This window comes from Contarinia nasturtii, unplaced genomic scaffold, assembly GCF_009176525.2.
Source record: "Contarinia nasturtii isolate CC-2019 unplaced genomic scaffold, AAFC_CNas_1.1 Cnas_scaffold_5358, whole genome shotgun sequence".
NCBI classification, from domain to species: domain Eukaryota; kingdom Metazoa; phylum Arthropoda; class Insecta; order Diptera; family Cecidomyiidae; genus Contarinia; species Contarinia nasturtii.
The window spans coordinates 1-63047 of NW_022202631.1; the positions used below are offsets into that span (position 1 = coordinate 1).

The 63047-nt window shown below is 33.9% G+C and overlaps 2 protein-coding genes across 2 annotated transcripts; both read right to left on the bottom strand.

Annotated features, from left to right (window-relative positions):
- Nucleotides 1–2748: 2748 nt before the first annotated feature.
- On the bottom strand, nt 2749–31837 carry LOC116351396 (serine/threonine-protein kinase N-like; the record flags this gene model as incomplete). Its single annotated transcript, XM_031783492.1, has 4 exons — nt 31534–31837; nt 29894–30248; nt 3046–3186; nt 2749–2923 (listed from the first exon to the last, which is right to left on the bottom strand). Coding segments are annotated over exons 2-4 (337 nt in total), but the record flags the coding sequence as incomplete, so codon positions are not given.
- A 28024-nt stretch (nt 31838–59861) lies between these two features.
- On the bottom strand, nt 59862–62456 carry LOC116351397. Its single transcript, XM_031783493.1, has one exon. It carries the CDS (start codon nt 62454–62456, stop codon nt 59862–59864), a length of 2595 nt encoding a protein of 864 aa, XP_031639353.1.
- Between the last annotated feature and the right edge of the window lie 591 nt (nt 62457–63047).

Sequence of the window (63047 nt, forward strand, 5' to 3'; positions counted from 1 at the left end):
TTTTTTTTTTCAAACTTCATCCACTGTTCACGAATTCTTTGCAATCCTAACGTAAATTACTGATATGAGTTCATATTATGAATTCGGACGATGAAATTATTAGTTAACGCCGCCATCAGAACTTATGAACAATGGGATATGAAAAGCAAAATAATGTGCAGTGTTAACAACACAATTGAGAACCCCTTTTCAACACATTTTTTGCTCGACTTTTTCATCGTCTACTTTGTAAATGAAACACAAAAAAATGAACATTCATCTAGCGAGAGGTCGGTGTATTATTTTGCACATGGTTTGGAAATACTTTAATTTCAAATTTTATGTTGTTCTGGTTTAGTTTTTATATTCGTTTTTCTTTTATTTAGTTTTTGTTGTTGTTTTTCCGCACAGCAAAAATGCAGTGAGAAATTTTCTAGTGTGTAAACAGTGAAAAACAAAACGATAGATACATAAATTTGCAGCATGTCTTGTGGCAACAGCATCAACATTGCAGAATAAATAAAATGTTGCCATGTTCTTTGCTTTTTTTTTGTATGTTAGAAAGGAATGAAAGAGAAAAAGGAGGAGAGAGGGAGAGAAAAAAACGTCGTTCAAAAAAAACACGATGTTCAGTTTCGATGATGCACAATTCTTCTTGAATGCTAGTTTGTCGTAGATAGATTTCCAATAAGAAAGAAAGAGATCGAGTGAATGAAACGACACATAACTAAAAAAAAAACTACAAAAACAAACATAGTTTTCAATGACGTTTGTTACATGTTAAAACGCCATATTACAGAGATGTATAATTTTTCGCAATCCATGAGAGAAATTTTGTGTTCCTTTTTTTTATATTGTTTGCTTGAAGAAAGACGTCAGCATTTTATTCACTGAATGAATTGACTTGCCGCTATTGTTGCTGCTTGTATTTCTCATAGCAAGCCTATCAAGAGATGCAAAATGCTCGCAAATAGATGATTTTTAATGAACGGCATTAATAATATACTTACACGGCCATAATCATTGTGAATTTACATTACATGCAAGCAAATCATATTTTAAAAAAATGCTAACGTTGTTAATTACGCTTTTTATCACCCGTCTTTTCTTCTATATATACATACCATTTCATTTTTCTTTGATACAAAATAAGGTACGACACTTTCGTAAAACAAACAATAAAAATGACAATGTTTTCATTTTCTAATTAGAGTCGTTCATCGCTGTGGCGGCGGCTGTGTTGGCGGTCGTTGCCATTTTGGGCTTTGAATACTCTTTGTGATACAGCTATTTTGCTATGTTTCATGCACGCATTCATTTGCAGGCATACTGCTGTGAACACGACCAAGTTTCGGTCGGCGAAATGTTATCAAAACAAAATAGGAACACACTTTGTTTACCAATTTTTCAGTTTTTTCTCTCAATAAATTTTTCAAGTCATGACTTCAATCAGATACACTCTGCTCTTTTTATTTAATAGACTCACATTTTTTTTATAAAAATAAATTGTTCAATGTGGAAGCGCTTAAAATAACTTCTGTTGATAAATAAAGTGAATTATTGCTGCTTGAAATAACACATAGATAATGGGGTACATTGTGATCGAGTTATTGCTATAATCTATCCAATCTAGGGGATATCCATGCGAATTAGAATTAGCACATTAGCAAAAAAATAGGGAAATTTACATGAAGAAAATAGCGAAATTAGCAATAAATAGCAGAATTAGCACTGTACATGTATATACTTTAGTAAGCATTTATTCTTGAATTTATTGAAATAATTAATTAAAATAAAATTCACAAAACAAACGAATTGAATAGTGTTGAACTAAAATGTATCAAAATATGTAGTTGAATACGCTTTTTCCCACTTTTAAATAAAAATATATTCAATGGCACGTAACCAAGCACGTTCCATCTGTATTAACTACAATTTACGAATTGCAATCGGAAATGTAGATTTGATGACAGATTTCTTACTGAAAATGTATACGCTAGTGCCTGCTTCAAATATACACGTTGAAAGTGTCAACTTGAAACATTTAAGTAAACACATTTCAGTTATTCGATCATGCAGTCAATCTGACGTATGCAATATTTTTGACGTACTAGAAAAATTAGCAAAAAATAGCAGTATTAGAACAAACTAGTAGAAATACTAGCAGAATTAGTGAAAAATAGAGAGAAATAGCGTTTATTATTATAAATTATTCGATCTGCAATTCATGGCTATCCCCTAGTATCCAATTCAACGAATCATTGTTTAGTCGGTAAGTCTATAGTAAAATCGAGTTGGTGTCATGAAATGTACCGCTTTATGTAGAAATAATGAATGAGGTTTGAGAGTACGGAAGTGCATATTGGTGTAGTATTGATTAAATTAATTTCAATTTGTTTTTTTTTTTCTATTAAAAATAAATAAAATAAAATAATAAAATTCTACACAAAATGAAATCAAGCGGTATTCAATGATTTGATTCCTTGCTCAAGTGAAAATCACACAATACTCATTTTTGAATGTCGTGACACACCCCTATTATAGGGGGCCTTTCATCATGACACGTTTGAACTGATTCAAGCTAAATAAGTAGATATAATGTCATAAATTTTTCTACTTTAATTCAATCTCTTTTCACAGTCACATACATTTGAAAATGTAGTTCATGGGCACAAACTATTGAAACAGCAATTAGAAACATTATGACAAGAGAAAATAGAAAACCCAAAAAAAAAGATGAAATAAATTATTTAAAAAGTGGTTACTCACCTTGGCCATTGCTAACGGTGTTGCCTTTCGTCAGTAATATTTGACTTTCCAGTTCGTGCAGTTCAGATTTGAGTTCAGCTAATTTGCTATTGCTTTTCTTTACAATGGATACCACGTCGGATAATGAGCGACGATCTGTTGTCACTTCACGCAATTTTTCAGCACCCTCTTTGATCTAAACGACAATACCAAAGTCATTAATTTTTCGTTGCTCTTTGCCCCCTCTTGTCAATTTCCATTTTTTTTAGATTAACGAACAATTCAATAATAATTGATTTGAAACAATAATTTTTTTACCTTTAATTCCTTGCGGATTTCCCGTCTGATTGCTTCTTTGATCTCCTCCAGGCGATTTGGAAGTGCACTTTCAGGTAAATTATCAGTGAATCCATACTTGTGGCTTAATTCATATAAAACTGGATGTTTTATATAGTCACCCTGCAAATGAGCAAAACATAAAATTTAAGTGAAGAAAAAAAAAGAAGTTTGTCGATGATGTGATTTGTAAATCATTTCATGATTTTATGTAAATGAGAAAGATATTCATTATAAATTGCCGCCATGAGCACATTTTGTTCAGTCATTTTTCTGAAATTGTTTCATTTAACACCGGAGTTTATAGCAATAGAAGAAAGTATGAAAACAGCCAAAGAGGAAGAAGACCTAACAACTGTAGCCTGAATTTATATCATAGATCGTGCAAGTATTCAATTTTATTGTTCGTTTTATGTCAGAAGTCTAGTTTTTTTAATACATTAGAAATTTTTAGTGTGTAACCAGATCAATGATTGTGAATATTTTGAAATGAATGTGCACTTCGGAAGCATTACATATTCTTGTGCGATTTTTTTTCCGGCCGTTAAGTCGAGAACGACAAACTGTCAATAATACACACATGCTGTGTGCTATATGTTTGTTGTTCGGTTAATACTACACCATAGTTGTTGTTGTTGTTGTCGTCACATTTTTCAGATCAATAACTATCCCAATAGACCACAAATTGAAGTTGGTAAAACGATTTATACTCTTTGAAAAAATGGCTTACGAATTAAACCAAATGCGCGTGAGATGCATCGAATATAAACAGTTTTACATTTATTGTGTGTGTGTGTGTGTGTCTGTCTTAATCGGAGTGCCATATAAAAGTTTTCATAAAAACCGAAATCAATAAATAACATTCCCCATCAACTGACTACATCAATTCAATTAAAATCGATTGAATTTAATTGGCAAAATAAAATGTCGGGGGATAAAAAAATGGCATACGAATGCAATGGAATTGAAATGCTTTAAATAAGACAAAGTGGCCAATAAAAAATCAAATATGATGGCCTTTCCTACCGGCATGATTCAAGATTATACACATTGCAATTAAAGGTAGCTGGTTTTATTGTTAGTCATATAATATATCCATGTACAGTTGTAAAACAACAACAACAATAATAATAGTAACAGTGCACCGAGTGAATGAGTTTAGATCGAGAGATTTAATCAACGATGGTCATGGCCTAAGAGTTATGAGAGTATGAAATATCGGACAATCACGATTGTTTAGCACTGATGACATGAGATATAACATATCACAGCGATAAAATTGTCTTCGATGCACCAAAATGGCATGGGATTGGGCGTTTTACGGAAATGCATGCTAAATTGTGTGTGTGTGTGTGTGTGTGTATTTATATATATACCTCAAGTGGATGATCGATATGAATGCATTTGAGAAAAACACTTTTATGTTTGAGCAATGATTTTTGCCCACTACTTCGATAGTATTCCATTGTATTGTTCAGCACGATTGACGATTTGAACCGAAATTGCAAACTCTCGATGAAATAGTTTTCCATTGAATGTTTTTTTCTTTCGCTCTCTCTCTCTCTCTTTGGTCTTCAATCATTGTAGCAATGCTGAACAACAGCTACACTAAATAGCAGCATTTCATGACCAGTTGAAACAGAATCAACTAGCTATTTTCGAAGTTCATGCGTGTTTGTGTTTTTATTCGCAACAGCGACAAGTTTTATTTTACAATATTTATTATTTATACTCTATAATTGCATTTGACCAAGCATTCAACTTGATTTATATTCTATCATTAAAGTGTCTGTGGTATATGAATGCAAAACACTTGATCATGTGCTCATGTACGGTTGTTTGCCCATAATAACCCGAAGAGGCGAGAGGGAACCAGAGCTAAATAAAAAATAAAATAAAAATAAAATGTCGATGATTGCGCGGCCAATGTTTTTAAATATCAATTTTAATCCGTTGGTAATTGAAGCAGCTTGTAATAAAAACACCAAAATGTTGTTATAACGGTTTGTGTCACATCTATACATTGCCAGTAGACAACCGGTCAGCCGAAATTTAATAAGAAGTGCGCCGATGCCACAAGCCAAGTATTCACAAATTCACTGCATACACGTTGTTTTCAAATAATAACAACAAAAACGAAGACACGAAAACAAGAAGCGCGTTGAACCATCGAAGTAGCAGGGAAAAAACAACATAAAACCACAATTCAATACAGTAGCCAAAGTGAGCGCGCGCTTTATGTTCAACAGTCTCTCAAAGCACGAACATCATTAACAATCACTTAGCAATTAAAAGCGTTGCAATTTCATGCACAAATAAAAACCACTTTAGAAAAACGACTGTGTGTACACAAATAAAACTCAAATTATTCGAAACAAGCACACACACTCACTAAACGAGTCGATATGATACGTTTTACTCTCTAACGATTTTTCTTACAGACATTTATATGTATTTTAAGTGTTTTGTGCAGACGGCAGTCTCTTGTGCATCGCATAATCTTGTCGGTTTTGCATTTGTAGATAGGCTCGATTCTATATGTCCAACTGTGAAAAATGCATTGCAAGACCGAGAGAATTGACGATAATTTATGTTCAAAACTATATTGGTACACTGTATGCGATTTAAAAAAAAATCGATTTGATATGAACTTGAAACCAAACTAGCCAACTACTTGTTTATTTCTAATTCAAAAACAAATTTGAATTGGCCACTGATGTGTGCTTTCAGTAAACTCCAAATCTTTTACATTGCATAAAATAAACAACAAAGACACTTTTATCATTCGTATATCTATTTGTGAATTGTATCCGCTTCTTTTTCAGTTGCTTTAAAGCATGATTTATTTGTTAGTTGATCAAAACAAGATTCTATTGATTTTAATGTTGCTGTTTTTGTTATTGTGGATAATCAAATGAGTGTGCGCTCATGTCGTCAACTTGTTGTCGTTGTATGCCGAATACACGTGAACGCAATTGATCTTTGTATGTTATTATGTATAAATGGAATTTGATTTTTTTATGTCGATTTTGCGTACAGTCAACCGACTTGTTTTGCATGCAATAAAATCCGTTATATTAATATTGAATTTTGTTTGCTTCGATGAAATATATTTAGGTAAAAAGTGTCATTTTGTTTAAAACCGAAAACACACAATTGAATCGCATGTTTTGTTGTTGTTGGAATGGATATGAAAATGTCTGAATATTTCTCTGTTTCGTTGTTTTTGATTCAATTTTTGCAAATCGTAAATGTCATAAAACAACAGAGAAGCAACTGCATTGTTCGATGAGACTGTGCTCTGTATTTTTTGAGTGTGTGATTTTGTTTCGTTTGACGCTTTTGCTTTTGGTTTTTTTTGCGTTGCTTTTTCATTCAGCCACTTTAAATTGAATTAGTCCATACTTGTAATCATATCCAAGCCACATAATTTTCAATGTACATCCACGTACAACCATTGACCATTTTGTCTTTTGTGCGTTTCTTATTCTTCGCAATTCGCTGTTTTGTTGTTATTACTGACATCTGTGTACTACTTGAAACCCATATAAATCATCATTTACACCGTATTTTGTACTTTCCAGTTCACTGTATGCATCGTTGGACTCAACAACAATGATGACGACAAAAAAAACCCTATTGCGTTTTTTTTAGATTCACAAAACGGAAACTTTCAATGGAAGCTTAATCGATATTCAGGCAAGTGTTACACAGTTCAATCACTTTTCACATTTGTGATATCACACACATCGGACGCGCTAATATTGAATGTGCTATGACGAAATATTTGCATATGCGAACGTGAATTTACTACACTTTTTTTTTTGTTCAACCATCACATTGATTTTGGGCGAGCGTGTACGTTTTTGTTATCTTTTTCCAATTTCGTATATCGTTCTTAAGACAATCTATTCGATTTGTTTACGAATTTTATATTAAACTGTGAAAGTGAACGACTTGAAAGTTTATTATTTAAATAAAATCTTGAAAGTTTGTTGTCTCTTTTATTGTTTTTGTACGAAATTTTATGCGAGTGTGCCAATGGGACAGCACAAACTAAATAACATTAAGCAAGTGGAAGTGTGAGTCGACTCAACTGTAAACGGCTCAAGTACTCAACTACTGAATTAACAATGAAAAGAGTAAAGTTTCACATGAATTTTTTTGGCGCACGTTTACGCAAACATACATGCAAAACTATCCGATGATACCATAATGATTATTGTACGAGCTCCTCTGTTCCGAACTGGCTTCCGTCAATTTGATAATGGAGTTCCAAAATGGATTGCCGACACACAGTAAATAGTCGATGAACGATGAACAAAAAAAAAAAAACTATATGTAATGTTGAAAATGCAACATGGAAAAGTCTCTATTGTAATGTGTGTTATCGCTCCCGGCACAGCTGACGCTGTCATACACACACATTTATATACAGATGCAGTACAAATACAATGTCCAAATGTTCATATATCCAAAATAACAGCACAACAAAAACAACCATGCCCAAAGCACATGGAATAGATAGCGCATTGCCATTGACATGCTCAATATATCGGATACACACTTATATGGTATACACATATACACATTTCGTGTTGCCTTCATGCTTCAAACGACCACAAAAACAACATCAATACACACACAAATTATAGATTTGATGAATCTGAAGCCGATCCAAACTTCAAAAAAAAAAAATACTTTATTCGGACATTTTTCTTCTCTCTTTTGCTCCATCTCCTTTTATGCGATAGTTTTGAGCCTCTTTGTGTAAAACGCTGACAACTAATCGTATGATAAAACTTGCAAAAATAATCCATAAACTATCACTATACATAACACAACGCCACAAAGAAGACACATTAAAAAACAACAAAGTTTGTTACATAAAAAAAATTAACCATTCGGTTTTTCTCTCTGTGAATTTGAGTAGGAAATGGCATATAATATTGTGACTTAGCGACAGAAATGGTTTGCAAATCAATCTTTAGTCAGCTTTTCTCCATATTTAGACATAAAAACAAATAATGAATGGACTGTTTTGGCCGTATGTGTTAATTATTTAGCTATTAATCCATTGTGTCATCGAACGACCAAGCACACTTAATTTTAATTTAAACAATGAATCGATTGGCCGGTTGCTTATTGGTGCCATTAAAATCATCAGCCACTAAATATAAAAAATCATTAAAATGTCAATCATTTGGCGTGTTTGTTGAATTTCTTGAGTACTTCTTATTCTGTGCGTTTTTTTTTTTTGTTTCGGAATCATCATTTCTACTCAACACATGTCGCTTGTCGCACGCAGACACAATGAATAAAAGTGAATGCCCGATGTTACAAGCGATGACACAAACGATAATTTAATTACAACATTTTGTGTGTGCGCGCACATTTTTCTATTTGGTAAAAATATGAAATGAACGTGCTGCAACGGTATACACAAATGATATTTTAAAGAAGAAGAAGAAGAAGAAGGAGGAAAAACACTCACACATAACGCAGTTAAATGTGTCAGATTAACGGTTGGATTTATCAGCACTTTTCTCTCTCGCTCTATTTTTGTTTGTTTATCTTTCTTTTTGCACTCTAACTATGTTCACTGTTCATTTTTAATTAATAAGGCAAGACTTTAAGTTTATATTGAGCGAACAATGTTCACTTTATCAGCATATTTCATAAACCCTTCACTAATCGAATCTCTGTTGAAATTCAATAAATTATTATGTTTTTTTTCTATTTATTTTTGAAAAGAATTCATGCTGACATTTATTTTCTCTTCAATAAGACTTTAATATAATATTTTTCTCGTCACATTTTCGTTTAACATTGCCCATTTGAAAAGTGATGGTAGTATGTGCCATTTCTTTTTTCATTGTCACTTTTCTATGGCATTCTGCAATGGCACACAAAATGACAGCCACCAATTCATTTGCATAACAAAGCATTTCAACACTAGTTCTAATGAAATGCTTCATTTATGGTCAGATTACATTCAAATGGAAATCGTTGATTGTACTCTTAGGCATTCAATTTGGCCTTGAATGTATTACTCGCTTACGACTCAATTTTGCCTTGGATTGAAATTATGTAATATGAACGCATCCCTTTCAAATTCAAAGCATTGAATTTGCATTGACAAATTTACTTGAATTCCAAACGATTCAGCTGCTGCAGCTAAATGATGAACCAATTTTCTTTCAATGGTATCCACATGGAACAAAATCGTGCACAATTATCCAAATACACTGTGTTAAACAATGCATTCCTTTGAACAATCTGTGAAGCATTTAATTTATCCGTTTTTAAGTGTATGGAAAAACAAAAACAGTTCGAATTGGCAAGTCGATTATAAACAGCGTTCACTAAATTACGACACTTTCAATTAATTGCAAGTGCACGACACATTCATTCATTGCTTTCTCTTTGTCAGTTTCCAATGTTGAAAAATTGCTCTGATTTTTGTTCAACCAACCATTGTGGATTTGTATGTGGCGCACCTACTGTACAATGCACTTCAATGTGGTTTCTTGATAAAAGTAACGTTCAACCAGACATTCTCAGTTTAAATGCACATTTTTCATACGGGATATTCATTTATCCTTTCTATCTTCTCCATATCTCAGTATCTTTTCCAATATGAACATTTTTTTTTCTTTGTTGGGTTGCCAATGGTTACTGGGCAAATTGATGACACAAAGTCACGGACATTGAGTCGCCAACAAAATGCACTTCTTACTGAGCAATCATTTTTGAAAGTCTCATTTCATCTACTTGTCACAATAATTTCCATGCAAATAAAATTTATACGTGCACGACATATATGCGTCAATGATTTCTTTGTGTGTATTTTTTATATGAATAAAAGCCAGATTTGACGCCGGATACGCCGTTATAAATGTGATCTTGGTGACAGAAATTTATTTCACTCTATTGTTAGATATATGTTGATTATTTATAACAGAGCAAACGAAAAAAAATGTCACAAAAACTGTAAACTAAATAAACCTATTTACTGTATTGAAGTTGCTTTTCCCACAAACACGATAACACACTAATTCTGTTTTGTTCTTAATTTTCACCGCAATTTATGTGCAAAACATGACAAATAGATGAACATAACAAAAATATTTTTCGGTGGTTTGACCTCCATTTTATGCACCGTACGGCAGGAGTACATAGAAAACAAATCATGTGACATTTTACATAGAATTAATTAATTTTTCTATGTCAGACTCTAGAGGCTTTTGTCTTCAAATGTATACGATTTATACTGTGAATAGTGAACTATATTGCAAAATCATCTGTAATACGCGCAAATAAATGTGCATAACTACATATATTTGGTGTATATTTCGTCTATGGCATGTTTTTTCGTTCTCTTTTGTGCGGATCTTCTTCGATTCTGTGTAGCTATACTGTGTACACTGTACAGTAGGACGTGAACATTGTATGATCGAATAGATGAAATCCCCTAGGTCAGACTCAAATAGGTGTAAAAAACTAGGCAGGTGTTTGTAGTTTTATTTAAAAATTTCACCGTTTATGCATTCAGAGCACCAGATTTATATTCGTTTGGGAACAAAAAAATGCGCCATTCATTTCAAAAGAAACGATACAACAATGCTAAATATCGTATGGAATATTGAATCAAAAATAACAATTCAATTCTATTTGGGCATTATTCGTTACGCTTTTTTCTCTTTTTTTTCGGATGACATTGAATTTAACAATAACATCATGCCCGTAAAAATTTGCCACATAACATCTCTTTGTGTTGCAATAAAAAAAAGAATTGAATAAAAACATTTATCCGAAAATAGAGTAAATGCAGTAAAATCGTGCGCGATTTCGTACATTTCCATTCCCTGTCGGTGAAGATTATATGACGGCTTTTTTGCATTTTAATTCATTTTCAATATGTAAATCATGTTTTTTAAAATGCTGTTGTTTTTGATGGAATGCCTTTCGAAAAACAGATTTTTTGTTTTGTTTTTTGATTTGTTTATTTATTCCCGTTTGAAGAACATAAAAAAGTGAAAATTTCATGCCTATGTTGAAGCGTGCGATGTAAATGAAAATCATCATTTGCAATGGATATTTCTACGACGTAGAGTCTATGTATATACGAAAATATTATTATTTCCTGGAATATCACATCGCCATCTTCACCTGTTTGTCATCGTCGTCAAAGTTTATGATCATCGTTAATCCGGTCAATTCACAAACGTGTCACTCTGGCATCTCTCTTCCTCCGTTTTCCGTCTTCTTTCTCTTTCGGTTAGACGAATAACGCTATACAAAAAAACGAGTATTTGGCCACCGAAGAGTAGCATTAGAAATGAGGACAAATTAATTGTCATGTAGACAACGACGACAGCAACAACAAATTGTAATTGGCCACTAAAAGTTTATCGTAAACAAACCATAATAGCTTTGCTAAAAAATAAAAAAAATAAAAAAGACGCACATCAATCTTTTTAAATACAAATTGTCACATGCAAAAGCGGTCATTTTGGCTGGATTGATCAATGATGACAATGTCAAAAATCAACCCAAAAAGTGTACGTTCGAAATCATCTTCAAACTTTAAAAATAAACACATAATGGTAATTGTATCACGTCTCATACTTCCAAGTCATCGTAGTTTTTTGTGAGCTTTTCGAATCATTGCGTCAAAAGTAGACACAGCTAAAAAAACCACATATTTATGGTATCTTGTTTCGAAAACTAAATTGCGTTTAAATAATTGATTGAACAATCATTCATATTGGCAATGCTTTGCCAAAGTCAATCGTGAAATATAATACACAATGTATGCACACGCAAAGTTGCCCAGTCATTTCAATTCTTGAATGTGAAAAAAAAATTCCATTATTTCAAATGGCTACTGTTCCACACTCAATTCACAGAGCGAAAAAAAAATCATAACAATGTTAGCCCATAATAAAATTATACGCGTGAAAAATTCGAATAAAGAAATAGAAAAACGTGACGCTTGCTTCATTTCTGGTTAATTAGTATCGAATACAAGGTCTGTAAATTTAGAATAGCACAACGAATAGAATTGCGAAGAATCCATCTGCATTTCATGGTGCATAATGGAAAGAAGATTAGACGAATTGAAGACAAACGCATGACCGTGAATTTTTTTCGTTCGAGTTATGAATAAAAACCGTCGAACGAAGAAAAAAAATTATTGTTGAGATCGTAAATAACCTCACACATACACACAGAGATCATGAATTCACGGATTTATCAAATACACACGCACGTACACATAACATCTAATTTGATTAAAAAATTAAAAATTATTGCAGGTGTTGAAAGATGTGAAAAATTAGTTAAATAAAAACTTACGTTAAAAAGATATCCTTTGATTTTGGTGGTAAAATCTTTAAGGAATACCATGTTCATGACATTTATATCGTCAAACATTTATATAAGTGATGCTTGAAAATATTTCAACTATTTTTTGTCATTCGTTCCGCTTGCGATGTAACTGTCTTTTAACACTCGAAAATTGCGCTAAGCATTAAATCACCGTCTTCTTTTTTTATATCTATCAATTTCGAAATGGTTTTCTTTTAACATTGTATTTCAATCATAATAACTTTTGTTAAGTTGTAACGTAATATCGCCACCACGTACCACCACGTATTGAGAACATCTGATGAAATCGCGTCGAAACAAAATAAATTGTCCAAATCAACGAATGAATAAAACAGAAGTAAAAAAAAAACTTTTAAATTACATCAAAATATTTGTGTCAAAGTTGCTAATTAAACATCGGCACAGCATGAAAATATATAAAGAAAAAATCCACACACATGGCTTCTGTTCAAACGACTAATGAAATGATCCAAACAAGTAATTCCATTGGGAATTATAATAATCGGTTGCACCGTAAGTATGCCAATCGATATCGCATGTGAGCACATCTTATGGTTGATTTTGCACTGACAAACAAAAAAATCACACTAAATGAACTTCAACAGATTTTGAAATGTTAAACGATTAAAAAAAAAAGAAATCAAAGGTGTTTTTTGCTGCTGCCACACACAGCAACAAAAACTAAAATAAAATGCGAAAATATCAAACGATAACGATGTGCAAAGAAAAAGAGATGGAAAAAATAGCAAAGAGAATTCAAGCGCCACCTCCAACTATGAATACGTGTATGAGCGAGAAAAATCATTCGAAAAAAATCAACAAAACCGCAATATATGAAAAAAAAAAAAACGTGGAAGAGAGGAGTCGAGAAAACTGGCGAAAATTTAAATACAAACACACACACACACACACACACAAAAGCGGTTGATATAAAGAATGAAGAAAACATAATCACACATAACTGCTGCTATACCAGCCAATGTAACGCTTTTTTTAAATTCTGTCTTCACGTATATGCTTGTAGTTTCAGTCGTTTGCTGATAGTTATTCTATTCTGTGTCTCCGGTTTGCGTTTGTTGCCTTTCTTTTTTTTTCTTTTCCTGTATTCAGTCAGTGAATTGTCAATTCTGGTCCAATGCTCAATTCGAATTCATCCATGATGTAAACACTCAGTCGTTCCATACATACACACATACAAAATGTTGAATGGATTAAATGATGACGTATGCTTCGTTATGCATACACAATACACATCCGGCTATCAGTATCGAATGTAATTTGAACTCAAGAGCAATAATAAAAATGATATTCGAGCTGTCTGTGATATGCTCACACCAATTACTTCTTTTTTTCATTCATGTGCTACGTTTTTTTATTACTGTAAAAGGATCTTTCAATGCAAATAAGAATAGGTTGAATAGCTTCACGATAGAAATACCAAGTGCCGATTTTGACTGAAAAAAAAATCATACGCGTTTAATTCAATTGAATTTTATGGTGTGCTCGTAGATATGGGCTGCGTGCTTGCAGCCATGAGCCAACTAAGTGCATTATAGAGTTATTATACACCAATGCATAATCTAATAGAATCTTGGCACTCTGAGCTTGAGCCGTTCTTCAAGTGTTACAACGTGCACCGAACGCATAAATCTGACAGTCTTTTATTCACCGGAAAGTATTTTTCACCAAACACACACACTCGAAATGTGAACGAAAAAAATTGAAATGGTTCATCAAAATCATAAGCGCACACAATTTCGAAGAAGGAACAAAAAACCAACTGAAAAATGTAACGTGGATTTTTTTTTGTTTCATTCGAGAACTTGTCGTTGAAAAATTCATTCGAATTGATGAAATTTCACTGTTGTACCACTCGAGTCATTTGGAACAGTGACAATAGCAACAACAACAACGAAAAAAACCCGTAAAGGATGGACAGAGAACACAGAAATCTGACCAACGGTATTGAAAAGAAACACAAAAGTTCACTAAACTATCACAGAGTGTCGGAACAACAAAATGTGTGAGAACGTGTTTCTTCTTTTTTTTACTCTCGCATTTCTCTTATTCGACTAGAATATCGTTCGAACATATTCATTGCCGGGATCGTTGGATGTGTAGTTATTTTAATTCACGTATATCAAGACTATTTCCCTTGTATTACGCTGTTAAATTATTCAGCGTTAAATGTTCTTAAAGAATGACCCGCGTGCGCTCTCGATGGTTAAAGTGAAACCATGACAAATATAGAGAAAAAAGGTTTAATCTAGCATTTTATGGTTGTATGTGTGTTCGGAGTATTTTAAACTAACTAAAAATCTATTTTAACTTGGGGAATTTAATTCTTCATAAATATGTTGAGATTGGGGTTTCTCTTTGTTCATTTTGTACGAAATTTCACTCGTTTGGAAAAGCCAGCCGAACACCAAAAAAAAAAGCGATACATTCTATCTTGTGTTATAGTTTCAGTCATGGATTTTAGATTGAAAGTTTTTTTGCTGCTACTATGGCTACAACATGCACATTATTTATTATGTTCTAGTGCACTGAATTGTCTTTCTATATCCATTCCGATCCAGCAGCTACTTTAATACTTAACGAACTTCGAAAATACATTAAATAACTTAAAACATTCTTTTCCAGGTAATGAATCTATTTGCACTTTGGACGCTCATTCTCTCGCTTTCTCTCTCTCTCTTTTTGTCTTTTTCTCTTTCTGACACGATAGACCGACAGATGGTTTTGCGTTGTGCAAACTTTCTTCAAGCAAACTTATTGACTTTGGTATCAGCTTTTCTTTACTACATTATGCAATGGAACAGATTATAGAAGATTTTAAGTTCTTGTGAAAAGCATAGTTACGAAGAAAAGGCTTTAATAACATTGACACCTGTTTATGTGCTCTATTTATCTCCACATTTGAACTCTGTGATTTTCATTGAGCACACAATTCGAACGTGCACAGTCAAACTAATCGTATTACACAAAGAATGTGTGCACATCTACTCTCGATGAATACGGACGCGAAACTTGATCAATTGAAAGATAGTTAATAAACTCAATTTGGGAATGTAGTTTGGTCAGTAATATGCGAAGTCAGATTTTTAGGAGGTTATTTTTAAAAAAGTATTGAGTAAAGTGTGTTTATCGAAATGGTTCGTGCAGTATTTTTAAATATACTTCAATAATAATAAAAATGGATGGAGAAGAGCAACAATCGTTTTTTTTGGTTACTTGAGTTTCACCTCGAAGCGTACACACTCTAAATCACCCAAAAATGGTAGCCCGTTGATGCAATCATCGATTTTTTTTCCACTCATTCGTTTGAGGTAGAAACATTTTGACTTGAAATATTGTATCATAATTTGTTATATTACTGTTGTTTAGAGGAACATAGCTTTAAGTAGATTGGAAATCATATTTTGCCATGCAGAAAATTAAGAAACAAATGAAAAGGAAAAAAATCAGGTGTATCGAATGAAGGGAAAAATATGAAAAAAATATAGAGACTTCGACTACAAAGCATACTAGGCAGGCAATCAATTTAATTGCGAAATTTAACATTCAGTTCAACAATAAGGGCTTAAGGTCATGACGTCACATTTAAATCACTTGAAGAGAAAAAAGTTTCGAGTTGATGACGAAAATCTATTTTATCACAATTAAAACTTTCCCGAAGTAATAAAACAAACTATGTCAATACTTGCACAAGCGCATGTGGAGATTAGAAGAAAATTGTAACAAAATTGTAACGTTTTTCATCCATTTTAACGTTAAAATAAAATGTCTTACATCCGTAAGATGAACTTTCTCGCACCGTGATCCACAACATTCATTTATTACATATCTTTTACTGTAATTTGAATTCACGAGAAAACTGAATCTGACATTAGTTTTACGATACAAATATTTTTCGAAGCACTTTTCATACAAAAAATACTAAAAATGGGAATTTTTGTATCGCAGCCATGCCTATATGATATCGTAATCAAATGAAAATTTGCAGAGGTTATTTTTTTCACAAAAAGCTAACATTCTGAAAGTTTGAAGAAATTTCAATGCATATTAAGGGTACTTACTTCCCATACAAAGTTTCGTTTTTTAGCGAAAAATCCAAAATTTTGTATTGGAGGTACCCCTAATATACGTTGAAATGTCTTCAGACTCTCGGAATGGTATTTTTGTGTGATAAAAATAACCTGTGCAAAGTTTCAGCTCATTACGATATCATACAGGCATGGCTTCCATACAAAAATCCAATTTTTTGGAAATTTTTGTATGAAAAGTGTGCCGAAAGTTATTTGTATCGCAAAACAAACGTCATATTCGGTTTTCTCGTACCCAAAAACCCCCCAATACACATTTTTGAGTGTTTAAGTATACATTAAATATGACTTTTGGAAGAAAAATTGAATTTTTCCCATGGATGCCCATGGGCATCACACCAGACATGACACTTTACTCTATCAACCAAATTCGCTCAAAATCTAATGGTTTCTATTCCTCGGCACCCCCAATCATCTTGTGAAGTCAGATTTTGAATTACTTTTATTGTTTGAAAGTTATCGTGTTAACAAATTTTTGCGTACAGGGTACAGGGTACAGGGTACGCACATACATTCGGACATCAAAAAAACGCTGGATTCGTGTTCCCTGGCCCCAAAAACACCCAAAAAACACATTTTTGATGGGTGTTAATTTTTCGACCGATTTCAATACTTTACCTTACACACTAGGTGTGTGCGGAAAAGTAAAATGTAACGCTTTAACCCATTTTGGTAGTCATTTTAGTGTCTAATATAACGGAGATTATGTGCATAGTAAGAATTCCAATGGAATGACTTCCATTTGTTTCATTCAGTTCCAATACCATTTCGTTATTAATAATGTAAACACAGCCCAAAACGTTAAGTTTTAAATTGTAACGATTCATTTGTTGCTCAGTAATAAAAATATAAACAATCCGTTTGGAGAGAGATTTGCGTTATTTGATTTAAAATTAAAAACATTTTTAGACGTCATTTACTGCATTACTTTTTTTTATTTCATGAATAAAATTTCAATTTCGAATTTTTGAACCAGAAACGAATTTCGAATGTGTATGAAATTTAACAGTTGGTGGCTGTGTGTCAGTCACATCGAAGCCGATCATCATTTGTTTACATTAAAAAAAATATGCTTCGTAATCTCCGCATCACATCACATCGTGACGGTCTTTTTTATACAATTGTTTCCTCTCATTTGAGTTTAATGTGTGTTGCAAAAGAATAGATTTCTTTACACTGTGAAGTTTGTGTTTGATTTTCGTTTTTTTTTTTAATTGAGTATAAATAGAACGCAAAATGGGTCGACACAAGACGACCGATCCGAACAAGGATCTAAGGTCCATCAAACAGGGGCTGCCGGGAATACTTCGTCCAGAATATCGTGATATTTTGGTCCAAATCATCACAATTCTGTCGATTAAGGCCACAAAAATAGCAAATTTGGCATCGTTGCTATTGTTGATGATGGTGAGATGAAATTCAATTATTATTGTGTGTTTTTGAAATTACTTTTTTTTACTAGAATTTCGATGTGAATTGCAATGAATGAATTGATTTGATTGTTTTCTCTTTGTGTGTGTTCGTTTGTTGAATAGGTAACATTGAAGACATTGAAGGCAATAATGGTGAAGAATTTTTTGAACAGGATCCAGAATTGTTTTAGAGCTGTGCTCTTGCCCAACATTGACAACGTGTCGCTGATGTTACCGGATTTTCGTCACATGGTTGAATCTCATTTCATTGAATGGCCAACTAACAATGGCTTCGGAGCAGCGTTTACGTATCTGTGGGATAATATATATATAGATATAGATATATATGGATAGATATATATGGATAGATATATATGGATAACGTCGAAACAAATCTGACTACCCATTGCGAAAGCCGATTAAAGAAATTCTTCAAAATACGCGTGTTTCAGTTGAACGACTTTGCAACGCTGTACAATTATTTCAACGATCGGTTTGGTGACGGTGACGCATTGCCATATTACGACAATGTTGACATAACAAATGCCGTCAACTACACATATCATCGCAGAAATACCACCAATGGTGATGAACAGCGTGAATTGCGACTGGGCGAGTTGTTAGATGAGCTACGTTTTGTTGGTGACGTTAAGAATGGCTGGTTCAAATCAATTCGCATGTGGACATTCATTCAGCGCACTATCCGGATGTTTCATATCACGTACAAAGATCGTCGTGATAAACCACGATTCCGGAATTTCGTTGTTGTACCGATGTGTGATTTCCAACGGCGACACATTCGGATCGATACAGATGCATTATACAACATATTATGCCATATAAAAGTTGTGCCGGGAAAATGTGGTAAACGAAAATCCAAAAAAGGAGCGCCAAATTGAAGAAACATTGATAAGAAAGAATTCAGTGCAAACAAAGATGGGAGTTGGAATCTGTTTTTCAATGTGGAGAAAACTTGCAAATTGGTGAGCAACAAAAAGGATTCTGAGCACCAGATTTGTTCGGATGGCGTATCTGTATCGTTTTTGTACAAAAAGCCAAAAGTACAGCCAGTCGAGAAAACGGACGCTGAAATCAAGGGATTGCATTCGAAGAACAATGTGACCGCAACCGAATTGCAGCTATGATTGGTGAAATGCCATCGCCAAAAGGACCATCATGGCGTTCATACATTGCACATCGACTTCGAATGATGAACAACGGAATTGAAACGTATTCGGCCAAACAGTATGCACCATTGGGACTCGACAAACACATTGAATCGGTACGTGCGATGGACAAAACGACATGTAAAATGGTACAAAATGAACCATCCATTTTCTACATGGGAGCCAGCGGATCAACACCAGCCAATTCGCCGATTAGAATCAAGAAATATGTACGCTGCCCAGGCACGCGCAAACTCATTGCATCGATCATGAAACGTGGCAATTGCATCATTCGAATGGTCGATGAATACACAGCATTGCTCATTGTGTTTCAAGCGATTTCCACTAGCAACTCGAGGCGATCGTTATAAGAAATGTGTGGGTTGTGCACCAAATCCAATTGTTGGATTACCACGAACCATCGTAACCAATGTGAGCAAACGATTACTGCAAATGCGACGAGTAATTGAACGAATGAGGCGCGAGCTGCGAGAAATGGGCGATGAAATTGCTGCAACTCTTCGAGATGGACGAATGCAGCTCGTTTGGTGTCAAAGAAGCAACGCTTCTTCAAAACATGGCTACCAAATGTTGCAAACGTTGAAATCGAGGGAGCTGCTGGAGCACAACCATCGCTCACAACTGTATGGCATCGTGATATCGCAGCAGCGAAGCTTACAAAGGTAAGCAATCTGATGAAATTGATACAAATTGTAAACGAATTGATAATAATGTGTTTTCGTTATTTCATTTTATCAAATCATAATTTAAAAATTAGTTATAACAATTCCATTGATGACGTTGATTTTGACTGAAACTACACACAAATCCGGGACCAAATTCGACCGTCAACATATGCTCGATAATGGATGAATTTGCCACAACAATTTTTCATCTTAAGATGCACGAGTGAAAAACCTAACGAATTACTGATTCACAAAAGTGGAATCACCAGCCGTGATTTAATAAAAAAATACAAATGAACAAATTGTTTGAATAAGTAAGTATTCATCGTGGTGCTTGATAGCAATTAAATTAAATGCGTGAGTCTCACCCGACTGAGCATGGTATGTATTGCAATCATGTCTTGGTTTTTATGCAATGAAAATTGGTTCACTTAATGAGTGAGCATCGGACGCGCCACGATTCGTATTGCCAAAATTCAAATTATGCGGATGGTTGGCTCATGAATTTTAATTCAAAGATTCAACGAGGGTAAAGAAACAAAACCAAATATGCATTAAAATCGACCATTATGAAACATTAAGTTAAGTGCCAGATATAAAGAAAAAACAATGAGAGAAAATAAAAAAATGCACAACAAAGTCCATCATTTTATTTTATTTATAGGTAAGTTGTATGTGTAAATGATATACATATATACATTGGACGAAAATGGCAAGTTGAACAAAATAAACGAAAATGTTCTATATGTACAAAAATAAAACAACATTAAGCATATATGCGAGAGAAAAAAATGTGTAGCATATGCTTTGCTTTCATACAAATCCACATACATACGCGTTCAGATCGTGAACCAAAACATTACATATATTAAACTGAGAGATTTCCTTCTGGTTAGCAGAAATCGTATTTCTTGAACAAGGTCAAGTATTGAATGAACGTGCAGATTTTAAAATCTATCTAAATTGAAATGAGCGGATTTTACTTATTCAATATAATGACGAAAAAGCAAATACACAAAGCAGTAGCGACAATGGTAGCAACAACAACAATAAATTACTCACACAGCCGGTAGCTGTTCTGACAACAAGAGAACAATACCTATACATAAGATCGAAGGCATACGCAGCATGATTAAATCAGAAACACAATATTTGATGACGATAATATCGCGAGAAGCGAAAGAAGAAGCAGGATAGACTTGACATTCACTACCCTTCAAGTGAATGTAAAAAATGGTCTCGTTTGCTTGCTCTTGCTCTCTGCATCAACCACATTTCGGACCATGTGGATCTTTGCGCGCGTAATCACTTGGAAATTTATTTTAATACACTATTCTATTCTGACTTAATGATTCTAAATAACTCAAATCAATCACTTATTCAATTAACCTCGCCATTTTAATTAAAATTTGTAATTTACAAAGAAGAAAAAAAGCGCCAACAAATGAAAAAAGTGAACAATAGTCATATAGTTTCTGGACCGATTACATATTCGATATTTCTGATATGTATTTTGCGTTTGTTTCCCATCTAAAATGTGTAACGAGGTGAAAAAACTGTCGCCAAAACACAGACGACAACCAGACTAGACGAACTGGACAAATTGCATCAAAACAACCAATAACAATTAATATGATGGAGCATAATTAGTCAAAAAATCATTTAAATTATTATTATTCTGTTTATGTGCTTAACACGTTTCCCTCAATCTTTCGCGTTCATTTTGTTTGCTCATTTGTCGTAGTGTGATGTGCGGAATTTGTGTTCATATTTTGTAAAAAACGGTGAGAAAGACAACAATGCACTCCGAAAGTATGACTCAAGAAAACAAATAAGAACAACAAATTGAAACAAGTTAACTGTTACAAAATGCGCAAAAACTCATTCAAAAAATAAAAAACGGTGCTTTGTTTGAAATATTTTTGTCGCACTAGCACTGACTCTACATGGAATCTCCGAAATTCTTGACGAGAAAAATATATATGTATTTTTAGCACTCAACAACTTGCACCGTCAACATGCATCTAGTCAAAGTCAATGCAAACAACATACATACAAACACCACTGTCACAACCTACCTCAATAGCACTGAACATTGAAATTAAAATTATTTGAAAATTTATTTAGAGGCGATGTTCAGGCGAACACAGAGAAAAAATACTTTTGGCCAACTTGTGTGTGTGTGTATGTGTGAGTGAAATTCACTAAGATGATCAAAGTGATCACAATAATCGTTTATATTTTCATGCTGTAGTTAATTGAAAAAAATGATCGACGCATTTCTAACCGAAACTTAATGGAAACACTAAGGTTTCTTTTCTCATCTGTTTGTTTTTATTTGCAGTACACTCAAAAATAAAACACCAACACTTTAAAATAGTTTCAGATGAATTGTTTCTTTCTTTTCTTTTTCACTCGCCGTTTATTTTATATTCAGGGAAAACAAAACACACTAAATTTTTCTGTGTCCATGGTTCAGTTTCAGTTCTCATCAGCTTTTTTAATCAAAAAGTCACTGGTGTTTTTCTTTCAGTTTTTTCAGTTCCTATCAATTTCAAAATTGATACGAATTTACTCTAGCTCAAAACAAATAGTCTTCATGTGAGTGCAAACGGATCAACTGTTTCTAATTTTCAGTGGCAAACTGTCAACACATCGTGTACGAATAGTGCGCAGTATTTTCTTTTTCTTTATATTATTTATCTATTTGTAGAATGGAGAGAATGTTTTTTTTTCGGTTTTTGTTTTATTTTCAGAATCGATTGAGTTTGTCAACGAGAAATGCCTATACAATAGTAATATTGTGTCGCGCGCGCACAGGGGCTTCTACATTATAAACACAGAAATTTCATGAAATAATTCGACGTACACATGTACGCTACATACCAGTTGAAGACAACAAACCAAACTAAATCAAACTCTCGACAAATATTATAAGTTTTCGTGCTGTCGATGTTTTGAGCGCGCACACAGTGTGTGCAAAAAAAAAAAAAAACAAAAACAAAACAGAAAACGCAAACGAATAAAAAAATACGGCCAGAGAGAACCAACAACAATAACAGCGAAATAGCAACAGCAGCAGTAACAGAGCAACAATAAAAAGGCAACAACAACACAAGCCAAAACTGAAAACGTAAAAAATGGTAACACACACTTATAAAAAAGAAGAAGAAAAAAATATGCTGAAAAAGAGTGGTAATAAATAATATGAGTGTTAGTAGATTGTTGTTGTGTACAATGTACACACAATCATCGACTCTGTTTCTTTCTCTTTGTCTGAATGAGTAAGACGCGTATGATACATGAAATCTGGTTACAAATAAGAGAGCACTAGCACGGAGTCTCTTGCCGGCATAAAACGCTTGTCGTATGTGGAACCAACCGGTGGCGCATTCGGTGAAATCCGCTTAATGCATAACAAGCAAGTGTATGAATTTGTCACAGTGTAAATATATACATATATGTGTGTATGTATTATATACGTTTTCAGCTGCAGAGGTGGGAAATTGTCTGATTGTTGTGTTAATATTCACAATCAAGTTGAGATCATACACACAAACAGATAAAGACCGTATATAAAGAAACAGAGATGGATGCGAGAGTGGGAATCATCGCATGAAATGTGAATAATTATTTCTTAAAACCCATTTTCTTTGATTCAATTGATTTTATGATACTTTCTCGGCTCCAATATGCTTGTAAACATTTTGCCTAGCATTTTGCAGAACTATTTCAATGGACAATGAGCGCAAAAAGCGAATAATTCACAATTTAGTATTTATTATCACTAACATGTGAACACCATACATTACAAGTCATAAAATGACAATGAAATTCATGGAATTAATTATAATTATACAATAGAATGCATTTTTTTCCATCTGATTGCATCATCATCATTGGAAATGTGTCATATTTTTGTTGCATTCAACCTCTTGCCATTTAAATCATTGGCAATTTTACAATTCAAACTTATATGTGAGATTGAATATCGGACTAAATATTTGCCCAAAGCGTAAAACAACACATTAATTTTCACTTTAGAAATTGATACATAGAACAGGGGAAAGTGGGGTTAAGTCGCCATCTATGCTTTTTTCGAAAATGATTAGACCAAAAGAAGAAAAAAAACTGTCCTTGGTGCGCCATTGATAGCAATGATTTTGATTATAATCTTGACAGGTCTCAGTTCAATTGTTGTTTGTTTTTTTGGTGTTTTCCGAAGTTTTTGTTATCCTAACATCTAAATTGAAAATGAAATGAAAACAGAAGAACAATCGAAAAAGAAAGACACCAATGGACCCAAAACTTGTATGGATTTTTACTGTGGCGACTTTGCCCCACCTTCCCCAATATATATAAAGTGAATCGCGTATAATGGTTTTTTACTGCATTATTGTAGTTGTCGATCGTCGGTCAAGCATTTCAAAAATTCACATTGATTCTTTTTAGTTTCGCTACAAAAAAAATCGCCTGACGATACAATACAACGAAGTGAACAATTACCGTCAATGTGAAAATAATGATTATTTGACCGTTAGCCGTGTTTTCGATTGCGGATATATTAGAAATCTAGCAATCCAATTAACTGTTTCGATTAAGAAATGTTTTATTCGGTGAGTGGCGAGCACCTTCGTGTGTAACGCACGTGTTGGACGGTCTATTGCGAATGTGTGTGTGCGCGCACTTGCTGGATTGCTCATTTAGTCGCAAGTGTTATGCTTTCAACATTCTAGCCATATATTCAATATGTGTTGAAGTTGTTTATTGTTTCTTTTTTTTCTTCTCTTTTGTTGCCCTCTACTGGTTGCTGAATTATTTGGTTTTTCCCCCAACGTGAGTAATGTGATGGTTCGTAATTTTGTCTTTGTTTCTTGTATCATTGAATTACTTTTTGGATCCATTGCCAAAAAAAGTTGACGCAATCAAGAAAATTAAAATCTATTGCAAATACATTTTTCCACTTGAGCTGTTCAAAACCGGTGAATTTTCTCGAAATTGCTGTTTTTAGCAGGAAGAAAATAAAGAGAGAGTTTAAAAAACGCATCACACAAACTTTGTGCAAACAAATCAATCAAAAGGCGATAAAATGGCATATTAACAATAAACAAACAAGCACAATTAAGATGAGTTTAAATCAGCTATCATTACAATTACGAGATGCTTTTGATGAGATATCGACCACAGTTACTAGTGTTTCTTTTATATTTTTGCAACAGCAAGATATCAATAGGAAATAATTTTCCTTAATGTGACTTGCATGTATCTTGCTTTCACTCTATTTCCTTTTGTTTTTTTTTTCAGGTGAGCGCGTGCAATGCATTTTATCCGGCCAATTATATATCGATCGCAAATGTGTTTTGAATTTTTAATCGATCTTTTAACTGATGATGAACGAAAAAAAAATTACAAGCTCTTATATAACTTGATTTTATTCGTAATTTTTTTTTTCAGTTCACGATTTTCCATTTGCTGATACGCTAGCTGCTTCATTCAATCTTCATTCAGTTCCGTTTCATACAAAGACAACAACGACAACAATTTTTGGCCAATTATAGTTTTTTTTTTTAGTTAAGTGGTCATTTTGAAAACGACACCAAATGAATCGTTTGCTCATGACACAGGTAAATGAGTTATGGACACAATAAAATAGTCAGTTCATTCTTTATCCTTACTCTATTTCGCTCTTTCGACATTAGATATGACGGCGATTCATCTATACAAAGTGCAGTCATTTAATTAATGCCACAGATTTACTTATATCTGATCGCATAAAAACATTTGGTCTGGCTAGTCAATTTAAAGGAACATAAAGTAAAAATCAAATCAACAAAAATAAGATGGAAAAATAGTGTGATGTGTGTGTGTGTGTGTGCGTATGATGGATCGTTGACCGAATACACGACTGCAAAATATATATACACAGGATAAGAATTGAAAGGCTACAGGGGATGTGCAACGAAATATAAACGCGTTTGAATTTGCAATTCTTGGAGTTGCAAACGCAAGACGCGATCTGAAAACAAAAGAGAAAAACATACACAACAAAACCTGGCCACTGCCGTGGCGGTAAACACTTGCACTTTCGATCGCTGATTCCATTTCGAAATGTATTAAAGGCAATTGTAATTATGGCAATTAAACTACAAGATATAAATTATAATAAGATGATGGCATTAGCCATGCAAACGAGAGCGCACAACACAATTATACGAGACTCAAGTTGAAATTGGAAGTGCATTGTAAATGCATACAGAGAGTATATCGAAATCGCACAAGTTTTCAATAAATGTTTCACAGTTCAGCCGAAATGAAACTGCCAACACAAGATTCCGATGAACAATAACAACAGCAAACACATTCAGGTTATTCAAATGAGTTTCTGAGAGAAAATTAAGCTCTCGAAAAAGAGTGTGAAAGTGCATTTAAAACGAGCTTAAAGTGCAATGGCACATGTTATGCTGTTCGAAATAAAAAGGGCATCGTCTTTTGATTCATTTAACTCGTTCGCTCAATTTACTCTTTTGTTCCTTTCCATTTAATCGTTTCGTTTAAATTTTTCAATCAAATCCATACGGACACATGAACGGCAGAAGATCCGCTCACATCCAACAAACTTTTGAGACCTTCATGGACCTTCATCTTATATTTCAACGAGACACACAAGGTAAGTATATATCATCTTTATGAATCGCATAAAAGGAACTTTCATCTAGTTTCATTTATATTTGATTCCCAAAAACACGTATTTTGTTCATCTCACTTATGGGTATTCCATCGAATTTGTGCTTTTAATCGGTTTAATTCATTTTACCGATGTTCAATAGTAATATTGATAATTTTCATCGCATGCCCGGTCTTATTCATTCACAATTCTTTTCGAAAAAAAGGGTTATTAAATGTTCACCAAATGAATTGTGATTACTTGCAAATCAGTAGAAAAACGAAAAGAGAAATGAATATGCTGTAGCCATGAGAGTGAAACTTGGAAAACAAGATGTAAAGACCGTTGAGAGAAGAAACAAAAAGAAGACAACCGATTAGCGGTTGATATGCACGTTTTAGTAGGATGTGATTTCCAGATTTCTATTGTACAAAAGACTAAAAATAATTTTGTGCAACGTTGTCGTCGTCTATATGAAACGTCGTTCTCGTTCCAATCGACAAGAAGCGCATGCATAATTTTGAAGAAAGAAAAAAAAAACTCGTGCACACACTTTAAAAAGGCATTGCAAGTGCGGAATGAGCATCACAAAATTGCAATCGTAATACTTGGTTGATAAATTGCTGAGAAAATGAAATAGAGAGTGAGAGAGAAAGAGTGGAAGAGCGAGCCCATGTGAGAAAATGACTACAAAAAGCCAACAACATCAGACAATGAATAATTATAGTGATAGTACGAAAGTGGAAAAGCACCCAGTTAATTCAAAAAACAAAGAGAATATAAAATAAATAACGAATTATAGAGAGAGAAAGAAGAATACAACAACCGCTGATGCCGCAGCATTCAACACAAATATGTAATTGCAAAAGATGTTGCAAATGAGGTTTCATACACATGCTTAATGGTTTAGCCCAATGCAAAACATACAGTAAATGACGGGATTTTATTGTCCGTGTCGTTGAGTACACTTCTTTCTTTCTCTCTCTTAAAATTTGTTATGATTCCTCGTCAAGAAAACTGGAGATAACCGACTCTAAAATATAAACCATACACACACTGCAAGTAAGCAAGCAGCACTTGAGTGAAATATTGAATGAATCTTTTGCTTTTTTTCTTCTTCTTCTAAATATATATATTAGAGTGCAACCAATATCAATTGCACTTTGGATTTTGAGAGTATATAAAAAAAAAAACAGAAAAAACGATTGAAATACATATGATACAACCAATTGGACGCCGTTGGAAGAAATTTTTAAATTAGTTTATGTAATCGATGAAAGCCATATGACTACGATCAACGACATTGGTCGTCATCGTAGTGGTCTTTGTACTCCTTGCCATCGTCATTATCGTTGTGAGCATTATCACTGGTGTTCTCATTGTTGATTCAATGAAACCGAGCTCATGCCTCACAAGCCAATTCAATTCATTCAGCTCATTTATTGGATTAAAAAAAAAGAATCTAGATTACGTACTATATTACAGACGACAACGGTGTGCTTGTTCGAAGCGCAATCTTCCATGAAATTACGTTTTGTCAACATCTATATAGAATGTGCCAAAGGAAGACCCAAATCGAAATTAATTCCCCACTAAGTATATACGTATGTATGGTATTATTATCAGCCAATTAAATAGTCAGTTTTCAGATTATTGCTACATTTTAACATTGTTAGATATGGGTCAATGAATTTTATCCGCTTTAAATAGCAACTGTTTTGAATCCTTCTTTTCTGTCCGTTTTCAAGTATACTTTCAAAACTTTTCAGTAATAATTACTCTCTTAAGAGAAAACACAATCAAATAATCATTAAAATCCATTCTAACTGGCGTTCATATTATTAAGTTACTTATTGTCAATTGGTTACGATTCAATGTCTTTCATTGATTTTATAAATAGATTTTTGGTAGTGTCTGTTGCACTATCGTGCGCTCACATTACTTGATCGAAAACATCCGTGATGATAATAATAAGTTTTGATATGGGTGTCACTGAATAATTGTGGCATATATCAACCAACCTGTATGTATGCGATGATTGATTATTCATATTTCATTCTCTCTCTTTTTCCATACGTAACCGAATGTTTTCATTATATACACCCGGTGTGACAATGAATATTTTCCACGACATACAAAAAAAAAAAAAAAAAAATGAGAGAAATATGTGGAAAGAAAGCGAATGAAACTCCAAACAAATGAATACATTTCGAATTCTGTATGAACAATTTGCAACTAGCAAACAATGAAATGGAAAATAAACAGCAAAGTTTCACTTCGTCTTAGAATAAATGCCACAAAATGACAACGAAAGCGCGGTGGCGGAGGCAAACGAACGAACAACGACTGCGATGAAATACAAATTGTGAATGAATGACTCATTGAACCATCGTCGTCGCTGTCGGTACGTTTCACATTAAATACATAAAATGCATGTGCGAAATAAATAAATGAGACTAAGCCTCTTTCTGTCGTAAGTAAGCTTTGCAAGTAGAGAGCAATATGTCGTTTACGGGATGTCATATGTGTTTATTGTGTTCTTTTCTCGTTCGTTCGTTCGTTCGTTTGTCGACGTTTTAGTTATTGATAGCAGCTCGATATATATTTAATGCTAGCACATTTTTTCAATGAAAATTGCTAATATGTCAACACATCAAATGGTCTCAACTAAATTTTCAACTTGAAGTAAACGCACACGCAATGAATAATATACTATAACTATACGCTTCATAAAAAATTATCGCGACACCAAAAAGAGAAAAAGGAGAAAATTGAAGTTTTTTAAATTTGCGAAAAATTGTAGCTATGTCATGAGAATATCAGCTATTTTAAAGATTTTAGAGTCATTTGTTGCCTAATATTTTTGTTTTGAACAAGCGGTTTTTTAATATGTGCAGTGCGATTTTTCCGATATGAATGAATTAATCAGATAAATGTTGGATACTTTCTTCTGTTCTCGTTTCATATTTGCTTTGTTTTCGGATGATTGTATTTAGTACGCTTGTATATGCCGGCATATACTGTTGTTGTTGTAGTATTCGACTCGATAAACAATATGCTCAGAGAGTTTATATTTCTAATGTAAATAAATTCGCCTTTCATGCACTATATGCCCTAACGTTGATTCAATTTTTCACATATTAATGCACATGATTGAGTATCCATGTAGCATCAATAAGATAAAAAGTTATATTTACACTTACTCTCTCTCGAACACACACACACACACAAATAAAATTTCACACACAAAATCTATGATGCAGGGGAGCTGATTTAATTCAAGCACCGAAACAATGAGTGACTCGCACTGATTTTATACTTCATGCGGCAAATATAATGTAGTTTCTCATGTGTGTTCTTTTTATCAGATATTGTAGAAATAGAGAACTGTGTAAATATTTACCTGATAATAGGAATCCGCCATTTTGATGTCCTTCAGTGATAGAAATTACTTATTCTCACTCTGTGGCAATATATGTTGTTGATTTCTTGAAATGCCGCACTTGATTTCTGCCGATTTTTCCGGAGTGCAAATAATAATAATGTTCATACGAGAAAAAAAAAATATGTTTTTTATAATGCGTATTCTATGTGTTTATCTTAAGTTTCTTCTTCTTTTTTATTCGTTTTAAATTCTCTGCACTCTGTGTTTTGTTCTTTTTCCCCGAACCTGTTAAGTAACACACGCACGACGAAAGATGATCACCATAAACGACGGAACAAAGTATGGAGAGAACAACGATCACATCAGGTACATACTATATGATGAGAGAGAGAGAGAGAGAGAGAGAGAGAGAGAGAGAGAGAGAGTGAGAGAAAGAAAAAATAAACGTTTCGCGTTACGACAAAGAAATTATACACAAAACACCAACTCAAACGCACAAAGATAGTCGAACTCTCTTTCTTTCAATGATCTGACTAATAATAACGATGATGGTGACAATAAAAACAACAACTATAATAATAACACATCGTCTTATTCATTCTCTCGCTCTTAATTCGTGAATTTGATTTCTGTTTTCGTGGATGAATGTGTGCTTTTTTCATTCGTACTTTTGGTGTAAATTAATTTCTTTTCGCACACATTTGATTGAAATCATTTCATACAAAGAATATTTTTTGAGATTAGTTTAAATTCAGCAAAAGTGAATTGATTTCGCCAAAAAAAGAGAGAAAATCACGAGAACGAATCTGATGACAAACGAATGGTCAAGATCATTTGTTTCGTGACTACTATATCTGAACGATTTGAAAAATGCATATGATTTTATTTCTTCTTTGTTAAATTGAGATAAAACACCAACAACATAAATTTGAAAGAAATTCGTTTTTTTTTTCGAATTTTGTTTGCTGCTGCGCAAGCTTCGTATAAATTGGTGCATCGATAAAATGCGTATGATGAATGCAACAGGCTATTGAACAGTGAGCAAATTATTTGATTTCTGTTGTTGTTTCTATTGTGTTTTTTTTTCTTCTTCTGTGTATTTTCTCCAATTGCAGCAAAGTTATACAATGTTCACACACATTTTATTTTAACTTTTTTTTTCTTTTTTATATTCTCTCATAACTTTTTTTATATATTCTTCATTCTGTTTCAGTATCTGATTTTTTTCTGCATTGTATACCGATCACTTCAGTGGAGATAGATGTCTTGAGTTTGTGAGCTCGTATGCGTGAGCGTACTGTAGATATATATATATATATATTGAGTTTGAGGAACACAGACATTAAAACATGCAAGTGAATGAACAAAAAAAAGAAGAAAATGATTCCTCAGATTTAAATTGTTTTGTTTGATGCCTTTTTTATTATCTATCTATCGGTTTCAGGTTTGTATGCGATTTTTCGCTGTCGTGGAGTTGAAATTCATGAACACATACACAAAAACCTCGCAATAAAATGTTTTGTCGATATGATATTTTTCAAGATCGGCGATATACAATTTGACGGTGTCCGACCGTTTGCCAAGAAAAAATGTTATTGAATTTATGTCGATTGAACTCTTTTCACATACATTCAATTAAAGTAACAAATTCTTTGTACCGATAGCAATGTGAATCGCCTTTAAATCTATGACTCTTTTCTCAAATTTATGTATGCACAATTTCATTTCCGAGTCTATTGGCGTTTTCTCATTCAGAACAAATGTTCTTTGTTTTTTTTTTTTATTATTCGGAGCTGTTCTGATGAAATCGTGTCTCTGTTTTACTTGCACAAACATTTATCCGGAAGATGAACAAACGGAAGAAAATAAAAACTTCCAAAACGAATTTGTTCAAATGCGTTGACAATTATTCGACTCTCGATCACAATGGTCATTTGAAATAATACATTCAACTATAGAAAATTGCCACATACCACCATCAATAACAACAAAAACAAAATAGATACGACACTGACACCCGAATTGAAATGAACGTAAAAAATGTGAGATGATAAGTAGTAATATTCCTGAATCAAATCATACGAACGAAACAAAAAAAAAGTTGAACAACTTATCGAACACAAAACAGTTTCACACACGGCGACATATTGAAATTCCTATGCATGTAATTGTCTTTCTCTCACTGTTCTCGCATTTCGTTTCATTCTTCATTTCGTTTCATGTGTTGTGCGGTGTGTCTGCCACAATTGCCAGTTTTGCTTTGAGTATTGCCAGCGCTCAAATGCCTCTATTGCTCAATTCGTGCGGCATTTCATATAAATAATTCGACTTTTGTATTGTTTTCACTTTTTTGTTTCTTTCTCTCTCTCTCTCTCTCTCTCTCTCTCTCTCTCTCTCTCTCTTCTCGCTATTACACAATGTAATGAAATAATTCGATAATAAAAATGTAAAAGTAAAAAAGAAAATTCAGAATAATTTTAAATAAATGAAATACATCGCTTTTGATAGAGAATTAAACTTTTATTTCTCAGAAGAAGAAAAACCGTACAAATGACATCCATTGGAAAGAAGGGAAGAAAAATAAAAAGCAACACAATGAAAAATTTGGTTTTATTCCAAGCGAAAACATGCTATTATTCGAATGAATTACATTATTCTATACAGGCATTGAAAAGAATAAACTCATTTGAATATTTTGTGTCGCTTGCCAGTTGCAAATTCGCCGGAATTTTCTTGTCCAACGAATGAAAGACAACTGCAAACGACATTTTATTCACATTTTGGCATTAATCCCAAAAGAGAGTTATTGTGCATGCGACTTTCATACGGTCATTTCGTTAAGAATTCCTTTTTTTGCGTACTTGCAAGACATTATTGACGTACGAAAAATCTAAATAACGTCCTTGAAATCACTTCTCATCATCTTTTAATCTACATGATATAACTTAAATTTTAGTGTTTGGAAGACTCTCATTCACTTGCTCACAAATTAGTACTTTATAAATCATTTTTTTTTTCAAGTTCAAAAACTGAACGTTGTGTAAATTTCTCAAGAAAAAAGCATTAGAGGAACGTAATGCAATGTTTGTACCCAAACATAATGCCAATGAAAAATGACCAATTTAGATTTTTTTTGTTATAATTCAAATGTTTAAAAAAAATGTTTATATGCTGTTGGTATTGACATTTTGACGTTTGTGGAATGTTTGCTTTATATTGACATCCGCTTGTTGCTCTTTAGTGTTGTCGCTGCATAGCAACAAAAAGGTCTATTTGCACATGAATTGTTTTGAAAATGAGCTACTATGACAGAAACGGATCAAAATTATTTCCATTGAAATCAATATAATAAAAATTATAAAATGGACTGCATTGAAAATGTAGCAAGAGATATAAAAAAAACCGCACAAAACCCAGTAACTGAAAGTGAAAACCTTATAAATCCATTTTATACGTGAAACTTTTTATTAAATGTTATTCTGAAAGCTTCAAAAAAGCATTTTATTAAAGCTTTGAATAAAAGACAAACTAAAGTCGATTTTAAAAAAATTAAAATTAATCACACAATGATGTGTCTATCATATTTCTCCTTTCACAATAAACTGTATAAAAAAATTGGGGAGGCAGTGTAAACACATTCTGCTTTTGTAACAACTCTATTTGTCAGTATTGAATTTCTTGTGCATTGAAAGTTGATCGTCCAAGGTTGCGAGATATTTCATTGAAGATAATTCAAAAAAATTCATTGAGAAACTAAGACAGAAAACGCGCAACAAACGTAATCAAGATGGTGAGATCTGTCAATGATTCTCATCGTTGACATCGATACAAGTGACAATGAGTTAAGAATCGACAGAAAATCGAGAGAAAGAGAGATAGAGAAATAAAAAGATAACAGTTGAACACGATGTCTTTTTATCTAAATTCGAAGAGACATCCAGACATCCAGTCAAACGAATTTAACAAAATAATCAACAATAGTCCAAAAATAACTAAATCAATTCAATTCTTAAGCTCTGATTCTGTGGATGTTTCTATTTCAATTTAAGTGTGTGTGTGTGTGTGTACATACGCGAATGGTGGGTCTTTGTTTTTTTTATTAATGATGTATGCTATATTCTCTTCTATCTTCGAGGATTGTAGACAACGTACTGTCACATACGATGACACTTTTCGTGCCGTCGAATGTGCGCTTCAAATCGATTCATCATCGGCCGATATTCTCATGTATTTCTTATTCTTTTCCCAATCGTCCCATTTTAAAATCGTTTACATATCTTTTCATTGAATTGATATATTCCATTTCCAATTTGATATCATGAAGCTCACGAATCAATCGTGCATAGTTTGGAAGTATTCACACTTGTTAACATAATTGAATAATAAAAATGAACGTTCAACGTAAGCGAACGTAAGTGAAAAAACCGATTAAATATTGGAAGTTTTTATTTTGTGATAATGTTTACACATTAATAGGTGATTACTTGCACCTGAATAATGTTTGAATTATATTTGTGTGTGTGTGTGTTTTTTTTTCTTCATTTTGTCGATGACTGGCGATGCATTTAGATGCTATTCAACTTCATCGAAATGGAAATAAAACCAAACAAACACATAAAAATACGCACGCACGCACGTCAATTAATTCGAATGTTATGTTTCTGGTCAAGTTAAAAACATAATTTGTTTGATGCCCTCTTAAATGAAAATCACGATTAACATATTTAGTGGCATTTTTAAGTCGAAAAAATCCATTTAACCGAAGAATAAAACGATATTAAGAAAAGCAATTTTTCGTTGAGAGAATCATAGCTGGGCAAAAATGAAAACAAAACACAAAAATTACAATACGTAGGAAATAAACGTAGATTATTTATGTTGGTTACATGGTAATTGCTCTATTTAAACTGTTCAGTTTTGAAGCATAGAATAATGAATAAAGTGCAAAACTTCCCTGCAGCCAAGTGTATTGAGTGCATTGCATTGCGCGTTCGCGTAGCCACCATTCTCTCATTGGCTCCTTTGCATCAATTAAATGTAATTTGAAATTCGTGAAATTCTAGCTCTTGTGCAACGGTTATTAAACACATTTATTCACTTTTGCCTAATATAATCGGTTGCCGATTGCCGGTAAAAATTACGTGTGTATTTATTCTACACTTCCATAAAATAGTTCGTGTCATAATTTTCTATTTGATGGAAATTCGCGGAACATTTTTTTTTAGTTCGCCTTCATACCGATCGAAAGTCCGGTTATGAGTGGCAGGTGATGAGAGCACCAAACTTAAAGAGCAAACCACTTGAAAATATGCAACTTTTTCATTTGCTTACACTCTACATTTGACCTTTTCCCATTTGAATTACAGACATAGTGATCTCAGCATTTTTTTCTTCACAAACTAGATGATTATAAATACGCTGTAAAGATTACAATGGAGAAAGAAAAAAAACTCTTAAGCATGGATTGATAGAGAAAAATATGAGAATTGAGACCGATGTTCACTGGTTGGGAAAATCGAGACAATTCAAATTACATACATTTCTCCTGTATATAGGAAAAGTACAACGTCATCGTGCGTATTTATGGCGACGATTTCACGTCTATTCCCAATTTTTGGTGCTGCTGATGTCGTTGTGGTTTGATTCTTCTTCTTTTTTGATGTGATGTCAAAGTCATTGTTAGTGCTAAATTACAATAATTATATCTATTAAACGCGCCGGTATTTGCCTTTTGATTGAGTTTGATGTGTACAGGTTACAGTAGTTACGTAGCACAAAAAAAAAACGAATTTTTGAGACGGACTGTGGAGATATCGTGAATCGAAAAAAAAAATCATAAATTGTAGTCCCAAATTTGGCAATTGTGAGTGGTCAAAAAATGTGCAAAATTACGGTTGAAGTTTTGAATTCACGTGCAGATAAATATGGACTCTATTACCATTGCACACTTATACATGTTTGCCAATCTCTCATCGAAATCACATAGAAGGCTTGAGCGAGGCAAATGGAAAAGTAAAGACTTTGGTTGAAACAAATCCAATCAAAATCTTACGCTCAATCGATCCTCTATCCGAATGATAATCTCATTCATAATAACGTCTATAATATTTCTTGCATGTTTTTTGTTTGCTTTCGGTTTCCGTTTTATTGATCGTGGACACTTTACATTTTCCTGCTTATGTTTTCTCATCAATCGAAATAACCCACCCGTCCCATCCTACAGAAAGTAAAACCGATTGAATTTATTGGAATTTCATGATTGATGACATTTATCAAATCCAGCACACAACAATTTCGGTCCAACTTGGATTCTTCTTTTTTCACAAAATTCAAATATTTCTGTTACAGAGGTAAAATCATTTTTTTTACCATTTGAACACACGCAAATTTCAGTTTGGTTTTGAATCATAAGAACCCAAATCGTTGTTGTTTTTGTCCTAATGTTTTTTCTTCTGTTTTTCAAAAAGATGAAACATAACGCTGAAATTAATGATGCATATTAGTCGCGGTCGTTTGATCAACATTTCTATGGTTCTAGACGTATAACATAAAATTGCCTCGAGAGAAAAATGGAATCGGTCAATTCAGTAGCTGATTTTGTGTGATAAATTATCCCCTAAAAACTGTTGAATATAATCGATGCTCTGGTTAAGAATTTCGAGGAAAAAAAACAAGATCTAACATCTGTAAAGATTTCGCTACTGTATGCCATGTATTGGATGGTAAAATTTAACGATTTTAAGAGTTCCAATCAAAGTCGCAGTTTATTCGAAATAGTTTTTGTAGTTAATAAGTTTCGTTCCATCCATTCAATAGAATTGATTCATTTGAATTAATATTTTAAATTTGAAATTGTCACGTTTTGTTTCAATAACATATTTGGATGAACTGATGTTTAGATCTGCTACTTGTCATAACAATTGAACGCTTGTTTAATCGCATTACAGCGAATGATTATTTTTTTTCAGTGAGAATCAGAAACTGCAGTTGTGTCCATTTTACTATCATTGGGGGAAATAATAATAATAATTTGAATTTTGCGGGCATAAAATAAACATTAACCAAAACTTCACATTACTATGTGAATGTTGAAAAAACTATTCAGTACGCCGGGGCGAAATTTTTGGTCAAAAATTATTACTGCTGTTTTTTTCGTCTCCCATTCAACTACTAAACATCATTCAATATAATAAAAAAAAATCAATGAAATATACGGTCGACAAAATCACATCGAAAACAATTATAACAATAAATACGAGGGAATTATTGTTCACACACGTTCGATGAATGGTATTTGCTTGTTTAGTTGTTATTATTGTTACCGTACACTCACAATACTTGGCACCAATTTTCCTATTTTTCGACCGTTTCGTTGTTATTCTTGTTTTTGCTGCTGCATCGATTAACGAGACGAATGTGCCAAAGATTATTGAAAATATATTCGATGTTTGAATAAATCATGGAATAAATATTATGCGCATTATGCGAACCAGTGCGATTTCATGCCATTGTGGAATGAGAGGCACAAAAAAGAGAGAAGAAAACCTTTTATGAGTGCATATTTCGAAGGTTTGGATTTCAATATTACACACACACACACCATTCGAGTTCATTTTGGTGGAAGAATAATGAAGGCGACACGTGCTACACCAACAATATGCTGCTTATTTGGACTGCTTGTTTTTCAATTGGCATACTGTTTTTACCGTAGATTTTGTACAGCGTCTCACAGGCGCATTCATTTTCTCTCTCTCTCTCTCTTTCTCTCAACCTCTATTTTACTCATTTTCGCTCCATATACGATAGATTACTACCATAATGACGAGAACACCTTTGATGCTCGCGTGTGCATGTGTGGGGTGATGCAGTTTATGTCTCTATTATAAAATAGTTTGTACATTTAATCGCATTGTTTATTCTGTGTGTGTGTGTTTTTTTTTCTCTCGATGTGATTTGCTTGCTGGTCCCGCTAAATATGTTGTTGAGCGCTCTCTATTACAATTTCATTTTAAAGGGAAAAAATTGTTTACAATTCACTTGAAAAACTAGCAAACAACCGAATACGGTGTAATCAGCATACGGTCGCACTGACAAGTCGACAAGCCACCTAGTTAAAAAAAACCATCTACAAAACAAATAAATTTGAGAGAAAGAGAAATCCTTTTGCATGATTTCAATCAATCTTACACTCGCCCGTGTATAGTCTTACCGTGTGTAATTCTGATTTACATTTTTACTCTCTACACTTTTGGTTCTCATTCATTTGAAACCCTTTTTTTGTGTTGTTTAGTGCGGTTGCTTTTGTTGTATGTCTGTCGATGATTTGAACAATGAACTTTAATCTGATAATGTAATTATTGTTTTGATGAGGCCAAAGTGAAGAGTTTTATTGAGATTTTGATTTCGGAAGTATGTGTGCGTGCGAACTGAAAAACTGTACATGTTACACACATTTCACCGCGTTCGCCTCATACAATTTGATTAATTTATATTCAGTTGCTTTAATTCACACATGATCCTATTTATTGCGCGATGTCGAATCAACAATATGGCATGTATGCAGGTATATGCAAATCATAAATTAACTACTAGATTAGAGAAACAAAGGCTTATTTTACAAAATCTATTTACACGATGGGAATATTTTCTATTTTGATTGTTGATATCATTATCCTTGATCGGAATTAAATTTCGTAAATGGAGCGCACGCGAATACATTTATTTAATCACTAAAAAGGTGGAGATTATGAATCAATAATAAGCATGGGCGTTAAATCTACCGAGTCATAAATGTTTTGAAATCAATCGCATTGCAAATAATATTAATAAAAAAAAACAAATCCCACAAGAATCGATCCAACCCATGGTAGGGAAAGTGAACGAAAAAAAACCGAAGAGAATATTGATTTCGAGATGTAGACCATCTCTAGGGATGTAATAAAACCAAGTTAATTTTTACTCTTTTTTGCTGTAAAAAATACGATATATTTTGTTGTTGGTTCTCAAATCCGTTTTTTTTTTCATTGACAGGGAGCGCGTGTATGTATTTCGTTTTTCTTTCTCCGTTCGGATGTATATTACGTGCTTGTTGTTTTTTTTTGTTATTGTATTCAGCAATTGCGAAAGCGACCAAAGTGAATGCTCTTAATGTTAAATAAATTGTGTGTGTGTAAACGCGCGCGTTCGGTGTGGTGTCATGTAACGTCATCTCATTAATGCAAATATTAACGTATGCGTGCATTGTTTGATTTTCAATAAGTCACGTGTCAGATCTTGCCATTACAATGAAACACGACCAATGCGAACGAATTAATTTGTTAGTTGCTGAACTGAATTTCGAGACTGAGAGATTTTGGTTTAAAATGTGTGCATGTATGTGTTTTTTAAGAGGATTTTCGCTATTTGCTCTATTTGGCATTATGTGAATGAAAAAAAAAAAGCCAACGAATGCAATAAAAAAAAGCAACAGCATTAATGTATTGAGATCGAGATTCACCGAACCCACTCATAATATCATTGTATAAACAACACACCAACCGAACGAATTATGAATAGGTAACAGCAGCAATAACAGTCAGCTACTGAATAAAAAGTAAAAATAACGAAGCTTATATTGAGACACGAGAACGGTGCGCTACTAACAATCCTCTGTATGTGTTTTTTTACTTTGTTATTTTTCAAAGACCATTTTTTTCTTCATATTTTTCTCTCTTCATTTTGTTGATGCCATTATTTGCTTGAGCACTGTGTGTCTGTGTGAGTTGTTTTCTTTCCTGAATAATTTCGTTGACTTTTGGTGGAGAGCGCACATGGCACAGAAATCTTTTTGAATATCAGACACGATAAACGTGTGCCATAGCCATACTAACTCTTCGTATAAAGGTGGGTTGTTTATTTGAATGCGTCCTTAATGTTCATGAGATTCATTTGATGTTGCTGCTACTATTTTTCACTCGGCTGTATACGATATTATCGGGTGTAAAGAATGTGGTAGGCAGTACATTCTGAGCAGGGAGCTAGAGAAAGACCTATATAGAAAGAATGCACACCGGTAACAATGTTGGCATACAAACCAAATCCAATTCATCTGCATTGAAAATTTCAAACCATTTCTCTATGTCTTTTTCCTATGAAATTTTTCTAGTTGCTTAAATTGAATAGCATATTGAATACAAAAAATGCAATTTTGCGACAAAGAACATACGATTCATCAATTCTTCAATTACACTATGCAACAATTTTCAACGGTCAGAAAATTGACAGCATTCTGTATATATGGGATGATAGTACTGACCAAGTTTTAGGTAAGTATAGATTCCATTCAAACACTCTGAAAATGTGTACCTGAGGTTTTTTGGCATGAGAAAACCGAATCTGATATTTATTTTGCGATACGATCAATGGTTAACACATTTTTCATACAAAAATCTGAAAATATCACCAAAAATATGAACTTTTGTATGGGAGCTTAGCCTGCTATTATCTTACCTAAAACTTTAAATTTTGAGTGCCAAACTGAACGTATATATAGGTCGATATAGGTCTATAAAAACGTGTTGGCCGCTAACTTTACAAAACGCAGCTAGGGTTTTGCTACACTTTGTCAGTACTATCAACCCATATATACAGAATGCTGTCAATTTTCTGACCGTTGAAAATTGTTGCATAGTGTTGATAATGAGATCCAAAAGACTACAATGCTCTTGAAACATCATTACATACACATATTTTCTTTCTTTCTGTCATATTTTATATTCTTATTCGGTTCTGGACTTCAACACTAAATAATAAAAGGTCAGCCACATCAAGTTTACAATTTTTCCACTTGAATTCACCCACAAACTTGTTTGGTCCTCTTTCGCTACAACCAAATTTTCAACATTACATGAATTATTTGTCGAATATTTCCACGAAACTCTCGTCCGATGATAGTTTTTCGTTGTCATATGTATGACAACATTTAATTTGCTGTTATGTGCCTTATCTGCTTTAAAATTTAAATTCTCATTGTGCCGATCGAATTTTGACAAATGAAATGGAATATCCTCCGGAAATTGGTATCAGATCAAAATCATACAATCCAAGGAGTAAGAGTAAATCTCAGCTCACACAGGCACACACACACACATACACACACACATTCAATTCTTTGGTAACACTCACAATAAAATGGATGACGAAAAGTGTAAATAATGCAAAAAAAAAAATATTTTAATGTTTCTTTGCGGAAGATAAAAAAAGAATACGTATCGGAAAAAAAAGAGGCATGCAAAAGCGGTCACTTTTTTAAAAATTCTTTACACACAAATGACAACAGGTATAAAAGTAAAAATAAAGAAAGAACAGATATATTATGGAGCACGTATGAAGAGAATGAAAGATCGAAGAGCGAGATCTGAAGAAATCGAATGTGCAACAGCAGTAGATATGCATTTTGATTACGGATCATCACGATATTTGGATTGTAAAATATGCTCTTTTTTCTCTCTCGTTTGTACGCCAAACGATTGTATGGATATGTAAACGTCAAAAAATGAAAATGGATACATACATTCATGTAATATGAATGAGCGAGTTCTTAAATTCAAAACGTAAATGAAATTGTCTGCTTAATATTTGTGTGTGGAGTGTGTACGGTTCTTGGTCGCATAACATTCATTGAATGTAAAGCCGGTGTGAAAAAAATTGCATTTTTCAAAAAAAGGTCACCGATCCACATTTAGAACATTTAGATGATGCATATGTCAAAATGTAACGAAATTATCATTTAAAATTTGTTTTATTTAATTTCATCGTCCATTTTTATTGTTGTTGCTGTATTTCCTTGAACACATATATTTTATATTTATTTGAATGAATTTCTGTAAATAAAACCAAAAGTAAATGAAACACGGTCATGAAATTCCATATATGGTGTTTCGCATTCGCGAGGTGTATTCGCAACTCATTTCGTTTTCATCATAAATACGAAAGCGGGACGTGGATTGAGAAAAAAATAGCAACAAAATCAAGATAGAAAAATCCACAGATGAAATCTTGAGAAGAGATACAATTTTAGAGCAAATAAATGTTCGAGTCCTCATTATTGTTGTTAGGAATAAAATAAATAAAATACAGCTCCATTATATATAACACAAAGTCCAAAAAGACACTAAAATGTCTCACCGTATGGTTATCGGGACTTTTTTTTTAAATGGCAAAGTTTAAACTTTTTCTAAAACAAAGTTGATGTAATAAAAAATTATTATGAAATCGCACACATTTCTGTCTCATGATTTCTCTCTCTCTCTCTCTCTCTCTCTCTCTTTCTTTCTTTTTCGCTTGCTAATGTGCGAAATATTTGTTTGCATGTACATTTATGTTAAAGGTACGTTGGTATACGCGTGAAATGGATATCCATGCCTCAAGGATGCGACAATAATGCGTTCAGTTCGTAAAACGTTTATTCTTTGTTTTGTTTTGTATGTGTAGCTATATTTGTTTTATCAACATGCATCCAATTTTAATCTCTAAATTAAAATGCGTTATCAAAAATAATTTCTGGACTCTGGTTCTGGCACATTGATTCGGTTTTTCTTTGCATTTTGTTCCAGTTTTCACGTACATATAAATATATTCATTTTCGGTTGGTCGTTTAGTTGTTGCCCCGTTAACCATTACATTGATCACAATCTCAATGCATAATTCATTGCCAATGTGGAGAAGCGCGAGCGCGCTCAAGTGCACTGAACATTAACAGATAAAGAAACATTCTGGCTTTGTCTGCCTTGGCCCATGTATGTTATTCTGTCTATTTTAAATGGAAAATTTATTGAGGTTGATCTTCGGGTTTGGGTTTGATTATTTTGATATTGCTATACCTTTTTATCCCATTCTCATCGTACCAACGATGAAAAGCGAACCAACAAACAAAAAGGAGAAAAAAGAAAAACCCACAGACAACAAATAGTCCACTTAATAGAGTTGTACTAGATGCAACGCAAATGTAATTTATCTAAACATTTTCTTTACTATTTTTACGGCTGTTGGCAGTTGCTGCAACTGTTTCCATATGCATAGTTTGGGAAGAAATAAAGTGGTCACCGAATTGTTGGGTGAATCTCTGATATAAATCTACAGAAAAAAGCAATAACAACAACAACAAAAACCAACCCGTTAATAAATCAATAAAGCTGCGACGCATTAATTCTAGTGAAAACATTAAATGTCTCATTTAAAAAAAAGACACAAACTGATCAAAGTCGCACACCAAAGTCACGAATCGCTTGCACTTGTTTCGATCGTACCGATGCAACAACCCATCACCACAAAACATTTGATAAATTCAAATAATATAAACTAAAATACACGCATTTGGTAAAATTTGGAAATGATCGAATGAGTTGATTGCAATTCAAACTCCGATTTGATGTCTTTTATTCAAATCCCTTTGTTTTAAAATCGAAATCAAATCGAATTCGGATTGAACATAAACTGTCCTAAATATTCATCAAATGAGATCAATCTAACAAACTATGTGTCCATATATTATTCGGTTCAAAGTTTCGTGTCATTTTAAATTTTGTGACTTTGTGAAGAAGAAGAAGAAGAAGAAGAAGAAGAAGAAGAAGAAGAAAAAAAATGTCACAACTAGAAAAACACAAGAAGACCGAAACTTAGATCAAACCATCAAGCAGACAGAGGCTGACAGCAAAAGGCGAAAATAAAAATAAAATTAAGTATACTAAAATGCTCACCGTATTTAGAAACAGACGTAGAACGGCCTTGTGTCTTCCGCGATTCTTATCTATTATGTTATATCGGTTTGTATTATCTCTTCACCGTTCGATAATAAATCTTCTATATTTTTTAGATTCTTTTTCGTTCTCCTTTTATTTTATCTCTCTATCCACTTGCTTTTTTTTATTATCTATCTATTCGCGTTCATTGTTGCTCTGATCAATTTAACTTTCCATGGTCTCGTCTCACTCTCTTCGGCATTCGAAATCAAATGTATTCGTAAATCGATGTGAACTTGATGGCTTTGAACAATTTATATAGATTTCAATTTACAATTCTCGTTCTATGTTTAACGTTCAGTTAAAAAGAATTTTGTTTTACTCTCTCACGAATCATTTCGATCTTCACTACGAAGAATTTCAAAAAAAAAAAAAGATCGAAAGAAAGAGACAGATGTAAATAAAAGAAAAGTTATCAAAAGAACAATGACAACGATGTGATATCTTCACTTAAACTTCTCTAAACAGAGAAATGACTTCTGTGTGTTAACACTAAATCCATTTGAAGTGTATCGCTTCAGCTTCGTTTATTTTCGAAGCATAGTCGACGTTGTTAACATCCAATTGGGCGCAATATTATCAACATTTCGGTGAATTTTGACAAGAAATATCAATGTATGCCGCTATTTTGCACAAACCATTCATTCATGTTTATTCTTGAGAACTTTTGCGGTTTTCAATACTTCCTGTTTTATCACCAAAAATGCTTTGGATTTCCTATTCAAAAGAATTCAAATGCGGTTGACCAACATTGTGGGTATGCGACTCTTTTCTTTTCGCGGTTTTTGTTTTTGTGAGAAAATTCGTGAACAAACAAAAAACAGCGATTTGCATTTTTGTCATGACGGAGATTTTCTTAAAATCAAACAACAAATTATCCCATTAAATGCGTTTAATCCGTTAATGATGAATATTCCGACCGAACTCAATATGGTGAATACACACAATGAGTGGCTTACGATTATTACGAATAAGTTTTATAACTCTGATAACAACCGCCAAAAGTTTAATTTTTAATATAATTTCAAGTCATTACGGTTTTTATGTTGAATAATAACTTCACGCTACGCTTACAACTTCCGCACAGTACAGGACTGAAAATTCTATGGCCATACTATAATGTCATCATAACAATCTAATATGTAATAAATGTATTCCCGTTTCGGTTAAGTGACGCGTTGCTAACTCGAGAGATTTTTTTTTCTGTGGTGAGGAAGAAAACGGCAATCTGCATTTGCAGAGAAGAAGAAACAAACGAAGAACCAAACGGGTAACGGCAGCAGTAGAAGCATCAAAAGCAAAATAGATATGTATGAATGGATAATTGGATGGTCAAGAAGAATAGTCATAGAATGGTTGTTTTTATTGGTGCAATTTTTTTTATATGTGTGATCATCATTTCTTTTATGATTTACGACTTACGATAAGGCCATTTATGCGCGTCAAACACAAAAGGTCAATTTGCATTCATATTAATTAATTTTAAATACATTTTTATTGGGTAATTTGCGCGCGCATCAGTCATTTGGTTGATGATTATTAATTTGAGTTTTGGCGCTCATTCTCTGCACATCTTAAACCAACTAACTTTCTCATTCCCATTCTGATTCGGCTCTGCTGTGCATTCTGGTATTATTATTCGTTTGCGCCGCACCGCAACAACCGTGTTATTCCCAACCATTAAATCTACGTTTTTTATCGCCTTTGTTTGTTATGTTTTGTTCTTGTTTTCAAAACGATTTGATTTCGTTGCTGCCAGTTTTGCACAAACATATTTGTTTTTTTTTTTTTTTTTTTTCAATTTTGCCATTTTTATTCGGGATTCTAATGCCATTTCATATATGCAAACAATATGTGGATGTGTGTATATTATTTTTCCTTCATCCAATTATTATTAATGCTCTTTGTATCCCGTTGTTTTCTAACACGCCCCGAAAAACAACTATTCGCATATACAATGTGCGCACCGTGCTCAACCTATGTAAAACTATGCTGCGTGTGACATCGAGACCCCTGTGTTAAATGTGTCACACCACTATAGTTCATTTTAATGATTTTGTTTGTATTTCTTTTTTTAGCAATTCTCCACTCTCACTTTCTTTTCTCTTATTGTTCATGCTCTCTCAAAAAAAAAGTTTACTCATGTTTTGCTAGGCGTTTGCAGTTATTTCATTGATGCGGTGCAATGCTGTGTGTCTTTTCTTTGACCACGGTGTGCATGCTCGTATGGTTGTTGTTTTTTGTTGCTTTAAGCTAAACTTTCTCAGTGTGCGATCGAATGTTTTGCAAAAGGCTGCACCGCAGACACTGTATCGCTTAAAATCATTTCTCTAAATGTGATTATGCCATTCGATAGGAGCTCAATCGAATGTTTTTCAAACAAACAAAAAATCCCTGCGTACATATAGCAACAGCATTTATCGTTATACTCTGTCTCTGAAGACACCCCTCTGGTGTGAATATTTTATCCAGAATACGCAAAAATAAAAATCAAATTTGATTATAACCTATAATTATGTTGTGTGTTTTTTTTTTTTTGTTTCCTCATTACACCAATGTTCATGTTCTCCTCACACACATTCATTTGAGCGGTTCTAAATACGAGTGATGCTTGCATACACCAAGTACCGTAGCGCTGGTTACAACCCATCTCATTTTAATTTAAGAGGAAACAGTTCAACAGCAGCTAAACGCATTCGTATCAGTTTAACAATGACATCCAAAGCTATCCACAAATATAGATGCGTTTTGATTTGAAATCATATTTTCCCATTCCAATCTCAATTAAAAGAATCTTGCTGTGCAGGAAAGCAACACGTTCTTTTCTCATCCTTACAAATAATTTTCAGCTGGTGTACATATCGGAATGGGTTGAAATTTGAATATTTATCAAAATTTGTGAAAATTGTTTCTTGTATAAAAATATGCACTTCATGTTTGCTAACGGAAATTAATCAATACTTTAATTGTGCATCTCTCAATTAACTTGATTGAGCTATCAATGACTGTAATATGGACTGAAGATGATCGAATCGAATCAGCATTTGAAATTGATCATTTACTCATTATTGTATGTTAGCTTCGGCATGGATCTGTCATAATTGTAGGTATTTATTTCGATTTCATTTCAGTTTGAAATATCGTTTCGAATGGCAAATTTTGATGAAATAAATGACCAAGTACATCAGTCATTTTCGGCCGCTTTCGGTTCAACAGTTTTGGATTGAGGACTGGCTCACTAGTTCTCCCTCTCTTTCCCTCTCTCCTCTCTCTCTCTCTCTCTCTCTCTCTCTCTCTCTCAAAGTGGTTGCTGTTGTTTGCATTTTTACAATATATAATTTGACTCGGACAAAAAGTGCCTCTACTAAGACGATATTTGAATTAGCCAACCGATTATTTCTGGCATAAGTTTCAAATGGGTGTTTCTTCTTTCCAATGTTTATCGGCAAAGACAAAAAAACCGCATTTAAGCGTACGAAAAAAATTACAATAACAACCAGTTCAGTTCAAAAAATCGTCTTGACATTGTATCATTTTGACGACCAGTGCCAATAAGAGACATGCATTTTTTTGTTCGGTTCTATCTCTTCCACTATAATGAAGAAAGCAATAAAACCGGTATGAAGAACAACTGAAAAAAAAACAACAACAATAACTAAGTAATAGATGCTTATTATTGCGTTGGCGTTCGAATTGCTACTCTTTCGTTGATTTTTTTTTTTGAAGAAAAAAGGTGGAATTTTCGTGGTCGCAGTTCACATTCGTTGATCGTATCGTTTCACTAAAGCTTAAACACGTACAACGTATTCATCGGAAATTATACATCTCAATCTATAATTTACAATGATATTGAAAATTAAATAAGCAAAAATATATCATTCGTATAAAAAACGTATTGAACACCTTTACGAACATTGAATGGCAAACATGCGAATGATGCAGAAATGCAATATAAAAGAAAACGTATACAGCACTTGGTTCAAAAAAAAAAACATCATTTCGAATCTCAATCACAAAAATTCGATTTTTGTTTTGTTTTTAGAAGTGTATTTTTAGGCCGCCGCGCAATTTTGAATCACGACTCTGAATTCGGTCTGTTCGATTTACACATGTATCATTTTAGATCGAGTGTTGTTTTTCTCCAGATTTGGCACATCATTATTGCTTTGGGCAGTAACAAGTTCGCCGCGCTTCTTCTTCTTTTTTCATTTTTTGGTCTTGCCATTGCATGGTATTATTTACCCAAGCACAATGCATTTTAATGTTTTGAGTATGACATTCGAATGCTTAAATGTTACCAAAACAGCATACATTGTATATAATTACAAAGAAAAACAAGAAAAAAAAAGATCTCGTGGTTTCTGCGAGCAACATGTTTTTCTTTTCGTTGTGAACAATCAATCAGTAATCGAATCACTTCGTCTTCACCATCATGCCAAAATGTTAAAAAAAATGTGTTCAAATGACCTTCGAATTTGCACGTATGATTAATGACTTGTTGGTCTGCAATACAATTCATCTTTTTCTTCCTCTTTCTCTCTCTATCCCTTCCGAAACTGATTGCTAGTGCTGCACTTGTTCCGTTTTTCGAGAATTGGTTCGCTGCCTGCGACAACCATGATTTGTGATCAAATCTGTCTCATACGAAAATTCCAACACTTGGACCGTGACCATATCAATAACATCAATATTTTATAAGACAAAACTTGCGCACACAAAACACCGTCCTATATATAATAATTTATTTCTAACAAAATGGTAATGATTTATATAAAACCATTTTTCATTCATGTATATTTGCCGTGAGCGTTTTGAATTTGACAAGTTTTAGTGTGTATGTGCACTTGATGGGCGCTAATGACCAAATATTATGAAACAACGGCAAAAATTGTGTCTAATACATACAAATGTTTAATCATTGAACGACCACAAAAATACAACCATAACTATTCATTAACAAATCTTGTGTGTATATTTTGTTTTAAAGTAATGAGAGAGAGCGAAGAAGAATGAGCCCATTTGCTTTGCACGATGGAACACAAGAAATCACGCCGACGAATTAAAAAAAATGTAACCGGGAAACAATTGAAACATAGACTGGCTGTCTTCAGATCACATTTCACTACAACGAAATGCTTTTTACTAGACCTTTTATTTAGAATGTTATTTTTTAAATTCACTTTTAAATTGGCATTTTGTTTCACGTCGATGTGATTATAATTTGATGTGATTGATATTTGAGTAATATTTTTCAGTTTTTCCTGCTTTGTGTTTTCTCAAACGGAACGAGATCAGGTTGTTTGTATCAAGATTAAAAAAAAGAGCAAATGGTTAATTAAAGACTTGAAACATCTACATTTTTCATTTATAAAATTAAAATGTGTTAAAGCGTGAAAAATGTTCAAGACAGTATGATCGGATTTTGATGGAATTTTCAAATTTCTTTGTTTCGTGATATACATCTTTCAATCTTTCTGATTTTTGTCGTGCTATGGAAAATTGTCATCGCAACATCATGTTGTTCATGTGAACTTCAAATTTTTTGCATGCAAACCAATAAATAATTCCATATGTTAATGCACACGCGTTGATTCATGATGATATTCAAGTGTGAATTTATTTATTTGATTTCGCCAAAACGAACGTCAAGCAGTGTTCGTGAATTTGAATGAATGAAGATTTTCATTTCAAAATCAACCACCATCGTAATCACAACATTGAGAAAGCGTTCATGTTTGTTCCCTCTGTCTTCGTGCTAAAAAAACGCACTTTATTTGCTGGTAACAAAATCAGTTCTCCTGAAAAACATATATTTATGAGCGAAAAATGTAGTGGTCTCTTTTGCGTGCGTGTACGTTACGACGTAACTGGTAGGTAGTAACGTTGTCTTTTTTTCACTTATGCGCCACCCATTGTATACGCCTTTTGTGTAATTTTATATACTTGTATCGCATGTACAGTAAAGCAATGCATTTGGTTCGGTTAAGTAGACCTATCTTTCTCTCTCACACACAAATACACACACACACACACCTTTTCAAAGTGCTTACGCAAAGATGCGTATGTAAACAACAACCAGAGAAATCAGAAGTTTTTGCCCAGGCGTTCAATGTGCGGCAACTGCTGTTGCTACTTTTTCCGTCTCTTTCAAACATTTCATCATACGTTGCAGCAAATGGTTCAGAGAGTAAATCATGCAATTTTGTAGCATATCATTTCAAAAGTAGTTCCAATGTTTATTTTTACTGCTGCTGTTGTTGCTGTTGTCGCTATGTATACGCGAATTGCTGATTAAAAAGAGAAAAACATATTCATTCCACACGATACAAAGTTGGTGTTAAAGAGAATAATCATTTGTGCACACATGCATGCACTGAAAAAGCTGAAATTGTTCGATGGTTATATTACTAGTGCCGCTACTGCCGAGGGTTACATTTACAACTATACATTTTTGTTTTGCCGATCGGAATGGTGCGAAAGAGATAAGCATATTAAATGTTTCGCTATTTATTTTGTACGTGGTATTCTCAGTTTCGTTGACTGCTTCTTCATTTCATTCGTTTATTTCATCTTCTCGCTCTCATGCTGTGGGCTTCAATCGATGTTTGTGTATGTGTCGGCAGGTCGGTTTTCTTTCTGTATTTGTGCTCGCTCGCGCGCATATGTGTTTATAAAAATTTTTTGTGTATGTGATGTGTATGATTGTTAAGGGGTTTCGTGTCGGCTACGTAAAATATTAATCCACAGTGTTGTTGAACATTAATGCGTTGTATGATGCGCATGCGTTCGGTTCGTTACAAAGAGTACGCACGCGATTATTGAAAATATACTGAAAACATATATTCGAATGAATAGTACGACATTCAAATCGGAAAACCATAAAATCTCGTTCTCATCAACGCGAAAATAATACACGAAAATACACAGAAAAAGTCATCGAATACGGAACGCAAGAAAGAAATTAAATCATAATAATAATAACATTCAGTTTAATAAATGTGTCAAGTGGCTAGTGTTTAATTTGATTTTGTGCGAGGTTTTGCGATTACAAAGTCTTCTTTTTTCTGTCAACGTCGTCGTTCGTTTTTAAAAGACGATAAAAAAAATCAAAAGCAAAATCAAATAGATACAAAATAATTTAAAAAAACCGCATATATGATAACATTGCGACAAACTAAAATTTTATTTCTTCGATAAGCGGATAAAATAAACATTTGCAAGTATTTGTTTACATAATTAGAATAATCATCATTGTATTCCGTCTTTCGGTTGTAGTGCATGATAAACACTTCAGCAAATAAGTCAGAGAAGAAGCCTTCAATCTGTTTGGTGGAAAGTGAATCGTCTAGCTCCTGAAGAAAAGCTTCGAACTTTGAGTATTATTGACATACAATTTACACTTTTTGTTCATATGATCGACGAAATAGCTCAAGAAATTTGCATCTAATGCATTGTTCTCTATGCCAAGTTGTTGATTAAATGAAAACGGCCGGACATTTGATTTAGAAAAAAGAAATAAAGTGGACTATATTGTGTATCGCAATTTATAAATAAACTATAGTTATGTCGGTGAAAATGCATTTTTAAGTATTGGTTTTGAGTGTAACAAACAAAAGAAAATTTCGTTTAACAACAACTTTCGTACGTTGAGCTGATAACTGAAAAGTGTACCAGAGTTTTTCTTGATTTTTTTAAAGTGGAAACACAACCAAAAACAATTGAACAAATCATACAATTTATTTAAAAAAAAAAAACAGTGTTTGATCTCAGCTCATCGTAATTCATTTTATTTCGGCTATCGTTTTTTGTGTGTATTCTGTTCCAGTGGCTCACAATAATCTGATCAGTTTCGAAGGATCACGATTTCGTGACCCGTTGCCAAGTATTGGTGAAGTGGTATCAGAGAAGCACATGGGCGTGTGTACTGAAGAGCGCCCTGTGATGCATTGGGTGAGTAAACATACCACAAACGAAATCTCGTATTGCACATGCGACGGCAATATTGAATATGCGTCGTAAGTGCGATCACAATTGCATTTCGTTTTTTTTTATCGCATTCTAACAACATAAACAAAGGGAAATATAATTCATTTTGAAGAAATAAAACGAATTCGAAATGCTCACATTTTTAATATAATAGATATTTGTCGTATTCCAATGTTTTGTGTGTAACAAAACAAAACCATTTGGCATTTGGATTAAATAAATAATTTTGCAAAAACAAAACAAAAACATTAACTGAGTCCAACTGTCCAAATGAATGCCTCTGAATTAAAACTATTCTTGTTTACTCAGACATGTTATGTGTGCGTGCATTTAATTTTTTAATTTTGTCTACAGAATTTTCTTCATTTTCACATACTGTGTTCACTTTTATTGCACTTGTTGAACTCACTTGCATCAATCCATTGAATTCATTTAATTTTTGACAAATAGAGCTTTAATTATTTTTTTCCATTTACACATGGCTACAATAGCCACCTGATTCATTCAAGTTTCGACTTGGTTTAAGTACCCATATCAAGTCAATTCAACTTTAATTAGCAACATTTCTTCGGACAAATGTAAAATACTTAAAAAAACACAGTAAAAAAATGTGACATGAGATATGCCACGCTAAAAACTATTATCAAACAAATAACTACAAAAACATCTCATGAAAAAGAAGTTTGTTTTTTTCAATGAGAAATATATATGGTGCGGAGTGATTAAAAAGAATTATCATTGCCATGAGGAACTAAAAGTGTGTGTTTTTTTGTGAGATATAGCACATATTTTTGCCTTGTGTATCAAAGTTAGTTTCATCGTCATCGTTGTGAGAGTCCATGCCATGAGTGGTGAGGTGTTTGCGCTCTTTTTTTTTGTTTAAAGAAATGTGCGGTGTGTATTTTTTTACTTATTGTGTCATGGCACTGCAGTGTTTTTTTAAAGTACCATTTTCTTTTTGCATTTCATGGCCTGTTGTTGTGCAGTCGGAATCGTCACAAAACTCACACACACTGGGATAGATACGCGTTAATGCGATCTATTTTACGCACCTGAAACGCACGCGAGTTCAGTTACTCACATCGTTTGTGTATTGTGTGGCTTTTGTTTTTGTTGTCGAACTTTTCCAATGTCTACATATTCATGCAGTGAGCCTCTTTTTTTCTCCTTTTCTTTTGTTTCATAATTGCTGCGAGCAATTATAATCGCAATTTTCTGCTTGTGTGTTTTCCGTTTTTTTTTTTTCTCTCTTGGCTAGTTTTGCGCCAGCTTTTTCCATTTTTCTCTTTCCCCATCTCTATTTCAAATCGGAAATAGAATGAAATGAGTGCATCAAGTGAAAACAACAACAGAAAAATGAAAGAAAGAAAAATGTTTCAAGTCCATTCTGGAGTCGTCTATATTTTTTTTTTTGTTTTCACGATGCTGATGTTCACCTATTTCAAGTCTGCATTTAAAGAATGCCATTTTCCAGTATAATTAATTATCAGTTGAGAATTTTTAGTTTGGCGTTTGTTTTGTGTGCGTCCGCACGCGGTTTATTTCATTTCAATGGAACAAATCGCATTTTAAACACACATACATCATGCAAAAACCAATATGGAACTCTTTCAATGCATACTCTTTCGGTTTTCTTGAATACATTGCAAGTGAGCGCCAAAGTAACTATTTCCCTTTTATCAATTCTACCTCATATTTATTAATGTATGAAAAAAAAAATTCGATGCAAAAGAATGGAAAAAATGTAACTCTCTTCTTGAACTGAATGCAAACAAAAAAACATATTAACCATTCTTGATAGCGTTCATTTCTTCTGCTTAGACTTTTTTTTAAAATGTGCAACAATGAAACAAGCATAATGTTTTTGCACTCTCATTTAAAAGAAACGAAGAAGAAAAAAAGTTGTTTCCATTACTCTGCCGTGTTTGTATATTCTTTACTATATTTCTTGAGCTATGTTCTACGTTTCGTGTATATTTTTTTATTCGTTTTATTAGCAATAAATAATTTAAGTGTTTAGCAATTGTTTTCTTTTTTTTTGCATAAAGTGCAACCGCAACTCAATTATTTATGTTGTTCTCGCTGTTTTTTCTCGCTTCCACATTCAATAGAACATATGTTTTTTCTGTGCGCGCGCTTTTTGGTTCGCGATCGCGTCAATTTTGAGTTATTATGAGCTTGAGCATAAAACATGTAACTTTGCATAGAAAAAATGAGAACAAAATACACAAACAACAACAATGAAAAGAACAAGAAAATATCATATTTTTTTATGCCTATGCTGCATATATTGCCAATCATTTCAATTACAAAGCGTTAAAAATGTAAATCTGTCATGCAAAGTTAAGCTATAAATACATCGAGAATGAACAAATGATTATGAGAGAGAGAGAGAGAGAGAGAGAGAGAAAGAGAGGATGAATTGCAAGGGTAATAAAATGTTTATGTGTTGCATTTATCATTGATAGAAATTGTTCAATTGGACATAAGTTACATTTGCAATTGCACTGTTTTTCTTATTCTTTCTCAGCTTTTTTTCTTCTTCTGTTCTGTCACAGATGATTTGGATAATAACTGTTGACGGATTTCACTGAATTTCTGAAAGAATCGATCGTTGTTCGTGAAAATGTAATCATCCGTTGTAAGTAGATTTGACACTCAAATTTCAGTGTCATTCGACTTAAAATATACATTGTATGTGACACGTGCATTGACTTTATCGATTGAACGCGATTTTTTTCTTCTTCATTTCGTAATACACATAATTTTCACTTAGAGCTTACTTCCATAGGTCAGACGAAGACATACAAAAAAATAAAACATTAGACGATATACACAATTTGATAATTCGCCCCTTAAATTGATTTGTGATTTAAATACAAATTTATTAATTTATGCTCAAATTACACGATTATCATTTCTGTTGGCCATTATACACTTTTAATTTTTATACAATTACTTATTGATAACGTTCACACACAATCTCTAGGAATAGTCACAAAAAAAATGCTATCTCAATCACTTAAATAAACGCTAGAGACACTGTGACCGCTCAGAAATTTCATTTTGTGTCGCTCTGATTTTGTCTAAATATACATACACATAATAAATCATTCTTTTTTGCTGGCCTGCAATGTGAATACACGCAAAAAACGGGAATGGAATTTGTCTGGACTGACCAGACGTATTTCGGTCGCTTCTCATCTCCGTTTCTTTTTTTTTCTATCATAACAAAAATACCCGTACATTTTTAATCAATCGTATGGATGTTTTGAATTTGCGTTTGTGAAAGCTTCGTTCAGTTTTGATAAACGATTATTTCTGTCTCATACTGAATAATATATTTAATTTACCTATTATCCAATGAGCTGTGGATTAATAATAATATAAAAACACAACAGGTTTGGGTTACTTTGTAATTGCAACTGTTTTAATAAGAATGAATTGTTTGTCAAATCGGTCATTATGCTGATGCATGAATTATAATGTTTGAATGAATGAATTAATTGTTTGTATGTATTGAATTGTATGATATATATTATATTGTATGCATTCTTTTGTGTACGGTTCGTTACACATTCTCCCCCGCGGCGGTGATTCCCCCTGTGACGTCGCGCTCTTCTGGGACGTCTAGTGGTTGCGGTATTGCGGGCATTGATATCAAACTCATCCGTTTGTTTGGCTTACGTTTCGTCAATTTCCTCAATATTACGTAGGTTATGATGACACCGATCATGACATATATAGCTGTATAATGATGAATATCATGACCGTCGATGTTGTTGGGGAGCTCTTGTTGCTCCTTGATGTTATCCAATTGTTGTTGTAGTTGTGTGAAGTTGGATAGCATCGTGCGCGTAAAGTTGACCAAATGCGGTTTGTGTTGCATGGAGTCTATTGAAACATTTATCTTGGGCACAATGATGCTCATGGTACCCTCTCCGGCCTCCTTTTGGGTCCATAACTGCCCACCAAAATGTTTGAGTGTGCAGCCTTGTTGTAAATCAAGAATGCCTTCATTTTCCAGTGTTATGTGTTCCACTTTCTCGCCGCAGATGATTGCAGCATTATATTCTACTGGTGTTACGAATATCCAAGCATTGGTTACTGATAGATCAATGAAGTATGCTCTTTTTTCTGTTTCTACCACATTACAATTCTCCAAACTTTGAATGTTGTTTAGCATATTCCACTCACATGTGGCTTCCGTTGAAAGTTGTTTAATGTTCTCGCAGATCAGCATGTCTTCGTATGTTTGGCACTGCTCCACTTCAGCTTTGTTCATAAATACATAACCGTCTCGTTCCAGTGCTGCAAGCATGTATTCCGTTGATGGCAATATTTTGATGTATTTTTCATTACTGGCTGTTGGTACTGACACCATACGTAGCATTTGAAATTTTTTCTTGTTCAATAGCGGTAAATGTAGTTTGAAGCATAAATTTCTTCCATAATATCCCACCTGAACTGACATCAAACGATACATTTCCGTTCTTCGATTGATTCCAGGAACTATTAGATCTTCATCAATATTTTTCAAAATAATATCCAGCTGCTGCTCCAATGCTTTTGGTGCTATCAAATGTGTGTTCACGTGCCCTTTTTGAGCCTCTGTGATGACATCCAGAATTGCTGTCTGTTCATTTTCGTACTTGGTCATTGCGTCGACCAGTATGAGTGAAATCATGTGTAACTGTTGAGCTGCCATTCCACCGTTTTGCATAGTGATCAATTGGTTCAGCATTTCATTTATACGTTGTTCTTGTTTGACCACCATTACTTCGTTCTTCTGTACCAAATTGACCATACTCTGAGTTACGGAAGTTTGATTTTTAGCCAATATGAGAAGATGCTCCTCGTTTTGGTGGATGCTGCTCAAATCTCTCTCGTATTGATTTTTGAATTTTGAACTCAATACGCCGGTAATATCTCCCAATATATCTCCAAACAAGTCTAACGCGGCTCGTCGTCTTCGGTTCCTTACTGTGAACAGTCGATTCTTTTCCGCAATCCGAATATAATTGTCGTAGAGCATATTGTATATATTGACGCATGATTCAGTTCCATTCATCTCCACGCATTTTTGTCGCACTTTGGCAACATTTGCTTCAATGTTTGTTAGCCCGTTCGTGAAATCATCCATGTTGAAATGTGCAATGATATTCCAATATGTATTTGCCACGTACGTTTTTGAAATTGTTTCGAAGTACATGCCCGGTCGATGCTCAAAGTTTTCTATCTTGAAAGCTGGTGAATCGTTTCCGAAATGTGACACCGCATTGGTTTTCGATAGCGTTGAAAAAATGAGTAATAACGTAGTCATAAGCGGTAACGGTGCCAACCTGGTAATACTTCTCTTGAACGTATTATGTGCTGTTTTGACCGATGCCACTCTTGTGTGACCATCTTCACCGGGATGTGTGGCAACCACCCTTCCAGTTGCCCATTTCGTGGATGGCAGATTGTCGTCTCTGATCATGACAAGATCATTTAACTTGACGTCTGCCTTTTCCGTATTCCACTTTTGCCTGACTTGCAGTTGGTTCAAGTAATCACGCTTCCACCCATTCCAAAAATTCTGGTGTACTTTTTGAACCAACTGCCACCTTGTCAGGTAGCTCGACTTCATGTCGACGTAGTCAGTATCTGGAGGCAATTCAATTGGAACCAGGTTTAGAAAATGCGATGGTGTCAGAGCTGAGAAGTCATTTGGGTCTTGGCTCATCTCGCATATTGGCCTTGCGTTTACCACTGCTTCAACTTGGCCCAATAGCGTGCTCATTTCTTCAAATGTGAGTACTCTGTCACCCAACGCTCTTTTTAGATGAAATTTCATCGATTTCACACCAGCTTCCGCCAACCCATTATGGTGTGGGCTATCTGGTGGCGCAAAATGCCATTCTATTCCATTCGCCAAGAGCTCTTGATCTGCATGTTTTTGAAATGTTTCCTGCTCCAACTGGCTCAGTTCTTTTAAAATTCTGTTAGCTTTTACATAATTCGTAGCATTATCCGAGTATATGTTGTACACCCTGCCTCTTCTTGCTATGAAACGACGCAAGGCGGCGATAAAGGCATCGGCTGTCAAATCACTTACAAGCTCTAAATGTATTGCTTTCGACGCCATACACACAAATACCGACACGTATGCTTTTAGCACTTTGCTGGCACGTAATGTCGATGTTTTGATCATAAATGGGCCGGCGAAGTCTATTGCACTATTCATAAAAACTTTAAATGGTTGATTAACGCGACACTCAGGTAAATCTCCCATTTTTTGTTGTAATTTTTTCGGCGAATTTCTGGCACACACCATGCATTTGCTGATTTCCCTTTTAATCGTCGATTTAGAGTCAATAAGCCAATAATTTTGCCGCATCATTGATTCCGTCAGTTTCGGTCCACCGTGCAATGCCATTTTGTGTGTGTCGTTGATTAATAGTATTGAAATTGGATCATTTTTTGGAATTACAATTTGGTGACGTGCGTTAAATGGAATATTCGCGTTTTTCAAACGACCACCAACTCTTAACAACTCGTCGCTGTCCAAAAAAACACTTAACTTGAACAATTTGCTTTTCTTGTTTATGGTTTTATTATTTTTTAAACACTTTATTTCTTCGTTGAAATGTTGCTTTTGCACTATTTTCAAAATAACGACCGTAGCGCGCTTTAGCTCTTTTACCGTGAGCTCACCTTTCGTTTTTACTTTGTCTTTTTTGGCATTTTCAACGAAACGCACAACATAAGCCATAATTTTTTGTAATTTGAACCACGATGAAACTTGAGCTAATATGTTTGGTTCTTTTACTGTCACATTGAGTATCGATAATTCGCGATTTGTGTCTATTAACGTTTCGAAATCCACTTTTCCCGGCGTTTTGTCTACGTCTTGTAACAAGAATTTTGGCCCGTGCCACCACAATTTATGTGTCGCAAGTTCACTTGGGTATATACCCCTTGAGGCGCAATCCGCTGGATTGTCTATGCCGCTTACATGAAGCCACACCGCATTTTGTGTTTTGTTTTTTATTTTAAGCACTCTTGCAGCCACAAATGACTTCCATCTCTTTGGATTGCCCTCTAACCATGCTAACACTATTTTTGAGTCTGTCCACAAAACTACATCCGCAAAATCAATTTTCATAGTGTCAATGACACTTCGTGCTAATCTGGCCAACAATACTGCACCACATAACTCCAATCTCGGGATTGTCAACGTTTTTTTACCAATTGGTGCCACTTTTGTTTTTGCTACCAATAGATTTACACTTATTTCATTGCTTTCACTCCAATTTTTTATGTAGATTTCAGCCGCATACGCTGCATTGCACGCGTCACAAAACCCGTGGAGTTCGGTTTTTGTGTTTTTCGTCGTTTCAATCCAACGCGGAATATTCAATTTCGTTATTAACGGGAGTTCACTTTTTATTCTTGCCCAACTTAACGACATTTCTTTTGGCAACTGGTCATCCCAGCTGAAGCGTTTACCGTCTTTACGCAACGACCATACTTCACGCATTAAAATTTTTGCTTTTGTCATTATGGGCGCAATCAATCCGAGTGGATCAAATAACGTTGCGACTTCCGAAAAAAGTTTACGTCTTGTTGTCGCTAACGAACTAAGTTGCATATTTAACTTATATGTGAACATGTCAGTTTCCGGTCTCCATACCAAGCCCAAAGCTTTGATGATGTTTTCATTGGCGATTTCTCTGTCTTCTACTGGAATCCGACTCATCAATTCATTTGAATTACTACCAAACTTCCTTATATTGAATCCGCCACTTTTTAGGCCCGCTTTTAATTGTCTACACACTTTACTTGCTTCCTCGACAGTATCCGCTCCACCAGAAAAATCGTCCATGTAGAAACTTTCCAAAATCGCTTTTGCAGCTAATGGATATTTTTCCGCTATTTCGTGTGCCAATTGTTTTAACACACGAATCGCCACGAATGGGGACTGAGTCACGCCAAAGGTTACCGTCGTGAGTGCATACTCCCCGATTGTTTCACTCGGGTTGTTTCTCCACAAAATCATTTGATACTTCTGCTGATCATCGGCGATACGAATTTGCTTGTACATTTTTTCTATGTCCGCAACTACCGCAATTTTGTACTTTCTCCAGCGCATCAGCAGGTTAAAAATCTTTGGCTGGGAAATTTTACCTACAGCCACTTGCTCATTAAAAGATTTGCCATTGCTGGTCTTTTGTGACGCATTAAAAAACAGTTCGTAATTTTGTGGTTGAACTGTCTTTGAAAACCGCATGATGCGGCAAATAATGTGCATCGACCGGAACAGTCGTCACTCTTTTTAAATGTCCTTGCCTTATGGCATCATCTATTGCTTCACAATATTGTTTTTTCAAATTTGGGTTATTTTTGAAACGTTTTTCCATTTGGAACAACATCGCAAGAGCGGCCTTTCTCGAATTGCCAAGGTCTGGTTCACCCCTGTTCTTAAATGGAATTCGAACAATATATCCCGTTTCATCTCTTTCTGTAGTTTTCACGAAAAACTCCTCACAATATGTTTCTTCTGCGCTCAATTCCTCCACGTCTTCCTCGTCATCCAAATCTTCAGACGCGAAAAAATCGGACAATTTTTCATCAATGTTCACATTCGATATCAATGTTGTTAGCGTTGCTGGTGTTTTTTTCAGGTTTTGGGCTCCCATGATAACCCACCCAAATTCTGTGTTTTGAGCTATTGGGGTTCCTTTTGGACCTTTGATTAAACCACACTTCAAAAAGTCCCCATATTCAGCGACTCCCAACAACAAATCAATTGGCCTGTCACTATTAACTGTAGGATCGGCGTATTGTAAATTCTGCAAATGTTCGTATTCGCGTAAATCTCCTTTAAACACCTTCAAATTAGTCACCTTATTAAACACTAGCGCCTCCGTTTCTAGCTCATATGCAGAATCAAATCGCGGTTTAATTCTTAACTTCACTTGTTTACTGGCGATTTTTTTCGTTTCATCAAACCCATCGATTGGTGCATATACACGTTCAAACACCAGCTTAAGTATTTGAGCCGCTTCTTCTCGAATCATCGCGCTTTGTGACCCATTATCAACTACAGCTTTCATAAATAACCATTCACCGAAACCCGATTGAACTTGTACCATTGCTGTACCGAGTAAATTCGCAAATCTTTCCGTCGATATTAACGACTGCACACTTGACACTGTTCCCGCATCTTCATCGTTCACCGTAATCATACTTGTCAATGCTGTTGACGCTAGTGCTGCTTTTGGTTCACTATACATTTTTTGTTTTGTATATCTCGGCTTGAAATCGTCCAAATGTAACAATGTATTGTGCTTTTTTTGGCATTTCGAACATGTATATTTGCTTTTGCATTCCGATACTTTATGCTCACCAAAGCAATTTGTACACAAATGTTTTTCTTTTACAAAATCAATTCGCGGTTGCACTTCTAATTTTTGGAACGCGGCGCACTTTCCCAAATAATGTTCATCATTGCAATAATGACACTTTTTTTCGACGCTTTTTTTCACTGCGATTGATTTCTTTTTTGTCGGAAATTTACCTTCTGCCGATTCCAATGCTAAGAACCGCATTTCTATATACGACAAAAAATCGGACAGTTTTTGCGTTTCACGCACATTTGTAAGCTGACACTCATAATGTTTCACTGTTTTATCGTCCAACTTGCGTAGCATTATATGATTGATCAGTGGATCCCAACTTGCTGTCTCCACTTTCATGTTATTAATTTGCAGCATGCATTCCCAAATGGTGTCATGCAATGCTCTCAATTTTTCACCTGATTCAAATTCAATTTTCGGAAAGTTAATCATCTTGTCTAACAACGCGGCTAAATTCATACGTTTATTATCAAATCGCTTTCGTAGCAACTCATAACACGTCATGTAATTTGATGCATACGGTTTAATGTGACCGATGAGCTGTTCTGCACTACCTTTCACATTGGATTTTAAATATTGAATTTTAATTCCATTATCAAGCGATTTATTTTCGTGCACAATTTTGTCAAACAATGAAATAAATGCAATCCAGTTCGACTTCCCATCAAATTCGGGCAATTTAATTTTCGGCAATTCAACATTCGCTTTCTTTTTTGCGTCGTTTGCAATGTCGTTCAACTTGCCACACACTTGTACGTATTGTTCTTGCACTTGTAAAAAGTCAATGTCTTGTAAATGCACTTTGTTACTCGACACTGCTAATGCTCTAAATGCAACGCGAAACTCGGCCCAAATTTGCTTTAAATTTTCAGTTTGTGCACTTGCAATTCCAGCCGATTCATCACTATTCACTTTTTCAGCTGACTGTAATGACGATTTTAATTCATTATACTGAAACTTTAACGCACTAACTTCCGCCGGTTCATCGTCGATCACTTCAATAAGATCATTGTTTTCGCCTTCAATTTGCTCTTGTTGTAATCTAATGATACTTAGGTCCCATACACCGTCTTCACCGTCTTCACCGTCATTGCTTTCAACCGACACCAATTGTTTAAACTTGCTTAACTGGGTCTGCAACTCGGAACGATGCCTAATGTATTCCGATTTTGCGTTCTCATATGATTTCGATACAAAATAAGGCTGGTTTTCACACTCGGCAGTATCCGCTTTTTCTATTTCGGTGTTAACTTTATCGAAGTCTATCCACCATTTTTCCAAAATATCCAACTTTTTCTGAAAATATTCCGGAACCGCTTTGCGCACTTTTGGATCTTTATTGTAATTTTCCAAAATAAGCGCGAATTGCTTGAGGCTTCGTTTCTGCTTTTGTAATAAACTTTGCACTTCAGCCATTTCAACTCAATTCACGACTGATTCGAAGGACCAAATGAATAATATATTTAATTTACCTATTATCCAATGAGCTGTGGATTAATAATAATATAAAAACACAACAGGTTTGGGTTACTTTGTAATTGCAACTGTTTTAATAAGAATGAATTGTTTGTCAAATCGGTCATTATGCTGATGCATGAATTATAATGTTTGAATGAATGAATTAATTGTTTGTATGTATTGAATTGTATGATATATATTATATTGTATGCATTCTTTTGTGTACGGTTCGTTACACACATACTAATCGGCCAATTTCAATTCATTCACAATAAAAAGATCACTTATCATACAGTTCAAGTTTATTCATGAAATAATTAGTGAATTTTTAATTTGAAACAAAAAAAAAACGAAAATACAAACTTTGCTGAATCAGAGATTTTCACACTTTTTGCGTATATTACTGCTTCTTTTGTTACCCCCATATTGCACCCAAAATGCCCCCGAGCTAATACATTAGACCGTTGCCTAACTTCTATACACATTTATATAGTTTTTTATATTTTTTTTACTATTGGTATATGATTCGTGCGCTGATGAAGAAATCTA

Coding starts and splice junctions, on each gene's coding strand:
- LOC116351397 (XM_031783493.1), bottom strand. CDS start 62,456: ATGGCTGAAGTGCAAAGTTTATTACAAAAGCAGAAACGAAGCCTCAAG.